Source organism: Canis aureus, chromosome X (assembly GCF_053574225.1).
Source record: "Canis aureus isolate CA01 chromosome X, VMU_Caureus_v.1.0, whole genome shotgun sequence".
NCBI classification, from domain to species: domain Eukaryota; kingdom Metazoa; phylum Chordata; class Mammalia; order Carnivora; family Canidae; genus Canis; species Canis aureus.
In genome coordinates, this window is record NC_135649.1 from 32,456,735 (window position 1) to 32,528,588 (window position 71,854).

At 44.8% G+C, this 71,854-nt stretch overlaps 1 protein-coding gene across 2 annotated transcripts; it reads right to left on the reverse strand.

The window, feature by feature from the left end:
- Positions 1-572: 572 nt before the first annotated feature.
- On the reverse strand, positions 573-38,818 carry SLC25A43 (solute carrier family 25 member 43). Of its 2 annotated transcripts, XM_077889394.1 has the most exons (5): positions 38,529-38,818; positions 30,699-30,940; positions 27,491-27,672; positions 3,255-3,389; positions 573-2,610 (listed from the first exon to the last, which is right to left on the reverse strand). In XM_077889394.1, exons 1-5 carry the CDS (start codon positions 38,801-38,803, stop codon positions 2,410-2,412), a joined length of 1,035 nt encoding a protein of 344 aa, XP_077745520.1. In that variant the 5' UTR covers positions 38,804-38,818; the 3' UTR covers positions 573-2,409. The 2 variants fall into 2 exon arrangements, with proteins under 2 accessions (XP_077745520.1, XP_077745521.1); XM_077889395.1 differs by lacking the exons at positions 573-2,610; positions 3,255-3,389 and adding an exon at positions 13,065-13,221.
- Between the last annotated feature and the right edge of the window lie 33,036 nt (positions 38,819-71,854).

Sequence of the window (71,854 nt, forward strand, 5' to 3'; positions counted from 1 at the left end):
AGATCAAGACCTGAGCTGAGATCAAGAATAAGACACTCAGCGAGCTGAGCCACCCAGGTGCTCCTTTGATGATCCCTTTAATCCTTGATTCAGTAGGTATACAGGGAGCCCCTTGGTGGTCTTATTAGATAGACAGTTGTTACCACATTATCATGTCTTCACTTGTATTTGCTTTGTAATCAGAGTCCTTTCCTGTATGTAGGGATGTTTTGTCCTTAAAACTGTGCTGCTCCTGGGTTAATATTGTATCACATGTCTTTCTAATCCTCCTAAAGTACTTAGTCCAGTTTAGTGTACTCTGCCAATCATAAAGCAGAAAAGCAGAACACTCCTTTCATACCCCTGAGAAAATGAAAATAAGCTGGAAGTTTTTTTTTAGGAACAAAACTAGAATTTTTTTAAAGTTAATTAATTAATTATTATTATTTTTTAGTAATCTCTATACCCACCATGGGGCTTGAACTCATGACTCTGAGATCAAGAGTCGCACGGTATTCCAACTGAGCCAGCCAGGTGCCCCCAAAACTAGAGTTTTAAGAGTTGTCCTGAAATTAGAAAAAACGAGGCATTCCTTTTTCCCCACTTAACTTTATTGAAAAAGCCAAAACTACAGCTCAGAAAACATTCCTGTGTGTGATAGTAGCTGGAGCGTGGCTGTCCCTCTCATATATGGGTTGAAGAATACACAGAAGATATTAATGTGATGTAAGTAACCTGAGTTAGGATTTTAGATCTAGTATAAAAACATATTTTTTTTCCTGCAGATTTCAGAACTTTAAAAAACCTGTTCACTGAAAGGAAAATGAAGAGTTAATAAATATGGCTATCCGCTGTGGGTAAAGAATGTGCCACCCTCCCAACTGTAACAGATTGGGCTACAGATGAGATCTTCCTGTGTGTATTAACTGCTATTCCTCTGCTATCACTTACCTTAGGTAACAAATGACCAAACAACATTTTTCTTTGGAAAATAAATTTAACATGGAAAAATACTTTCAACATACTGAAAGCCCGTGTGTGTGTGTGTGTGTGTGTAAATTAAAAATTTAATATTATTGTTTTTAATGCATAGGTAAGTATTTGAAAGTATGGTTATATAAACTTGACATGGGGGGATCCCTGGGTGGCGCAGCGGTTTGGCCCCTGCCTTTGGCCCAGGGCGCAATTCTGGAGACCCAGGATCAAGTCCCACATCGGGCTCCCGGTGCTTGGAGCCTGCTTCTCCCTCTGCCTATGTCTCTGCCTCTCTCTCTCTCTGTGACTATCATAAAAAATAAAAAAATAAAAAAAATAAACCTGACATGGAGTTCTCAAGGTGGAACAATCTAAAATTTGATTTTTAAAGCATCGAGTAGAGATGATTAGCCTGAAGTGTTTCTGTTCAGTTCCATTTCTCTTTCTGATATGTGTGTCAAATGTTCTATTTGATCCTTTCTAGGCAATTGGGACATCTTGTGAGAATAACTTAAGTTGACTAATTTATTTTCAGGTTAGGCTTGCAAAGCACGTTAAAAAGGCAGAGAATAAAGGCCACTTCAACTGTACATGACTTCAATTGGAAGAAGGTCTTTGGGGGCATTAAGTGGTCAGGGTAAAAACTGCCTTCCTGAAAAAAGATTGAGATGCTTCAAATTTAAATACAGAAGAACCACCGTTCTACGATGACAGTGATGACTTTTAAATGTTAAATGCTTTAATTCAGTTTCTGATAAGGCATAATTTACACTATAGTGTATGCACTCAGAACTCCTCAAAGATTAGGACTTTCAGAACAACTGTATTAGGAGGACTTGGGTCAAATAGAGCAAAACTAGGCCAGTGTGGGTTAGTTAGTTCAAGCTGTGACCATGTGGCTGAGCTCATGATGTGGTATTTGCTCAGCCACTTCTTTTTTTTTTTTTAAGATTTTTTTTATTCATGAGAGACACAGAGAGATAGGCAGAGGGAGAAGCAGGCTCCATGCAGGGAGCCTGATGTGGGACTTGATCCCAGGACTCCAGGATCATGCCCCGGGCCAAAGGCAGGCGCTAAACCGCTGAGCCACCCAGGGATCCCTGCTCAGCCACTTCAACTGCATGTCACTTTGAGGTCATGGCGATGCCCTTTCTTTGGTGTCCTGTGAGTTGCACATTTACAGAGTGTAAATTGCACATTTCGTGAATGCTAGATTTTATTATAAAATCTGGTGGAATGCCGCCACGAAACAGTCCTGTTGGGAAGCTTTCCTGTGGCACGGGTGTGCACCAGGTCATCAGCTTGGAGCTTGGAGCTGGTATGTGGCTGAATCTTCTCATTTCCAAGAGCAGCAGATGGGCATATTCTCTTGTCATTCCATGAACACAGGATTATGAAGCTACATTTTTGTATGATTGTAACATGCCCTAACTGTGCTTCTGGTTCCATTCAGTTTTAAAGGGTTGGTTTTTTAGACTTTAGCTGTCCAGTTTTGAAGAACTTTTTAAATTCCCGTAATTCCTGGGGCTTCAAACTCTGATCCACCCCTGGGGTCAATTTATAGCTCAGAGGAGACACAATGTAACCATTTTGGTAAAGACAGATTCTCTTGCAGAACTCAAAGGTGCCAAACATAACTCCAAAATATGGAACTATCTGTTTAAAAAGAAATGAAAATCATGTTGAAATCTTAAAAAGACAACTGTCAGTGCATCTGCAGTCAATCTGGACCATGGTAAATGAAGGCAAAGGCTGTGGACAATTCTTTTTGGCATCAGGGAAGATGGCAGAATGAAAGCTGGCACAGTGTGGGTGGGGGGAGAGGAAGGGCAGAGGTTAAAGGGCATGCATGGCCAGGATGAATATGCCTGAAGACAATCTGATACTTGTGTAAGGTTAGTCCAAAGTTCTTAACCTTTTTTTTTGTGGGGAGGGAGGGTGGGTCATGAAATTCTTTGGGAATGTGATGAAAGCTATGGATCCTCTCCCCAGAGAGATGCACATAGGCACATAACTACACGTTTCTGCATACAATGTTGGGCTGGGGGATTAGGTTCCCCTTAGGAGTCCATGAGCCCCCATGTCGGGAACCTCTACACTAAATGCTCAGTTCCTCTGGGATGGGGTGTCAAATGCCCCACCACTGCACAGGGTCCCCCTGTCTCAGGGCTGACCCCCAGCCTGCACTCATGGGCCTTGTGCCTCCATCAGTGCTAGACGGGGGGTCTCCAGGCCACCTGTAGGGGAGTGGCAAGGGAACAGGCTAGCATTGGAAGCAAGAGACTGACCACCCTTCTCACCTTCAGCAAGTTGGCTGTCAGTCCATTCCAGAGGGCCAGGACTCCTTGGGCTTTGACTATCTGCCGGAAGCAGTCCACTGCTCCTGAGAAATGGACATCCACTCCTCCGTGGTGGGGAAGGTGTGGGCTCTGAGCCTGGCAGGAAACACAGAAGATGGGACATAGTGATTTTGTCACCAGGAAATAAATGTTCTAGTCCAAGAAGCCAGGGACTCGAGTCTGGGATCTGCTTGCTGTGTACCTGGCCCAGATGCTGGCCAAGAATGGCTGCCACAGGGCGCTTGCTTAATGGGCTCAGAATGAATATTACCACACAGTGAAGTCACGACACTCCGTTCACATATTTGTGGCCTATTTTGCTTGGAAGGAAGCAATAATTCAGGACAGACTAAGCTTCATACTTAAAGTTGGTTCCCAAACTATGCCCCCCTGGACGTGATAAACATTCTCCTACGCCCTTAACCTTTTTAAAGGGCCCTCGCCCCAGGTCTCCTTTTCTTAACTGATGCCTCCTCTGTGACGCTCTCAAGAGTGGGCTGCTCATTTCTCCACACCACAGGAGGTCCCAGGGTGAAGAGCAGAGTGACAGCAGCATTCTTCTAGCTTCTTGCTGTCCCCGGACTCCTTACTCCTTCACGCTCATGCCAGAATTCTCCACTGTGGCTCATGGCCCTCAGCCACACTCCTTGTTGCTGCCATGTGACTCTGGGCACATACCTAACCCTCCAGATCCTCAGTTTCCTTCAACCTGCTTCATGGGGCTGTTGTGAGAATTCAATGAGATATGCATGTAAAGCGATCAGCAGTGTCAGGCACATGGTAGGGATCAGTAAGTATGAGCTAGCATTGCTATTACTATTACATAGATAGTATGCCAAATCGGGGTGCCTGGGTGGCTCCCTTGGTGAAGCGTCTGCCTTCGGCTCAGGTCATGATCTCAGGGTCCTGGGATTGAGCCCCCATGTCTGGCTCCCTGCTGAGTGAGATATCTGCTTCTCCCTCTCCCTTTGCTGCTCCCCCTGCTTCTATGCTCTCTTTCTTTCTCTCTCTCTCAAATAAATAAAATAAAATCTTAAAAAATTCAGTACGATAAATAGCAACACAATACCTTACCTAAAGGACTAGTCCTCCACACCCACCTCTGAAATCTTGCACTTCAGAACCTCTGGGTCCACAGTGTCCTCATCCATCGGCCCCCTCCCTTGCTGGTTCCTGTTTTTCATTAAGGTTAGATCATTAAGCCCCCAGGCACTTGCCTCCTCATGTATCCCCCAGGGCACCAGTTCCCTGCTGGCTTCAGTGGCTTCCTTTTCCAATCTTAGCTGTTTTTTGTGCTCCTACCCTCCAGATCCTTTCCCCTGGTCCTTCAGTTGCTCTCATCCACACATGCCTTCTCTGCCCCAAGCCACTGAAGACGAATCCACAACAGGGCACATGGGCACCACTAAAGTTTCAAAGTTGCCAACCTATGCTGGGCCTTCATACTGTGAACTAAACCTTCAAAGCTTCCTTGCCTGTTCCTCAAGGTGGCTCCACCAAGCCTTCCCACACCCCTTGATGCCCAGCACCCCGCACCCGTTCCTCTGCTCTAGGTAGGTGACCTGGTCTCCTGGTTCATAGAGAAAACAGATTGTACAGGGACGCAACTTTTGCTTCTTTGCATAAATATCTTTTCTTCCCACCTCTGCCCTGGACTTCATACCTTTGTCTTTTTGTTTTGTTTTGTTTTAGATTTTATTTATTTGAGAGAGAGAGAGACAGACAGGCAGGCAGACAGACAGACACAGAGCATGAGCAGGAGGAGGAGGCAGAGAGAGAGGGAGAAGTGGACTCTCCACTGCGAAGGAAGCGTGATGTGGGACTTGATCCCAGAACCCTGAGGTGATGACCTGAACTGAAGGTAGACGCCTGCCTAATTGACTGAGCCACCCAGGTGCCTGATCTCATACCTTTGAACTCCTCTTGGGCATTCTTCCCTAGAGACCTGACTTTTCTCCTTAGCAAATGCATAAACACAAGTCCCTCTCATTTACAAACTCCTGCCTCCAATCTTTATCCTTTAGATACAGTCCAACCTCTCATTCCCACATTAATATATAGTAAAATTATCTTCCTGCAGGGTAGAGTTCTAAGAGTTTTAACACACATACAGTTGTGTGACCACCATCACAATCAGGACACAGAATTGCTCCTTCTGCCCCCACAGTTCTCATGAACTGCCCCTTTGCTGTCAAGGCCTCCCCCATCCCCAGCCCTGGGAAGCCACTGGTCTCTTCTCTGTCCCTATCATTTTGCCTTTTGAGACTATCATCTAAATGGAAGCATATAGCATGTGACCTTTTGAGACTGGCTTCTTTAAGTGGTTTTTTGAAAGTCTTATTTATTTAATTGATCTTTACACTCCATGTGGGGCTTGAACTCACGATCCTGAGATCAAGAGTCATACACTTTTCTGACTGAGCCAGCCAGGCCCCCCCTTGAGACTGGCTACCTTCACTCAGCACGTTTCTGAGATTCATCCATGTTGTGGTCATCAATAGTTTCTTCCTTTTTATTGCCGAGTAGTATTCTGTTGTGTGGCCGTAGCACCGTGTGTTTGGCCACTCATCTGGTAATGGACATCCATTCCTCTTATTGTTTGCGCTTCTTCTTGAAACAACAGTAGACTCTGGCTGACTCCACTTCCGCCCTCCCCACTCACTGCTCTACTCACTGCAGTCTGGCATCTGTGCCCATTACTCTGCTTGCTGTTTCCAGCCAGGCCTGCATTATTTCCCTGACTTTCTTTTTTTCCAGAGCACTCACTGCCTTGTAAGATTTGGTATTATTTACTCATTTCTTTTCTTATTTGTCTGCTCCTCCAACTAGAATTTTAGCTCTCTGGGAGAGGGGATGATTGAGTGTTTGGTTCACTACGTGTATTTCAGTCTCCTTAACACATAGCAAGTGTTCAAGGAGTATTTGAATAAATGAAATATATTCACTTAGGGCCTCTTACCTGCCAAATTCAGTAGATGGTTTTTTGTGGATATTTTCGTATTGGATTTTTGGGGCAGTGTTTGGCACGAATAACCAGTGACTTTTTGTCCTCCTCAGTTTATACAACTTCTCTAGGAAATGCTACCATAGCCATGGCTTTAGGTACCATCTACAGTTAGATGACTTCCAGGTCTTTCTCTTTGGCCCTGACCTCCCACCCTGAGCTCCATAATCAAGCATCCAGTTGCCTGCTGGACATCTCCACCTGTATAGCACACAGGTTCTCAACACTTGACACACCTAGAACTCATTGTTGCCTTTCACCTTGGCCACATCAAATTTATGCTTTCTTCTGTATTTCTATCCAGCTAGCTAGCTAGCTCCATGCCCAGCACGGAGCCCAGTGTGGGGCTCAAACTCATGACCATGAGATTAAGCCCAGAGCCAAGGTCAAGAATCAGACACTTAACTGACTGAGCCACCCAGGCACCCCTCTTCTGTATTTATCTCAGTAAATGGTACCACTGTTCAACCTGCTACCCCAGGCCAGGGACTTGGGATTTGCTCACTTTAACTGCCCTAGCCAATCAATCATCAAGTACAATCAATGTTATCTTTTAGGGGTACCTGGGTAGCTCAGTCAGTTGGGCATCTGCCTTTAGCTCAGGTCATGATCCCAGCATCCTGGGATCGAGCCCCACATCAGGCTCCCTGCTCAGCAAGGAGTCTGCTTTTCCCTCTCCCTGCTCATGTGCTCTGGCGCCTTCTCTCTCTCTCCCTCTCAAATAAATAAATAAAATCTTAAAAATAAATTTCATCTTCTAAATACAGTACTTCTCAGATCCATTCCTTTTTCTACATTCTCAGCTGCCACTCTCTTAGTTCAGGCTACCACTATCTCATGCATCTCATGCATGGATCACTGCAGCAGTCTCTTCCTGGCCTCCTGGACCCACTCCTGACCTTTCCAGTGCATTCAGAATGCATTTCTAACATTTCAGTAGGGACCACTGACTCCTTCACTGACTTTTCTACCACCTATAGGATAAAATCCAAGTTCCTTAGAATGACATACAAAGCCCTTAAATGACTTTTCCTAGCATTAAAAGCATTGTTCACCCCCTGCACTCCTTTGTAATATTTCTGTACTTCTATTAGCTCCCATTATCCCCTATGAAGACTTTTCATTTATTCAAATGTTTATTGAGCACCTACTATGTGCCAGGCACTGAGGATAGAGCAGTGAACCAAACAGGCAAAAGTCCCTGTTCCCCACAGAGCTGAAATTCTAGTTTTTTTGGGGGGAACAGACAAAATAAATAATGATACCAAATATTAAAAGGCAGTGAATGCTCTGAAGAAAATAAAGGCAGGGAAAACATGCAGGGAGTGCCTTGAGAGTGTTGAAGTCTTTATTAGGGTGGTCAGGGAATACTCAGCAAGAAGATGACATTTGAGTAAAGAGCCGAAGGAAGAGAATTGTATAGTTATCTGCAAGGGTCCTGGGGCAGGAACATGCCTGGGATGTTAGACAAAAAGGAAGCCAATGTGGTGGGGATGGAATGAACAAAAGAGAGAGTAATCAGACATGGCATCAGAAAAGTAACTGACGACTAGATCATGACCGGATTACGATTGCATCACGACTGGATCCCATAAGGCTGGTAGGCCATTGTAAGTATTTCGATTTAATGAGTGAGAATGGGAGATGCTGCTGGGTTTTCAATAGAAGAGTGACATAGCCTACTTAATATTTTAATAGGATCACTTTGGCTGCTGTGTTGAGAAGATTCAAGGCTGGGGTAAAGGGTAGAAGGATTGAGAGAGACTGGTTAGGAGATTATAAGCAGGGGTAGATGACTTCAAAGTTTCTGGAGTCAGTGGGGGTTTATGACTCCTGAGCAACTGGTAGATGGAAGCACCATTAACCAAGATGGGAAAAACTGGGAGAAGCAGGTTTTTCTTGGGAGGGTGTGTGGAGACATCAGGAGCTCAATTGTGTGATACCTCTGACATCTAAATGGAGATAGGGAGTTGGCTACACAAGTGTGCAGCTCAGAAGAGAGAGGGTCAGAACTAGATGGTATTGAAATCCAGGAGACTAGATGATATCACTCACGGCTCAAACTTGGGGATACCCTGACATTCAGAAGCCAAAGAAAAGAGGAAGACTGGCAAAGAAGACTGAGAAGGAGCAGTCAGCTTTTAGAAGGGAAACTAGGCAAGGTGATATCTCGGAAGCCAATACAGGCACTGAGTGCATCACAGGGAGTGGTGAGCCCTTGATGGCCACAGAAGATGATGACTGAGTCTGACCATTGGATTTAGTGACAATGGAGGTCACCATTTTTACCTTAAGAAGAGAAGTTTCTATTGAGTAGTGAGGGCAAAAGTCTGATTGGAATGATTCAAGAGATATCACAAGAGAATGGCTGGAGATGGCGAACATGGACAGCTCTTTCCAGGAGGTCCCTTTCACCATATCTGATCCACATGCCTGTTTTTCCCAGGGGGCTATGCACTCTATAAGGACTGGTCTTATTCATTTCTGTATTTCTGGTGCCTTCCCTAGCAGCTGGCACATGGCCGGTGCTCAGCGAACGGTTTGCTGAATAAATGACTGAAATGCTCAGTACAGGAGTGGTCTGGAATTTTAAAAGCATTTTGACATAATGTTCTGCACAAACTATAAAAATGGTGGGTCAAAACCTATACGATAGAGAATCCTTTTAGAAAACAAGGATCACCAAAAAAAAAAAAAAAAAAAAGAAAGAAAGAAAAGAAAAGAAAACAAGGATCAGGGCAGCCTGGGTGGCTCAGCGGTTTGGCGCCTGCCTTCAGCCCAGGGCCTGATCCTGGAGACCCGGGATCAAGTCCCATGTCAGGCTCCCTGCATGGAGCCTGCTTCTCCCTCTGCCTGTGTCTCTGCCTCTCCCTCTCTGTCTCTATGAATAAATAAATAAAATCTTTAAAAAAAAAGATTTTATTTATTTTTCACGAGAGACACACACAGAGAGGCAGAGACACAGGCAGAGGGAGAAGCAGGCTCCATGCAGGGAGCCTGACGCGGGACTCGATCCGGGGTCTCCAGGATCACGCCCTGGGCTGAAGGCAGGTGCTAAACCGCTGAGCCACCTGGGGTGCCCTGGGCTAAGTGATTTGATCAAGGTCATATGGCTAATAAGTTACACATTTTATTCTAGTTCATGTTCTTTCCCCTAGGAGACTGTGATCCCTGATGGCTGGGACTATGTCTTACTGAGCTTCTCTTTTCTCCATCCTCCATAAAACTCTGTAGTCTGCATGAACAAATTACAACCAGAGAAGTAGTGCTAAAACTCAATTTTAATCACTGAAACAAACTACCCGGAAGTTCAGGCCTTATGAACTGTAGATTTTTGTTGTTTCTGACCGTGAAGCCTGGCCCTTCCTTTGCTCTCATTTTGGTTCCTAGATCTCATTACTCCAGGCCCCAATAACCCTGAACCCCCAAACCACAGACTCAGATAAAAAAGGGACCTTAAGATATTCTAGTCCAATGGGGAAACCCGGCTGGCTCAGAGGAGCCTGCGACGCTCGATCTCTTGGTCGTGAGTTCGAGTCCTACATTGGGTATAGAGATTACTTAAAGATAAAATCTTTAAAAAAAGATATTCTAATCCAAGGACTTCATTTATAGATGAAAACCCAAGATCTTGAGAGGAAGACTGACCGAGAGTGACAAAAGCTGAGACTCGAGCCCTTGGGCCATTGCAATCTGCCCTCTGGGACCCTACCTCTCACTGATGCCCTGCTCTTGGTCTCTAGGTTCCAAGACATAAAATGACAACGTGTGCTGCACCTGACACCTACCTAGCTTGTGCCCTTGCAGGACACCCCACCCTGCCACTTGCTGTTGCTTGGCCCTGGCAAGGACAGTCATCCTCTTTCTCATCAGACTTCAGCCTCTCTCATGAACCCCCACCATAAGGGCATTCGGTAAACAATAAAGAAAATGTCACTAATTCCAATGTGTATGTACATGTGTGTGTGTGTGGGGGGGGTAGTTTAAATTAGTGAAGCCTAAATATGAAATTTCGGAAGAATATTCCATTTGATTATATATGACTGAAACTAGATTGACAGAGGGCAGCAGAGTGTTGAAACTTTCTGGGCCCCTATGTTCACGTGGAGCTGAGCAGTTTGTGGAAGCCTACCTGGAGCACGAGGTCTCAGGCATGGGTTTTACCATCACACAGATCTGGATTGGAACCCTGTATCTTCTCCTCACCAGCTCTGTGATCGTAAGCAAGTTCCTTAATGTCTCTTAACTTCAATTTCCTCATTTTAAAAATGGGGGGAATAATACCTCATGCTGTTTATATTATTAATTTCCTTACCAAACCCTGGGTTGTTATTATAATTTTAGTGCCATGCAAATTAATTAGGTTCCACGGTTCTTCATTTTATTTTTTTTTAAATTTTTATTTATTTATGATAGTCACAGAGAGAGAGAGAGAGAGAGAGAGAGAGAGAGAGGCAGAGACACAGGCAGAGGGAGAAGCAGGCTCCATGCACCGGGAGCCCGACGTGGGATTCGATCCCGGATCTCCAGGATCGCGCCCTGGGCCAAAGGCAGGCGCCAAACCGCTGCGCCACCCAGGGATCCCCGGTTCTTCATTTTATATGAAAGATTGTTGTATCTTTCCTCATTAATCCAGCTCGAAGGATCAACATCTTTTTTTTAAAGATTTTATTTTTACTTTGATTTTTATTTTTTAAAGATTCTATTTATTTCGGAGAGAGACAGAGAGAGGAAGACAGAGAGAGCACACTTATGTGTGAGGGGGGAGGGACAGAGGGAGAAGCAGATTCCCTGCTGAGCAGGGAGCCTGATGCAGGACTCGATTCCAGGATCCTGAGATCATGACCTGAGGGCAGACGCTTAACCAACTGAGCCACCCAGGTACCCATAAAGATTTCAGTTTAAAGTAATCTCTACGCCCAATGTGGGGCTTGAACTCACAACCCTGAGATCAAGAGTCGCATGCTCTTCCAACTGAGCCAGCTAGGTGGCCCTAAAGGGATCGATGTTCTTTGCTTTAACCATATAAAGTCCTGTATCAAGGTGAAGGGTGAACCTCTGGGTTAGCCCTTCCCTTTGGGGTACAGTAACAGTCAAGTACAGATCAGAGTATGAGAAACAAAACATGAAATGCACAAGCTGAGTCTCCCAGCCTGGAGTTTTAGGAGTCCAAATGGTCAGGGGTCTTTGGTGAATGTTTTACTTTAAAGTGTTTACTTGGACATTGTTGTAACCTGGCCTCCTTTACTTCTTACCCCACCAATAAAGAACCATGGCCAAATAGATAGTACAAGCTTCCTTTCCCTTTAGAATCTGCCAAAGACTTGAAGTTCCTTCTGCTACTGTGAGACTGACATATTGAAAAGAGATTATGTTCATGCAGGAAATTAACCTTCTTATTCTGTTATGAAATCATATGATTGATTTATCTTCTGCTGGTTTCCAGTAAAACTACAAAAAAAAAGCTCTGAGTCATGAGTCAAGGCAATCATTATGTAATCTGATGCCCCTCCCCAACTAAAACAAAAAAGACACTAAGCAAGCTATATGAGTTACAGAACAGGGCAATTATAATCAACTTGTGATGAATCAAGGACCACCTGTATTCAATCTTAGGAGCTTAACCATCTTCCACATGCCTTTACTTCACTCCACCTTTGCTGCCAAGCCACCATCATTGCTGACATGGACCATTATGCCGCTCCCTTTTGGTCTCCTTGGGACAGAGGGTTTTGAGACTACTTGCCTGGCCCCCTATAGTCCATTCTCTTTAGAGTCACTGGAGAGATTAAAAAAAATCAGATCTTTTTATTCATCTGCTGAAAATATTTCAATGACTTTATAGAACACTTAGAATAAAGTCTACATTTATTACTGTTACCTACAAGCTGTGGTGGTAATGTAGTGGTAAATATTTAACAACTGATTCTCTGGGGAGAAAAAAAAAGCCCTGAGCTGTAGCATTTGCCAGTTTCAATGGTGTAAATACTCCCACATGGCCGATTTCAAGCTACCATCTGTGAGGTCCACCAGCTCCTGGATTTCCTGCAATTCAATAATCAGCTCTCCTGAGCCAATAGGAGCTGGCTCTAGCACACTACAGAAAGTTGTAAGCCCTACACGATCAGCTCCTGCATACTTCTTCAATGTGAGCAAGGGATTGACACGATTTCCTTACCCATCCCTACACCTCCAGTCTCTGCCCTCTCCAGCCCATCCTCCACACTGCAGCCAGGTATTATTCCAAACTCACCAGGTGGTTTCATTGCTTTGCTGCGAAACCCCTCACCAACTCCCAATTTTCTAAGAAAAGTCTTCTAAAGAGAAAATTAACAGAATTCAAAACCCTCTACAATTTGGTGGCCACCTGTCTTTCCAGTTTTATTTTCCACTACCAGTCTGTGATAGTTAATTTCATGTGTCAAGTTGGCTAGATCATGGTATCTAGATACTTGGTCTAGCACCAGTCCAGATGTTGCCATAAAGGTATTTTTAAGATGAGATTAACATTTATTTATGTATTTTTTATTTATGTATTTTTTACTTGAAGTTTTAATTTTAATTCCAGTTAAGATATAGTGTTTATATTAGTTTCAGGTGCACAGTATAGACATTCAACACTTCCATAAACTCTACATCCAACATGGGACTCGAACTCACAACCCTGAGATCAAGAGTTGCATGCTCTACTGACTGAGCCAGCCAGGAGCCCCATCTCTCATTTTTTTTTTGAGTGGTGGAGGAGGGAACAGAGGGAGGAGAAAAAATCATTTTTATTTTTATTTATTTTTTTTGAAAAAAATCATTTTTAAAAATTAAAAAAAATTTAATGAAGTTTTCTTCTTTTTCTTCTTCTTCTTTTCTTCTTCTTCTTCTTCTTCTTCTTCTTCTCCTTCTCCTTCTCCTTCTTCTTCTTCTTTTCTTCTTCGGGGGCAGAAAGAGAGGTAGAGAGAGAAGCCCAAGCAGGCTCCATGTCCAGCATGGAGCCAGACGTGAGGCTCAATCCCACCCACAATTCCAAGATCATGACCTGAACTGAAATCAAGAGTCCGATGCTCAACTGACTGAGCCACCCAGGCACCCCTCCTATCTCTTATTTAAAAAAAAACTTTATTGTAGGGGTGCCTGGCTAGTTCAGTTGATGGAGCATGTGACTCTTGATTTCAGGGATGAGAGTTTAAGCCCCATGTTTGGCCTAGAGTTTACTTATTTTTTTTTAATTTTTATTTATTTATGATAGTCACACACAGAGAGAGAGAGAGAGAGAGAGAGAGAGAGAGAGAGAGAGAGAGGCAGAGACATAGGCAGAGGGAGAAGCAGGCTCCATGCACCGGGAGCCCGACGTGGGATTTGATCCCGGGTCTCCAGGATCACGCCCTGGGCCAAAGGCAGGCGCCAAACCGCTGCGCCACTCAGGGATCCCTGGCCTAGAGTTTACTTAAAAAACAAACAAACAAACAAACAAACAAAAACCCAACCCTTGGGCAGCCCGGGTGCCTGCTTGACTGACTGAGCCAGCCAGGTACTCCGGAACTCATGGTATGATTTTTAAAGATTGATTTATTTGAGAGAGAGAGAGAGAATGGGCAGGAGAGGCAGAGGGAGAGAGAATCTCAAGCAGACTCCATGCCAAGTATGGAGCCCAACACAGGGCTCAATCTCATGATACTAAGATCACAACCTGAGCTGAAACCAAGAGTTGGGCACTTAACCAAGTGTGCCACCCAGATGTCCCACTCATAGTATTTTTGAATAAATGCCTTTTCCAGTCTCAAACTAAAGGACTATAAAGGCAAGCACAGATTTCTGGCTGTCCCTTCCTATGGACAATATTTGTGTGCCCCAACATTCATTATGTTGAAGTCCCCATGTGATGGTATGTGGTGGTGGGGCCTTTGGGAGGTGATCGAGTCCTGAGTGTGGAGCCTTCATGAATTTGTTTATGCATATCTTTGCATAGGCCCTCTTTGCAGAGATTCGGAGGAGATACTGGGGCCCTTACAAAGAAAGACACCAGAGATCTCTCTCACTCCAATCTGTGAAGACACAGCGAGCAGGTAGCTGTCTGCAAACCAGGAAGTGGGTTCTCACCAGACAACCAATGTGCCACTACCAGAACTGTGAGAAGTAAGTTTTGTTGTTCCAGTCACTGGGTCTACGGTATTCTGTTATTGTGGCCCGACTAAGATACCCTTGGAGGAAGAAGGAATGGTAATGACACGTATGGGTGCTTCTCAACCCATTGCTGCATATGAGACTAACCAGGGAGGCTTTTCAAAATCATCAGTGATCGGGATCCACCCCCAGAGATTGTGATTTAGCTGACCTAGGGTGAGGGCTAGACGTGGGCAGTTTATTTCGGATGTGCATACAGGGTCGAGGGTCAGCACCGTAGGCCCTCCCCAGCACAGGGCAGCTTGGGGTGCAGACCTGAGACCACCTGCCTGCTGCTGACACTGACAGCACATGGGCCACTCACCATCTGTGATGACCTGGAGCTAATGCTATGACGCTTCCGGGCCTCAATCCCCTCATCTGTAAAATGGGGATAATCGTAATATCTACCCTGTAGGATTGTTGTCAAGATTAAATGAAATCCACATAAAGCCCTGAGGCCAGCATTCGACGTGTAGCAAGTGCTACGCAAGTAACCATCGTGATGAATGCCATTATTATTTATTATCTGAACTTGGAGAAGAGACAAGTTTACTGAAGACCAGGCCAACTCACCAGACTGAAGCTCAAGACTACCGTTTGCCTTAGCTGTAGCTTACTAGGAAAGAGAAATGAAACCTGTCAGGCTGCTATTCACGAGGGCCTGAACTTGCATCTTCCTGTCACACAGACCCGAGTAACTGTCGTGTACAACTATCCCAGGACAGGCATGCTGCAGAATGTGCCGGGGCACCATTTGGAAAACCACAGAAGACCTGGCCCTTCATTCTGGCTCTGCCCATATCTGGATGATCTTGCTCAGCTCCTGAAGTTCTTTGAACCTTGGTGTCCTCACATATCAAGTAAGAAGATTGGCCCTGAGAGCCTCTCTTGCTCCTCCGATCCCTGCTGCTGGCCTGCTCCACACTCCTTCCCGCCTCTAGGACTTCGAACCTGCCCTTTCCTCTACCTAGCCCTTACCTCTCTTACTGATCAGAATACACATCGCTTCTTCAGGGCCATCTTCTCAGACCCCCTACCCCCTGGCCTAAATCAGAAGCCTAGGAAACACTTCTGATGCCCTGTGTTTCCCCCTCAGGGCCTGTGACACAGTTTGTCATGATTTAGTGTATAATTATCTCATCCATGTCTTTTCCCCTCACCCCACCTCCAGGGCTGGAGACACCACAAGGGCAGTGATCATGTCTGTCGTGTTTGTGGTTTTATCCCCAAAGCCAACCAACAAACATGCTTAGTACATGTCTGTGCTTAACACAGTTTGTGCTTAATGCATATTGAAGGAAAGAAGGAATAGACCTGCAGTAAATGAAAATAAAAAACATTTCAAAGTGAAGCATTTGATTTTTTCTGTGATAAAGTCCACAGAGGCCTTCCAAAAGAGGTAACAGGTTGGGTTGTTCATCCTTTCCATGAGGACTGAAATCAGTAAATGGGATTTCTAAAGATGTAAAAGTCATACATCCTTTGACCAAAGCAATCCTATTTCTAGGAATTTATTCTACAGATATATTTGTCCGTGTGGGAAACGATGTTTTGTGTTACAAAGATTTTTTCACAGCATCATTAGTAGCAGCAGAAAATTGGAAATAATCTAAATGTCTGCCAATAGGGGGCTAGTTAAAGAAATCATTGTACTATGGAATACTATGTCCCCATTTACAAAGATATGGCAGCTCCATCTCACCGATATGGCACCATCTCTGAGACACATTTTTAGGAGAAAAAAAAATGGTGCGGAAGAGTATATGCTGCTGCTGATCTAAAAGCAAAAAACATAAATGCGCATGTTTATGCATATCTTTGCATAGGCCCTCTTTGCAGAGATTCGGAGGAGATACTGGAAACCGGGTTGTCTGCAGAGAGCTGAGAGGCCAAGGGGCAAAGGTTGGGAAGACTTGCTTTTCAATGTATACTCTTTGCACCTTATGGGTTTTCTACCAAACGCATGTTACCTATGCAGAAGGTAGAATAACTGAATTTTAAAAGAACATTCATCAAGAAAATGAGAAGACAAGCCACAGACTAGGAGAAAATATCTGCAAAAAGACACATCTGAGAAAGGACCATTATCCAAAATATTCAAAGAATTCTGAAAACTCAACAATAAGAAATCAAACAACCCAATTAAAAAATGGGCCAAAGGCCTTAACAGACACCTCACCAAAGAAGATATACAGGTGGCAAATAAGCATCTGAAAAGATGCTCCTTAGCACATGTCATTAGGGAAAGGCAAATTAAAGCAACACTGAGATACCACTACACACCTACTAGAATGTCCTAAATCTAGAACGTTGACACCACCAAATGCCTCTGAAGATGTGGAGCGACAGGAACTTCTCATTCACTGCTGGTGGGAATGCAAAATGGTACTGCCACTTCAGAAGAGAGTTTGGTGGTTTCTTATAAAACTAAACATACTCTTTCCACATGGTCTAGCAATTGCACTGATTAGATTAGATCTTGGGATTTACCTAAAGGAGTTGAAAGCTTATGTCCATACAAAAGCCTGCACATGGATGTTTAAAGCAACTTTCTTACAGTTGCTAAAGCTTGAAAGCAACAAGATGTCCTCCTTCAGTGTGGGAATGGAGAAATAAACTATTGTCTGGCATATCCAGACAATGAAATATTATTTAGCATGAAAAAGAAATGAGGCATCAAGCCATGAAAAGACATGGAGGAACCTTAAATGCATCTTACTATGTGAAAGAAGCACGCCTGAAAAGTCTATATACTAAGGGGTACCTGGCTGGCTCACTTGGTAGCACGTTTGACTCGATCTCAGGATTGTGAGTTTGAGCCCCATGTTGCAGGGTAGCATTTACTTAAAAAAAGTCTGTATACTTTATAATTCCAACTATGTGACACTCTGGAGAATGCAAAACTATGGAAACAGTAAAAAGATCAGTGGTTGTAGGGGTTTGGGGGGACGATGAGTAGTAGGCAGAGCACAGAGGATTACACTGTAATGATGGATATACATCATTACACACCTATTCAAACTCATAGAATGTCCAACACCAAGAGTGAACCTTCAGGTAAACTATGGACTTTGGGTGCTGATGAGGTGTCAGTGTAGACTCCTAAGTCGTGACAAAGGTACCACTTTGGTGGGGGATGTCGATAATGGGGGAGCCTGTGCATCTGTGGGGCCAGAGGAGGTATGGGAAATCTCTGTACCTTTCTCTCAATTTTGCTCTGAACCTAGCAGCTTTATGCTTTTTTAAAAAGTCAAGTCTTAATTTTAAAAAGAGTATTTAAAAGGAGAGACCAAAGAAAGAAAAGGGGGAAAAAAGGAGTCTTCTAGCTGGAGCAAACAGGAGCTCAGAACCTTTTGTTTATTACTGGAGACAACTTTTATCTTCCAGAGACGTTTGAGACACAACCTGAAGACCAAGCTGTCCAATTGCCAAACCATCTAAGGACATATACACGCGGAAGGCAATTGTGGTAGGAAGCTTTTGTCTTTTGGCCCATCCCCAATAATCAAACACCAACAAGAGGCCAATCGTATTGGAGTAAAAGGACCTTTCTGTCCTGTGAAGCACATGGCCCAAGTTTCTGGCAGAGACAGCCCTCCAGGAGTTATCCTTACACAGCTGGGAAGCGCCCCAGCTCTGCAGTGGGGATGTCTGCACAAGTGGGTGTGGGTGGCCACCCCAGCGTGGGCCACCTACAAGCTACCCTCCGCCCTTGTGGCTGTCCACACCTCACCTCTCAGCAGACCCTCTGGGGACCAACTCACTGGCCAGAAAGTCCGCAGTGGTCGCCATGATGGCGGGGAAGCCAGCAGAGGGCCAGCCAGTTAGTATTGTGCTTGGGGAGAGAGAAGAGAAACAGCCAGTTGGTGTGTGTGCCAGTTGGGGGGTCAGCGGTGAGGAAGCCAGAATCGCAGCCAGGCCAGACTAGAGGAAGCCATTGAGATGCCAGTGGAGCCGCCCAGGCTAAGACTCTGGGAGCAGCATGCAGAGCAGCAGTGGCCCCAAAGAGCCAACTTGTAGTGTCACCCTGATGGGGCTGAGGGAGAAGACTGTAAGGCCATTTTCGGAAGGCTGGGAATATACCGATTTGTGCAGTGCTTTCACATGGGGGCCTCTAGGTAAGTGCCTGGTAAGCTAACCGAACAGATGAATAATGAACTCTCCTACCATCCGTGCTCACCATTGTCTCCAGAGATCAAGGGTCCTTTGAGGTTTTGTGATGCTAGCTAGCTCCTTTGTGTGTTTCCAGCAATCATGGGAAACACAGAAACACACCTGGGCTGGCTTTTATAGATCTAATCAGGCCTCCATGCCACGCATAGATTCTGAAGAGATGCTTCAGGAACAATAAAAATAGCACCTCGGCCTTATTGAGTGTCATGTGCCCAGCTCCCTATCTGCATGCACACAATTCGGGCACGTCCTCTCCTGTGTGTGAGTCAGGCACGACGCTCACCCCCATGTTTTTCAGATGAAGAAGAGGCTCCGAGAGGCCATGTGGCCCGCCCCGGTTCACGCAGGGGTAATGGGCAGGGCTGGCATCCAAAGCCCACGCTCTTGACCGCTGAGCTAGCATGCCCACTGAGCTAGCATGCCCACTGGAGCTTTCAGATAAGCACAGCTGTCAAAACCAAACAAGCAACAGCTCTGTGGGGGAAAGGAGGGGACAACTGGGACAGTGTGCGTTTCTGAGCTGGCTTGAGGCTAGTGGGGGGCTGAGGTGGGGGGGTGGTCCTGACAGCAGGAGCTTTGGGTCTCTCCTGGCTGACAGCAGGCCTTTCCTGGGACCTAATTCCCTTTCCCTACCTCGTTCTTCACCCTCATTGTGCAGGGGGGAGGGTGGGCAAGGCGGTCAGCTTCTGTCTGGGCTCTGTTACTGTCTAGCTGGAGCTCAGAGAAGCCTGCTTAGCCTGGGATGGCCATTTTGCTTCCCAGACTTGATCTGGAAGGAGTAAGCCAGCTTGGGTTGGGAGGGAAGGGCAGAGCGATTCTACCAAGAGTGGCAGGCTCCTCCCTACTGCCTGCTCCCCTGCCCTCAAGGGACAGTCTTGTTTCCAGGATCAACGACTGCCATCCCTCAAGTATTCAGGGCACTCTCCACCTTTTGGGAAAACGAGGGGGGAGAGTTCTCCTTTCCCTACCCCCAAACACCCAAACAATGATGCTCACACAAAGCCACCCGGCCTAAGGGATGTCCACACATCTCCCTGGATCCGACAAGTGTCCTTTTCTTGCAGACTGCCAAGACAATGCTGCTGATTTAGGCAGAGGTTAGTCCCCAGAGGGGCCAGACCCCAAAGTAAACTGGCAGAGGGCAAGGAGGTGAAAATGCAACAAAGTAAAGGCAATGTTCCCATCCTCTTCCGCTACTGGGGAGAGCAGAACTCGGCAGTGTTTGTACTTCTGAACAGGTGAAGTGGCTCTGCTGGGAAAATAGGGCTCTGTCCCTACTGGGAATAGGTTCTGTGTCAACCAAGAAATGTTGAGCTAGGCAGAAAACCTGAACCTGCTGGCACTTCCTAGGAGGCATGATGATAGTTTACCTCCTGCCCTGGGACCTTGTGCCTGCTCCCCCAGGGACTCAGAGAGCCACTGGGGCTTTCTTCCCACTGCCTCCGAACAGCCATGGTCAGTTTGTGGCCAGCTAGAAGCCCATGGCTGCTGAATGATCTATGGTCAAGTCTGCTGGCTGCAAGCCTTCCATTGTCAGGCTGCCAGGGACTAAAACTGAGCTGGCCCTTGGGTAGCCTGATTTTCTAAAGACTCCCCCCCCCATCCCCTTTTAGCTTGAGTTAACCATTTCCTGACCAAAGCCAGGCTCTTGCCTGTCCATTTCTTGGAGCTTGCACATTGTTGTTGTTGTTGTTGTTTTTTTCCAACCGCTCTTGCACTGAGACTTGTGAGCTCCCAATTGCCAAGGTCAGGTCTCCTCTCTCATCCTCTACTCCTGCACCCAGGGCAAGGGAATGGAAAGAAATTAAGAGATTACCTAGCATCTAGGAACTGTACTCCTTCTGGGAGTATAAAGGATGGGCCAGAGGAAGGAGAGACCACTGTTCAGTCCCGGCTCCACCACTTACTGGCTGTGTGGCTGTTGGGCAAGTAACTCAACACTCTCTGTGCCTCATTTCCTCATCTAGAAAATAGGAATAATAATGGCACTTATTCTATAGGCTTGATAAAGAGGATGAAATTGGATAATAAACTGTCCATATTAAATGACCAATAAGTGGTAGTTATTATCAGGTTATAATTTCTTAATCCCAGGGGAAGCTTTCTTTTTCATTCCCTCCTCCTGACATATTTTGTCCCCTGATGAAAGCCTCCCCATCACAAGAGAACACTAGTTTAGACCCCATTCATTTACCTCGGGTTGTGTTTACGGAAATCAGCAAACTAACACATATAAATTCTATGATGCCATGACGTGTCAAGCCCTTTCGGGCACCATACAGAGCAGTATGGGGTTGCCATGAAGAGGGCCTGTCCATCAAAATGGTGTCAAAATGGTTTTACTTTGTCCTTTGAGCTTATTTACCTATGCTGAAATGTGCACAGCTGGTTGGGCTGAGAGACACAGAACCTGACTGCTATGGAAGGCAGCGGAAGACAGTGAGTTATCAGTGGGAGGACAAGAGGCGCTTTGAAATGGGACTAGTGAAGGTGTGCCTACCAGCAGGCCGGGGAAAGGGCAAGCTGTCCTTACCCTCGGCATGGCTAGGGACAAGCACATGACTTGGAGCTCACCCCATGGCAGCTAAGGTTCAATTCTGCACCCACAGACAGATCTCCTAAGCCGGCCCTGAACTTCATTCATTTTTTAACAAGTATCAGGTGCTTGCTACAGGAGGCTGCGTGCTGTGGGGACATACAAATGGGTAAGTCATACTTCCCAAAGGCAAAGAGCTTACAGGCTCCAGGGAATCAGGGCATGGAAGGTTATAACACTGGGAAGCGGGGGACATGAGCCTGGAAAGAGCCAGAGTGAGCCCTGGGCATTCAGAAGGGGATGGCGCTGGTAGGGCGGACACAATGGAGTGGACGTGGGAGAAGGTGGGCCCGGAGAGAAAGGTGGAGGAAATTAAACTGGCTTGCTCTGAGAGCACTTATAGACTAAGGGCATCATTTAAAAGGGATTAGTCACCCACAAAGCTCTTGGAACAAAATAACTATGCCCTTGGGGGTGGAGGTGGGGGTGAAAGTGAAAACAGAGTATCTGCAATTATCGATAGAGCTCATTGTGAGTTAACTGGGCTTCTCCTGCCCAACAGTCCTCTTTCTCCTCCTCGGCGGTCTGCAACACCCCCATTGTGGTTCTGTAAGGGGCGAAACACCTGCCTTTATCTGTCAGGATAGGATAGTTGTTTGGGGGTGGGAAAAGCCAACTCATTTATCAAATAAAACCAACAGAGACATGCTACAGTGGGTCAGAAGAGCCAGCCCACCACTGAGGCAAATCTCAGTGGAGCCTTTAAGAGGAAGACAGATGCTCCAGGCAGAGGTGACAGGAATGTGGAAAAAAAAAAACACTCATTTATTCTTTAGAGCGCTGGCTGGGGAGGGGGCCAAGGTCATTGTGATGGGATTGGAGGCTTGAAAAGAGCAGAGTTTATGAAAAGGTATGTTTTAGTTGGCCCACGCAAGATTCGACAGTTTGTACTCACCAACATTAAAACATTGGGAGATTTTACACAAAAATCTGGATTTTCGTCTCCCTTGAAAATCTGGGCCCACATTTCAAAATGGCATCCAACCCTTGCAGAAGAGGGGCCTGCCTTGGCCTCCACCGTCCTGCTTTACTCCTTCCTGCTGGAGGTATTTAGATGCTAATCACATTGTGTGAGAGCACAGAGCAAGTTAGCTCCCCAGAATGCTTTGCAAGCCAAAAGCCCGTGAAGGCTCAGAACGCCTTTGAAAGCTGTCTTCAGTGGGTGAGTGCACGTTATCTGGGTTTCCCGGCATTTTCTTCCTGTTACTGCCAAGTTCCTGCCTGCATTTGATTTGGCAACTCCTAATATAGGACCTCTGTGCAATGAGGGTGGCACAGTGGGTAAGGGCGGCACGCCAGGCCAAGGGGCTGAGCCTCAGCCTTTATTCTCTCGGGGCAATAAAGAAGGATGGAACATGGGCAGATCTTAAAAAAAAAAAAAAAATCAGCCTGGCAGGAGCCAGGAGCCAGGGGCCTGGGCTGGAGGGACTGAGATGAGTACTGACCTTGGAGATACACTCCCCGGGCTGAAGTCTCAGCCCAGTTACAGGGTGCATGGACTGGGGTAGGCTCCAGGCCTTTTCAGTGCCTCTGTTTTCTCATCTGTAAAATGGGCTTGCTATGACCAGTACCTACCTTGTAAGGTTAAATGAGATAAGGAGCCTAAAGCCTTTAGCACAATGTCTAGTACATTAGTGCTCCATGATTATCATTTTTAGAATTAATCCTGGAGACCAACTAGAGGATTACTGCCATAGCCTGGGTGGGGGCAGCAACAAAAAGACCACTGTGGGAGGAGTAGGCACGCAGAATCAACTGGGCTCAAGGTTGCCTGGGGGAGGGCAAGAGAAAGAGTCAAAGACAACTTCTGGACTTCCAGCCTGGGTGACTGGGTAATGGGGGTGATGATACTGAAATAAGAAACTCTGGGCAGGAAGTTTCGGGGGAAGGAGAAGTCAGTTTGATATATATTAAGTTAGAAGGGGTGGTGTAGAGGTACTAGCCAAAATGGTGCCGTGCAGCAGGCAGTGAGAAGTGTGGTTTGGGGCTGAAGTTGTGGAGTTGAGCATGAGAAACCAGGAAGGGAGGGCTGCGCTGGGAGAGGATGGATCAAGTGCCTGTGTGCCCAGTTTGGCTAAGGCAGCCCACAGTGTTAAGCATCTTGGGCCGGCCCAGCATCTCTGTTTGAACAGGCTGGGGCCTCTCTTAGCTTGGGGACCATGTGTATTCTGCTTGGTCAGCTGTGCCACTTGGATTCTACCTTTGTCCTTCAGTTTATGTACTTTCAGCTCAAATGCTGACCTGGCCCAATCCTGCTTGCCTTGTGAGCCTTGATGGGGTCAAAGTCCCCCTGGAGTATAGAGCAACAGGCGGACACTTGGTTTTATATTTGATAAAATGGAGACACCTAATATGGGCCGCAGGGGAGGGGTATCCCAGGTGTCTTGTGCCTGGTGTCTCTGATATGATCCTCTCCAAGGGCCCACCGGGTTCCAAGGCTCCCACGTTCTCAGCTGCTCCCTGGAGTTTCAGGGCAGCTTTTCAGCTTTTCAGTGCTACAAGCCATTTCAGGCCCACGCTCTGGGCCAGGTGTGGGAGATAATGAAGATGAAAAGACCAGGCTATACCTGCAAGACCTTGGGCCACAATGCACTCAATCGTGGTTAAGGCAATTTCAGGCAGGACTGTCTGGAGTTCCATGAAAGCACACCAGATTTGGTGTGTGTGTGTGTGAGTGTGTGTGAGGCACCTCATTCCATCTGTGCACAGGGCTAACCCACCCCCCCCCTTCCTACCAGAAACCACTGCATCAAAACATGCACATACATAATTTATTTACCTCTCCATTCTCTAGCATGTCAGCCAGGGGTCAGGGCAAGAAAAAGAGAAAGGAATAAAATGAGTGGAAGCATGGAAAGGAAGGGCTCAGCTGGTTAAAGACTTCTGATTATTGTCATTAATGTTCAAGAGAGTTCCAACCTGATGCGGCATTAAATGGGCAGATTGAGTGTGTGTATACATATGTGTGTGTGTGTGTGTGTGTGTGTGTGTATGTGTATGTGTGTCTGGACAAAAGTGTATTAGAACAAGACATTCAGATAAAGTGGCCAGTCAGTGTGGGAGTTGGGACAACCCTTCGTCCAGCTGGTTACCTAACACACCTGACGTTGATTTGCTTCGATTTGCTTCCGGATGGGCCGTGCAAGGAGGAAAGCCAGGGGAATGCAAATATTACCATTAAGTGTGCTCAGTTCAGAGCAGCCTGGTTGCTCTGCAAAGTTCTCTCATAATAAATTCTGTTGGCTCCCGCGGTGGAGGGCGGGGACTGCTACTGAAGCTCTCTCTTGGAGAAGCTGGATCGTGTGCTTTGCAGGAACACACCACGGCAACAGAATTTAGGGTTAGCCTATTGTTTCTGGGCTCCTTGTCCTCCAAACTGAAAGTGTGTTTCAAGCAGGGATTAGGAGGTTGTTGACAGAGATCACTGGCTGCTGGCTGCAAGGCTAATAACCTCAGGGTGCTCAGAAACGCTCCGTTTACTGCAGCGACATCTAATGGTAAGAGGAAGCAGTGCATGTTTTCGTGGAAAAGCCGCCTGTGGGTTCTGTCTAGGGAGTTACTTTTTTTTTTTTAAAGTAGTGTGGATGAGGTATTATTATGTTTATTAATGCCTGTAAAACAACGCCGTGGCCGCAGCCCTAGGAATTCACTTCTTTTGTCTTTGGATGATATTTATGATATTCATAATTGGATGCTGATCATATTTTATGAAAACCATGCAATTACCTCTTTCGGATTTTTTTTTTTTTTTTAAATAACCATCATGACTTTGCATCTATTTTAAAGCTTCTTGTTGCAGCTCTGGGTATCTATTATCAAGAAGGTTTCCATACCAGGGAAAGATGATCAAGTTTATCCCCAAGCACCCACTACTAGGGTCTCTTTCCCCAGTGTATAGTAGAGTATCGTGGTTTAAAAAAAAAAAAAAAAGAATTATAGTAATCACTGCTGATTGTTGAGGAGATGAACCACTCACAGCTGGTACAAGTGTAAACTTACAACCTTTCTGGGGTGGAAAGTTCATTAAGAGCATCAGAATGATTTTTATCTTTTTCATAATTTAAGTAGGCTCCACACTGGACGAACTCACAAACCTGAGATTAAGACTTGAACTCAGATCAAGAGTCTGATGCTTAAGCAACTAAGTCACCTAGAGGCCCCAGAATTATTATTATTTTTAAAGATTTTATCCATCCATTCATGAGACAGAGAGAGAGAGAGAGAGAGAGAGAGAGAGAGGGAGAGAGAGAGAGAGGGAGAGAGAGGCAGAGACACGGGCAGAGGGAGAAGCAGTCCCCTGACGTGGGACTTGATCCCTGGTCTCCAGGATCACACCCTGGGCTGAAGGCAGCGCTAAACCACTGAGCCACCCGGGCTGCCCTCCCAGAATTATTTTTATCTTGTGCACTGTTAGTCGATTTGTAGGAATATAGCTGAAGGGTGTCATCACAGATGTGAAAAATACAAGGGTTTTTACTGCGATGTTATACTGAGGAATGAGAAATAGCCTAAATATTTAAAAACTGAGAAATTATTATTTATGGCACAATGGAGACTGAAGCTACGCAGCCACAAACCAAGGAATGCTAGGGCAACTAGAAGCTGGAAGAAACAAGGGAGAATCCTCCCCTACAGCCTTCAAATGGGGCATGGCCCTGCCAACACTGTGATACTAAAATTCTAGTCAGCAGAACTTTGCAAGAATAAATCATTGTTTGAAAAAAAAATTATCTGGAGCATCTGGGTGGCTCAGTCCGTTAAGCATCTGCCTTTGGCTCAGGTCATGATCCTGGGGTCATGGTGAGCCTGCTTCTCTTTCTGCTTCCCTCCCTCCCTCCCTCCTCTCTCTTTCTCATGAATAAATAAAATCTTAAAAAATCTATGGGACATCCATATGGTGGAATGTTATGTGAAAATTTAAAAAGGCATTCTCAATATTTGATGGCCTGGGGCAATATCCATTATATAATAAATGAAAAACAAAGGATATTAATTTTTATATATGGTGGGAACACATTTTATAAAAAAACAACCTCCCATATACATGTATTATACATATTTATGTACACCCACAAACATGCAGAAAAACTATTAATCATAGTGCATAGGTGTTAGGTTGAGAAGTAATTATTGTTTTTTTATACTTTTCTGTATGTCCCAAATTTTCTATAATCTATGTGCATTTACTTTTTTATTGTGGTAAAACATTCATACTACACTTGATCTTAGCCAAAAGGCCAAGAAGTGAATGTGGTGAAACATTCATAACATAAAATTGATCATTTTAAAGGCATGTACATTACTTTTAAAATTAGGAATAATGGGAGTACATGTGTGGCTCATTCAGTTAAAGTTCTGCCTTCAGCTCAGGTCATGATCCCAGGGTTCTGCTTGGTGGTGGTGGGGGTGGGTGGGGGGGAGAGGGTAACCTGCTTCTTCCCCACCCCTATGCTCTCTTTCAAATAAATCTTTTTAAAAATTAGGAATAATAGGTTTTGTGAAGAGATGGGCACTAAGCAGGTGCTAAACTTACACCTACATTATAATCACAATATGTGACCATCATTTATTTGTTTGGAGAAAAGGACAAGAAAAGAATACAACCCAGACAGATGAACTTTGATGGATTAGGGCACAGAACTGAGGTGGGGTGGGGTGTGTCATTGTGATGTGTATTATTCTGAAGGCAGTTTTTCTTTATAGGTTGAGATTGGTAGTTTCAGACTTTTTAGTGCGGAGGAGGGTGAGACCCAAGCCTCAACCAAGAAAGATGCAAGGGGAAGAAGCCGGCGGGAGGTGGGGGTGGGCTGGTAACTGAGCCAGCAGAGGGACAAGTTAGAGACCGCAGACAAACTCAGCTGGGACCAATCACTTAGAATTGTATTCAACTGAATTATGATCGGTAGTTCTTGGCTGACTTTGGTTCTTTCCAGTCCCTTTCATTGAGACCACTTTAGGAAGAGAGGATATAAAAGTGGGCCTCATCTGGAGGCTTCATCAAATACCTAAAAAAGCCGGGTATGGGAATAGGGAGGCTGCTTGGGCTGGAGCCAGCAGCCCTGAGGTTAGCAGCAGAAATGCCCCGGAGTTGGGAGGTGTGGGGGTGGGGTTTGCATCATATTTGTGTAGCCTTTATGAGCTCCCTGGAAACCTGGCATCACTCAAGGTCACTGTTCTTTGCAATCACTATGGCCTGCAAACACGCCAAGGCACCCCTCCTACCTGATGCCCCCCCTGCCCCTCCCGCTCCCCCAGATAACTCCTCACCTGCATCTTTCTCTTCACTGTGTCGAAAGGAAAGGAGAGTGTCTGGGTTACAGCAGCGGCCAGGCAGACATTGGCAAAGTTCTGGAGGGGAGAGAACCGATCTCGGGGTCCTCGGGGTCCGTTCCAGAGTTTCTCCAGGTTTATGTAAACTAGAAGGGAGCCAGCGGAGAAGGGGAGAGCACCTGCAAAAAGAAGGAGGAAGGCTTCAGAAAGAGGCTGCTGCCACCTCGGGTGCCCCTGGCTTGAGAACCTAAGCGCCTGGCTCTGGGCTCATTAAAGGCACTTCGGCCAGAGCAGCCCGAAGCAGCTTTTCTTCGCTGGTAATAATGTGCTCCGTTTTAATAGGGGATGTGTTATTGGCCAAAATGCATCAAATCGTTCACCAAAAGTTTGTGTGCTTTACTGTGTGTAAAGTTTATGTTACAAAGAACCACGGATATTGAACTCTAGGTAATGAGACACATGTTGAGTAGCTGAGGGGTGAAATGCATTGATATTTGCAAATTATATGGAAGTTATCCAGAAATCAGTATGATGGACTGATGAATGGCCAGAGAGGGATGGACACATACATGACAAAGCAAGGTGTTAACTGGAGCATCTGGATGGTGGGCATGTGGGTATTTCTGAATCTTGTCCTTTTTCTGGGTGGTAAAAATTCTAAAAAATAAAATTTTGGGGAAAAAAGAATCGTTGCCATAAAGAAAAAGTCTGCGAGTGGTATTTGTCAGATTTTGGAGGCTGGGAGGGACTGGTTTCTGGCTGAGAAGGAAGCGTTCTGTGCGGACTAGAAAGCGAGACTGTACTGGTGAGGGAGGACACTTGACCTTGCTTTTGGGAATGATGTGACCGTATCAGGGCCCAGGGGGCCACCCTACAATGCGTGGCATGCTCACTTTTCCCAGGAAAAGATGGCGAGCCAGCAGTACAGTAGGTGGCCCTTTCAAGAAACTTCTAGAAACTGTGGGAGCTATCTTAAGTTTACAGCGGGTCTAAATTTCTCTTATAATGAGATTTAAAAGAGGGGCTAGTGGGATCCCTGGGTGGCGCAGCGGTTTGGCGCCTGCCTTTGGCCCAGGGCGCGATCCTGGAGACCCGGGATCGAATCCCACGTCGGGCTCTCGGTGCATGGAGCCTGCTTCTCCCTCTGCCTATGTCCCTGCCTCTCTCTCTCTCTGTGATTGTCATAAATAAATAAAAATGTTCAAAAAAAATTTAAAAAAAAGAGGGGCTAGCATCAGTGGGGTTGCTTGTCTTTAGGAAAACATAGTATGTATTTAATAAACACATTACAAGTGAAGTACCCCCCCACCCCATTTACTTTCATTCAGAAATTATTTGTGGAGTTTATGTGATGTGCTGGGCCCTATGCCAGTTGCCAGGAATACAATGAAGAGTAGGCTAATTCCTGGAGATGCTCACCATCTAGTGGAGGAGGCAGACAGATGATATGTGCCGTAATGGGGTGGGAGTGGGCAGTGGCTATACAAAGTGCTTTAGGCACACGAGGATCAGGGGGATTAATTTTGCCTAGGGGAATCAGGAAGGACATCACAGAAGAGAGAACTTTCCCATTGGGGTTTTGAGGATTGAGTAGGAGTTTGCCAGATATCAGGAGAGTGGACAGGCTGTCCAGGCAGAGAGAACAGCAGGTGCAAAGGGATTGTTCTTTCCAGGAAACTGCAAGTTTTTCTGTTTTGGCTGGTGCATGAGTGCAGGTGGAGGTGTGGCAGGAGATGAGGTGGGACAGGCTGGCCAGAGCCACGTCTGAAGGCTCTGATGGTGTGCCATAAGGAATTTGGGCTTTTTCCTGTAGCTCGGGAGTTGGCCAGGGCTTTAATGGAGGACAGTGGAGTGAGGGTGGCAAAGTAACTGATGTGGGTTTGGAAGGGTCGCCAGGCCCCAGCAGCGGTGCACAGGGTGGTCTGGGGTAGGAGAGACCTGGGACTGGGACCAGGTAGGAAGCTCTCCTAAGGTCTGTGGGAAGGATGAGGGCAGAGGGGTTGGGGATGGGGGAGGGCCACAGACTGAGAATGAAAAGGTCAGATTGACGGTACTTGGTGACTGAAGCCACAGCGGAGAGAGGAGAGGAGCTGAAGCGGGTCTAGGTTTCTTCCAGCTTGGGCCACAGGGTGAAGGGCCGGCGGTCTCACTCATTAGGGAACCCAGGAGGAGCAGGTGTGAGACTAACGAGGACATCAGGTTTAGTCTCGAGTTGGATGTGCCAGGGGAGCAGCAGATGAAGGTGTCCAATAGCAGGTACTCATCCTGCCGTTGGGAATTGGTAGCAGTCAGTGGTTAAATCAGAGGGCTCTGGGGTTACATTGCTAGGTTCTTCCACTTTCTATCTATATGATCTTGGGCAAGTCCCTTAGTTTCCCTAAGCAGCTCTTTCCTTGTCTGTAAACTAAGGCTTAAATGACAAACCGTAGGCAAGGTGCTCAGCACAGTAGCTGGCACAGAGCAAGCGCCAATAAATGTTAGTCACCGTGGCTACAGGGTTGAGGCTGGGAGTTATTTGAGTATAATGATGCTTGGTTAAGCCACTAGCTTAGCTGAGGCCACCTGGGGAGGGTAGGGAGAGTGAAAAGAAAGCTAAGGAAGGAGCCTGAGGGAACAGTGACACGTGGAGGGAGTGGTTGGCGGCATCAGATGAGCCAGATAAGACAGCTGCCAGAGAGGTGCGAGACACATCCAGAAGATGGTGGGGGTCCTAGAAGCCAAGTTTCCAGAAGAAGGAGTGGTCAGTCTCATCAAATGCTACAAGAGATCAGATATTGGGTGAGAGTCTGCCGGGTTTGGCAACTAGGGACTGGGGTGACTTGTGCATGTGTAGTCCTGGCAAGGCTTCCAGAGACTGGAAGCCACAGTTGCTACCCTGGTTGTGCTCACACGTGTATGCATGCACACTGAGACTCCTTCCCGCAGTCAGATGGGATGTGGAGGATTGTCTTCCTATCAGTTTGGGCTGGAGACACCTTCACTCTCTCTCCACTCCTCCCCTCCCTGGGATGTGATAAGCCAAAGTCAGGAGTGGGGTACATGGCTTTGGAATAAAATGAAGCTAATTGGCTCTACATGGATTGAATCCATATGACCTTGACCTCAAAAAACTGGTTTGTAACCAGTTAAATGGGTATACAAGGTATAAAATATTCATATTTATCAAAGAACACAACATTTCCTTAGGTGAAAAGTTCCATCTTACCTAGAACAGTAAGGGAAACCCCTCGATAAAGGGCTAGGAACCCTTCCTGTTGATAGACAGTAGAAAAAGCATGGAGGATCCCTCTGTAAGATGGCTCCAGCAGGTTCTGCACAATCAACCGGGTTTTGATGAGGTCTGTGGGGTACATCACAATGGTAGACACCATGCCCGCAAGACTCCCAGCCATGATGGAGCTCCACTGGGAAATATGGCCCAGGTCATCCGTGAACAGCATGACAAACCTGGGAGAAAATAAAAGGGAGGGGGGAAGACCAAGAGAATCAGCTATGGGGTGGGCTAGAGTGCCCTATGACTACTTATTGCAGTGCCTCCCAGTATTTGGAAATGGTTTACAAAGTGAAAATTATTGATGTATCAAGATTAATGAATAGCACGTTCAGTTCTACATTTACAGAATTTTGTTAACTATAAGGAGATGCCCAACCCTCTTCTTTATGCTACGCTGAATTCTTCCTGCTTCGTTTTAAGCATTTCCCCCTTTATCTGTATAACTGCTAACCCTGGCTTGCTGGTGGGGTATAAATGCATAGGAGCACTTAGTAAATACTGAATTGGAACGTGCTCCTTTGGTTCTGTTGAACTTAAATGAAACCCCTTGAGATGATGACTTTGAGCATCCTCAGTAATTGAGGCTTCCCCCCCCCCCCACAGTAAGTTCAACATGGGGCTTGAACTCAACCCCGAGATCAAGAGTCTCATGCTCTACTGACTGTACCAGCCAAGTGCCACTGCACCCCTCCCCCCCATAATTAAGTTTAAAAAATGTACTGGTTTGGGCACCTGGGTGGCTCAGTTGGTTAAACGTCTGACTTTGGCTCAGGTGGTAATCCCGGGGTCCCATTGAGCCCTGTGTCGGGCTCCTTGCTCAGCAGGGAGTCTGCTTCTCCCTCTCCCTCTGTTCCTCCCCTCACCATCCTGGCACCTGTGTTCTGTCTTTCAAATACATAAAATCTTTAAAAAATGTATTGGTTTAAAAGTTAGAAGATGTGCCACCCCACTAGTCTGGGAAATGACAAATAAAAATAAGATACCATTTCTCACCCAGCAGACTGGCAAAGATGAAAAAGTCTGTTAATATCAGATGATGGGGAAGATATGTGGAGACAGGAATGCTCACCCACTGCTGCTGGAAATGTGAATTGGTACAGCCCCTTTGAAGTATCTAGCACAACTGAAAGAATGCCTCCTTTCATCCTAGCAATCCCATTTCCAGGTGCATATCCTAGAGAAGCCCTTGCACACGTACATGTGAAGATATATACAACATTGCATGTTAGTGTGAAAAGTCTAAAAGTCCATTCATAGGGGAATGGATAAACTATAGTAGTCATACAATGGATACTACAGTTAAAATGAGCTTGTGACTATGTGTTCATACGGATAATCATGAAAGTATAAAGTGAAAAAAGCAAATTGCAGGGTGACCTATAGTGTATGACAACCATTTATATAAATTAAGAAACACATCCATAAAAGCATACATTATATTAATTGTGGGCAGCTATAGCTACATATTTTTTTTTAAAAAAAGTGTAAAATAGACCTCCAGGAAGGTTGGGGGGGAAGGGGCTGGGAATAAGGACCTCAGCTTTCTCCAGAATCTTTTATTTCTTGTATTAAAAAAACTACGTGAAGTATCTTTTATACTGTCTTCCATGCTGTTTCTTCTGGATGGTGGGTACAGGAGCACTCTTCTTTGCATTTCTCTACAGTTTTGTAATGTGGTCAGAATTGGCTTTGTGTGGATTTTTCCAAACGCAAGCCAGAAAGCCACTCTGTTACAGTCCCCTTTTTTTGGAAGCAGCGCGTCCCCAGTCATGAGGACCTACCTTGGCAGAAATTGTTATAAGGGTACTTTTACATGGTACACATTCCCTGCCCAGGAAGCAAAGGAATTTTACTCCTTGCCTACGAGGACAAAAACAAGAAGGGCTTGGAAACCAGGAAAAACAATATTTTCTACCAGAGAATGGGGTAGGGGAGAGGGAGAGGAATAGCAAGGGGTGTGACTAAAAGGAAAGTGATCAGGGCTAGGCTAGAAGACAAGCATCTTTTTGTTTATTTTTTCCAAGATTTTATGTATTTGAGAGAGAGCAAGCACAAGTGGGGTAGAAGGGCAGAGGCAGAAAGAGAAGCAGGCTGGGCCCCACTGAGCAGGGAGTTGGGCATGGGGCTCCATCCCAGGATCTTGGGATCATGACCAGAGGCAAAGCACCCAGGTGTCCTGTGTCTTTCTAAAAATGAGACTGTCTCCAGTTCTTTGGCTTTCAAATCTCCCATGAAGAGGTGTGTCCTCCTTTAGCCTGGCAGGAAGCTAGGACCCTCTGCGTGATAAATAAGACAAGTGGGTATTCAGGTGAAATCATTTAAAGGGTCCTAGGACAGTTTCTTTGCTCCCAAGTAAACACTCATTGACTAAAATCCTCTCCTTAGAGGTGCCTGGGTGGCTCAGCTGGTTAAGTGTCTGCCTTTTGCTCTGGTCTTGATCCCAGGGTTCTGGTATGGAGCCCTGTGTTAGGCTCCCTGCTCAGGGGGGAGCCTTCTTCTCCCTCTGCCTCTGCACGGGATGGGGGGGCTGGACCGCCCGCCCACCCACCTTGTGCTTGCTTGCTTACTCTCTCTCAAATAAATAAATAAAATCTTGTTTTTTAAAAAAAAAGCATCTCTGGGCGCCTGGGTGGCTCAGTTGGTTAAGTGTCTTCCTTAGGCTCAGGCTAAGATCCCGGGGTCCTGGGGTTGAGCCCCATGTCAGGCTCCCTGCTCAGTGGGGAGTCTGCTTCTCTCTCTCTGCCCCTCCTCACTGCTTGTTCTCTCTCAAATAAAAATCTTTTTTTTTTTTAAAGGAAAGCATCTCCTTCAAGCTGTAGGAAAGTCTTAAGTTCATTTTGTCAACCTACCATTGACTACTGTTAACTGCACTAATTGAAACAGCCATAAAAAAAATCACAACAGTCATGAGTTAACCAGCTACCTTTGAAAGATGCAGGTAACTAAAGCAGGCATTCACCAATGGGCCACTGGCCTCTGTCACTGTCTGCACACTTCCTTCTTCCTCCCTTTTCTCTCCCCTGGCCGGTAGAGCTGGAGGGGAACATGAGGAGGGGCAGGGGAGACAGGGGCATGCTTGACCAGAGGGGCGGTCTGCAGCAAGCTGGAACAGTCTAGATGATGGTGGGACCTCAAAATGCCAAAAGAAACACCCAATTCATTCTCATCGCCTTGCCCTATTCTCTATCCCACCCGGCCACTTCTGGGGCACGAATGATTACCCATTTATCGGACATCTACAATATGCCAGACACAGTGCTAGCACTCAGCATAGATCCTAACAGAGCTCAACAGTCCTCCCAAAGCAGTGGTGGAGAGGGGCAGTGGGAGAGGACAGAGGGCCCTGGTTCACTGCACGACTTGATAGACTAGGAATCGGAACCTTATATCAGGTTGGTTTATAAGGTAGGGTCTTACTATTAAATATACAAAATTCAAAAGAACCAGAGAAAGGCCTTTCTTCTTGACTCTTATCTGATAGAGACAAGGACTACCAACCCTTCCCCTTAGAATTGCAGAGTCAAGGCAAGCAACCCTGATAGGCCATCAGTGACATCCTCCTGGGCCCCATGTCTTAAGCTCTTGTCTTATTGGCTGGGGCAGCAGTGTTCCCCTTTCTGCTCTTCTCCCCAGCACCCTCTCCCCTACTAGCACAGAAGCTTTTCCCAGAGAGACTGGATAAGCTGATGAACAGCAGTAACCCCTTCCTTTGAGGCACAGGGTATCACGCGTGCCTTGGGTATATGCACTTAGAACTGCCAACACTTCAGCCTAACACAGCTTAGCAGCCAAACACAAGCTCATGAAGTGGTTATATAATAGGAAAGTGGTGCTGGTTATGAGCTATTCCAGAGCTGCAGGGACCCAAGCCAATGTTATACAGCTAGACAAGCAGTTGTGGAGTAAAGTTGGATGAGGATTTACTGGTTGATGTATTTGAAAGCCATCCACTGTGTTGCATACTATTTATTGCAAGGGTCTAGCTCCTAATAGACTCTACTGAGTGGACTTTTGATCATAAATCCAAGTGAGAGGACATGTCAGTATCACAATGGTGGGCAGAGCCCTGGACTAAAAAGCCAGAAGACCTGGTTTCAAGCTCCAGTGCTGCCATTAATTCTATGTGGGGACAAGTCAATCACTCTATTTCCTGAATATTCTAGACGTTTATGCTTTGTTCAAAATCCTGACCATAGGCTATACCATTACCCTCAGCCAGCTGTTTTTGCAAACTCATGGCCAGTAAAGAAGAGACCATGATTGATCAACCACTTTGCTTTCTATGCCTAGCCATTCATTGATATACTCTCTTTTCATTTCTGGAAGGAACATAATCTCGCAGGAAACATTAGCAAACTCAGGCCAAGGAACTCTTTCTTCCTCTCCCAGTCACCAGCCTCTGTCAGGTGCCCTCAGCTGCCACATGGACCAGCACAACAGGTTCCTAACTGGCCCTGCCCCCCCCCCCCCAGTCTTCCTCCTGCTAGTTGCCTTACCCTGCTACCAGGTGACAGTAATTCCTATTGAGTTGCTTTAATCACCCCCCACTCCTACCACCTCCTCAAAAATCTCCCACAGCTAACCTTGGCCATACTGAACCAAGTCCAAACTCCTTCACCTGGCCCTCGGAGATTGCATTCCAATCTGCTTTTCTGGCTGTACCTTCCCATTGCTGCTGTGGGCACACCTCGTGTTTCGGTCAGGCTGCATGCCTTAGCTCATGACAATACCTGCAATCTATGCCCGGAAAACTCCTACTCATCCCCCCCCCCCCCCCCCGCCCCGCGCGACCAAACTCAGGTGGTTTTTTTTTTCTTCTGTGAAGTCCTCACCTCTTCTCCTCCTCATCAGAAGTGTGAATTTCTTGTTGTTTTTAAAAATATTTTATTTTTTTCCAAGTATAAAATGCCCCACAAGGAGAATTTTATTGATGCCACTAGTTTATTTCCCTCTTAAAAGACCAACTGCAACCAAATGAAGTGAACATAACCTCAAGGTTTTATTGTCTTGATAACAAAATGTGAAGCTTAGAACTGGATCACTTGGCCCTTTCTTTTCTTATCTCCTCCCAGCTCTAAATGCTTGTATCTCTTAATAGCCAGCATTCTCTTAAGATCTGCAGTTGGGCTCAACACATTCAAGACTCAGCACAATCTTCTTTGTAATTTTAGCTTTTTTTTCCAGAAAATTGGCTTAGTCGACCCACCATGGCCACCCTGCTTCCTGTCATAATGCTGCTTTCCCTGGACATAAAGAGAATCTCTGCCTTGTACTGTGCCCTTTGTGGGGTCGGTGCTTGCCATACTTCTTGCAGCGAGTCCGGTGGGTTTTAGGAATGTTCACCATGTTTGCGACAGTGCTGTTGGCACAGAAAGCTAAAGACTATTTTTAAGTGAGCTCTACACCCAATGTGGGGCTCGAACTCACAAGTCCAAGATGGAGAGTCGCATGCTCTACCTACTGAGCCAGCCAGGGGCCTCAGAAGTGTGAATTTCTGTAGCACTTTGGCCACATGCTGTTGTCTTCTATTCCTCTATAAGCCCTGGGGCACAAGGACCATGCCCCTTCCATCCCTGCATTGTCCCCAGTGTCATGCCTGCAGGGGGTACTTAATGAAGTCTGGCTATGTTAATGTCGAATGAATGTGAGAGAAAGGCAGCAAGATGTAGTAGAGTAATGGATTTGGAGGCAGAAGGTCAGGTGATGGGGCCTTAAGCCCCATCCCTGAGGAGTGGTGTGGCTGGTCTGGGCCCAATTCTGCATCTGTAAAATGGGCATGATACTTCCCACCCAATGAACCTTACAGGGCAGGAGTTGTAGAAATCCAATGATGTACACACCTGTGTCTGTGCATGTGCACGCGCGCATACACACACAAGGGTAAGTATGTAGAGGTGATGGCTATATTGATTAGCTTGATTGTGGTGATCATTTCACCATGAATATGCATATCAAAGTATCAAGTCGTACACCTTAAATATATACACTTTTTATATGTCGAAGATATCTCAATGAGGCTGTTAAAAAAATCCAATGATGTATATATACTAAGTGGTATTGGGGCCAAAGGCAGGCCTCCCCAAGGTAGGCAACAATGGTATGTAGATTATTTTGAGCTGAAAACAATCAAGGCCCAAGACTCAGGCAGAAATTCTGACCTCCCCATCAATTGCCTAAAAAGCATGAAGATACAGGATCTGCTCCAGGAAGAGAGTGATCATAAACAACACGCGAACTAGGGGTGGTAGACCCAGAGGGATTTAGCAAAGTCTGTTAAAATTCCGCTCTAGGTCCTCTCGGTTTTGAGTGGCCCAGCAAACACTTGTTTACCAAACATTGACTCCTTTTCATCCCACTGTGGGTTGCATTCCTTCCCTTTGAAGTCCCAGACCCCACCTCCTCCTCCTCAATTCAGAATGACACAGAGACCTCATTTTGCCATCTTTGGAATCTTGTGCGTGCGCGTGTGCATATCCCCCACATGTAGGAAATTGTTTGATTTTCTCCTGTTAATCTGTCTCGTGGCAATTTAATTCTTAGGCTAGAAGAACCTTGGACAGAGGGAAAGCTCTTCCTCCCAGACAGTGATTACCAGAACAGCCGTGTACTTAAACTGGCCAGTAAAGTTCTGCCTCCTAATCCTACTTGGTATACATTCCAAAGGAAGATTTTCGTAATACTTTGTGGAGAATAGGGGGAAGAGGGGAGAACTGTTTACAGACATCAGGCCAGATGTGGCTGAGGAGGAAAGAGAGCCTTGAGGCAAATGCCCCAGGATCTCACCACCTTTCTTCTCCACGGGAAGAGAAGAGAACTTCTCCCAAGCCTGGGTAATTTGTGCTGGCCTTGAGGGCTCAGTGAGGAGGAGGATTCCTGGTTTGTCAGATGGGGGAACCTTCCAGCACCAAAGGTGAAAATCCTAACTGTTAATCTCCAAGGCTTGAATTAGGTGGTGAAGACTGTGAATTAGACTCTGTCTAATTCAAAGCCAAGGCCAGTCTTCAGAGTTGGCACTGTGCCCACGGACCATCCCCCCAAGCACAGAAACTTCACTCTTCCTGAAGTTCCATCAGTACCGGTTCATTCTTTTATGCTTGTTTTCAGTTAAAATGCAAATATCTCTGAGCTCTGAGGAATCTTTGAAGACTCAGCTGGCATTTGCATGTTTAGTTTCCAAAGGAGCAGCTGGGTTGAGAGAAGGTGAAAACAGCACAAAGAATGAGGCCAGTGGGTAGAGGGTAGGGTGAGGCTAAGTTGAGGGACCTGCTTGCAGCCTCCAGTTGGGCCCTAAAGGCAAAGCTTCATTGGTGGGAGGCGGGGGTGGTTGGGCAGAAACCTGTGGCCTTCTGCGGCAATGGTTGGGCCCCCTCCCCCCACCAAGCACTTTCTGGGGGTTTGCTCACAAAGGTATAACCGCACACAGAGACCTTCCAAGGGGTCTGTCTCTCCTAAGTCAGCCAAGGCAAAGTTTCCAAGTTAGTGGACGGTGGGAATGGTCAGGAGCCATCTCTCACTCCTTCCCCTCGGATCTCCTTTTGCGCCATTCTACCTCCTCGCCCGTGCAACTCTGGTGAGCGTCTCTGGGCCGGGGCTGCGTCCCACAAAACCGCACCGGGCGGGGCGGGGAGCTCCGAAGTGCACCCCGGGGCCTGCGCAGGTGCCGCCTCCCGGCCCCACTGCTCGGAGGGGGCTCGCGCGCGCCTTGGGGCCCCAAGCTCGAGCGGCCCCCACCTCCCGCCCCGGCCGCCGCTCGGCTCTTACTTGCGGTAGGCGGCGAGCTGCACGGCGCTGCAGGGGAAGAGGCGCAGGCAGGCCACCGCGTTCCCCTTCCACAGGGCGCGGGGCCCCTCGGCGCGCCACGCCCGGAGCCCCGCGGCCCACGGTCCCCGGGCCGGGCCCCGCGCGCCGCCGACCTGGGCCAGCACGGTGGCGAGCTCGAGCGGCGCGGTGACCGTGAGGCTGAGCGCCCCCGCCGCGCCCGCGCACAGCAGCCGCTGGCCGCCCGTCAGCCGGCCGTCCCGCCGCCACGTCGCCATCGCCCCGCGGCCGCCCGGCCCGGCCCCGGGGGTCCGCGTGGCTGGGGCTGCGGCTCCCGCGAGCTCCCAGCGAGCTCCTGGCCGACTCCGGCTCCCGCCGAGGCCGCAGATCCGGGCCCCGCCCGGCGTGGGGCGGGCCGTGGCCCGGACGGGAAGCCGGGTCCACGCCTGCCCGCGCGGCCTCGGGCTGGGGCTGGGGCTGGGGGTAGGGGTGGGGGTGGCGAGGCCGAGGCCCCGCACCCACCGCACCCACCGCACCCACCGTGCTCCTCAGCCGGCGGGATTCTGTTGCGATCGAGAGGCGCCTCACTCTCTGGCCCCACGGGCTCCCTAAGTCTTTAGCGCCCCCCCCCGCTCTTGTTTACCCCCCCTTCTCCCTTCTCCCTTTCCACATTCCACCTCGCCCTCTTCCTTCCCCGGCCGGGCGGGGCCCCTCCTCCCTCCGACCTCTTATATTCTGCCCCAAGAAGAGGCCGTGCCAGTTGCGCAGTGCAGAGGGGAAAAGAAACCTGTCATACAGGCCTGCTCCCTATCACACTTGTCAAAACGTCGAGCTTCCTGTGCATTATCTCATTTAATCCTCAAAGGAGCCCTTAATAGGTATGTCCTCATTTACTGCCCTCGTTTGGAGAGGCTGGAGGTGTGGCCTGGACTCTGGAACCTGCCTTAGCATCTTGGCTCTGCAGCTCACCAGCTGTGTGACCCTAGGGAGGTCACTCCAACCTCTCTCTCCGCCTCAGTCCCTCATCTATAGTTTCTTCCTCCAGGGGGTGGTTGTAGGGATTAAATGAGCAATGACACAGGGAAGCACCCTTGGGCAGCAAGAATTTGCAGTTCCCTTCCGTGTCCTTCCACACTGATTAAGTATCAAATTGACATGAGACAGATTAACAGGAGAAAATCACAGGCGTGGAAATTCCAAAGACGGTCGGGCAAGACAAGGTATATATGTAATCCTGGACTAAGGAGAAAGGGGGTAGGGGTCTGGGACTTCACAGGGGAATGCACTTCACAGGACAATAAGAAGAGAAGATTTTGGGGGCACCTGGGTGGCTCAGTGGGTTGAATGGCTGCCTTTGGCTCAGGTCATGCTCCCCTGGTCCTGGGATGGAACCCTGCATGGGGTCCGTGCTCCACAGGGGCCTGCTTCTCCCTCTCCCTCTGGCTGCTCCTCCCTCTGCGTGTGCTCCCTCACTTTCTGTCTCTTTCTCTGTCAAATTAATGAATAAAATCTTAAAAAGAAGAGCAGATACTTGGCAATGAGATGTTTGCCCTGCCAGACAGATGTGTCACTCAGATAAGATTTATCTCTGGTAATAACCTTTATCCTGGAAAAGACCCCGAATTTAGACTCTTTTGTATAGTTATGGGAGGGGCAAAAGTTTCTCCTGAGCTCCTGTGGTTGTGATTGCCTCAGCTCAATACAGTCCACATTGCCAGAGTGGCCCATCTTGGAACCGCCTGCCCTTGGTGCCTACAGCATGACATGTACGTGTTAGCTATGATTAGCTACTATTTTGCAGAAGAGGAAACCAAAACAGCGAGCTTGACCTACTCTAGCTCCAAGCTCTCTAGCTCGTAGCTGCTAGGGGCATCCAGGATTCAAATCTAGGTCAATTTTGTGCCAACTAACAACTACGCATCCATTGTGACTGCAGAGTATAACTCAAGTAGGGACATCTTCAGTGGCTCTGTTAGCCTGAGAGGACAATGGAGGCACAGAAGGGCTGAAAGGAATTTGGCCAGAATCCAAGAAGATTTATGCCAAGTTCAAGAAGACTTCCAAGTGTCTCCCTGTCTCTTTTTGTAAAGCCATGTTCATAATAACAATGCAAAGGAAAGGGTCGGTTGGCAATCTGTGAGGATAAAACATTCAGGTACACAGTTGCTTTCACACTTGTATAGTTATTTCCCACAATTTACTAACAGGTGGGACGATAAAGGAGCCTTTTCTAAAAGGCATCATAGGGCCTTGATTGAGAGGGCTTGCTCTGCTCACAAAGCCTTGCTCTGCTCTCAGAGACTGGAGAACGCTCTCTCTCTCTCTCTTTAAGATTTTATTTATTTGTTCATAAGAGACACACAGAGAGAGGTAGAGCCATAAGCAGAGGGAGAAGCAGGCAGGATCCCTGGGGGGAGCCCGATGCAGGACTCAATCCCAGGACCTTGGGATCACGACCTGAGCTAAAGGCAGACACTCAACCACTGAGCCACCCAGGGGTGCCCCTAGTATAGTATGCTAAATGCTCTGATGGAATTGAGCACAGGATGTTGTGGGGAGCACAGAAGAGGGACCCCAACCTGAGTTGGGAGGATGGAGGAAAGTATTCAAGAAGCCTTTTCTAAAAGGGGCTTTAATGTGCCTCTGATTATCTTTTTTGTCTTTTTATCAAACTTATTTATACATGTATGTAGTTCTAAAAACTCAAATAGTTCTATAAGCTTTTTGTAAAAAAAGATTTTATTTACTTATTCATGAGAGATGCAGAGAGACAGAGGCAGAGACATAGGTAGAGGGAGAAGCAGGCTCCCTACAGGGATCCCAGGACCCTGGGATCACGACCTGAGCTGAAGGCAGACGCTCAACCACTGAGCCACTCAGGCGCCCCAGAACACTTTTCTTATTTTGTGACTTCTCCTGTCTTACCATCAGCTAACCTCACGGCCGAGGGAGGCCAGAGAAAGGAGGATTATGACCGAGGACTTGAAGAGAGAGGCCTTGAACCTAACGTGGGGGGACAACAGTAAGGAAACTTTCAAGTGGCGCTTTGTCCCTCAAGTTCTTTCAGGGTGCTCTGCCCTGAGAATGGCACAGTTGATGCGATAACTCCATTGTATGAAGATTGGCTCAACCCAGTGGTTTTTGTTTTGTCTTGAGGCAGCTTGTGTGAGGGTGTCAGCTGTACCCGTCCTGGCGACAGGGGACGGACATGCTTTTCTTTACACTGCCATTTTTTGTGTCCTTGGCAGGAATGAGATGCTCAGATGAGCCAGAGGCAAGAAAAACTGCTTTTCTGTTTCATAGCTGTGGGCCAGGAGAAATCCTGAGCTGATGGTTTATTTGTTTTTTTTTTAAAATATTTTTTAAAAAGATTTTATTTATTTATTTGAGTGAGAGAAAGCCAGACAGGGCATGAGTGGAGGGGGAGGGGCAGAGGGAGAGGGAGAAGTAGGCTTCCAGCTGAGCTGGGAGCCCAACACAGGGCTCGATCCCAGGACCCTGGGATCATGACATGAGCCCAAAGTGGACGCTAAACCAAATGAGCCACCGAGGTGCCCCACTGATGGTTTATTTTAACCTAGAAGGTAAAAATGTACATATTTTTTTCACTACAGGTACGTTGAATGGTAAAACGAGTAATAGCAAGGTGTATATTTGTCACCTTCTATCTTTTCGTGATAGAACGCTAACAGAATGAGGTGCATTAATATTTTACTCAACCAGAGCCGCATTCATTTACTAACCATTGGGAGCATTATGTATATTGATCTTAAACATAAATCAATTCCTGACTGTGTCCCGTATTTGGACTGTGCCTTGTAGACTCAGGCTAACCTTACTGCTGCTTTTGCACATTTGGTGAAAAGTCTGTGAAGACACACAACTGGTTAAGGACCCACAACTTTGGAAAAGGCAGCTGAGAATAAATGTATAATTGCTTTTAAAAAGTGAGGCAGGGGGCACCTGGCAGGCTTAGTCGGTACAGCATGCGACTCCTGATCTTGGGGTTGTAAGTTCCAGCCCCATGTTGGGTGTAGAGATTACTTTAAAATAAACATTTAAAAAGGGGGCAGTTAGTAAAACAGTCATTTAACATAAGGAGAAAGGTGGCTGGCTGATGAAAGGCAATAGGCAGCCTCCTGTCACCCTGGTCAGGCCCTGGGAGATGCTAAGAGTTTTAAATTCAACAACTGTCATTTTTTGCTTTCTCTTCTATATGATATCTTTTCTCCATTGTACTGTGAAAAAAAATTCAACCGAATAATTTTGAAAATCTAATCGGCTTTCTTTCATTCCTTTTTTTTTTTTTTTTGAGAGAGAGAACCTGCACAAGGGTATGAGCAGCAGAGAGAGAGAATCTTAAGCACTCCATGCCCAATGTGTGGCTTGATCTCAAGACCCTGAGATCATGACGTGAACCGAAATCAGGAGTTGGATGCTTAGCCTACTGAGCTACCCAGATGCCCCTGGAGATCTCTTTGGCTTTCTTAAGTGATTCTTGAATGGAGCAGCATTCACTGTGGCAAGTAGAGATGCTCAGAGGAACTATACAAAATAAAAGGTTGTTCTGGGCAGGAGGGTGGTAGGGCAAGAAGTTATTAGCAAAAGAAAGGATCATTGTAGGCCAAGACATTTTCTTTTTTAGGGGAAGGGAATGGTGGGGTGTTTATCATGCAGATTACTAGTGCTGATCAGCACGTTTCAGACTGACTATTAATTACAGGTGGAAACTGTAGTTAAATGTTGGCATGCTGTCATAGGGGGCCAGTGACACCAATTTGCACTTGTTTTTCTTTTTTTATCACTATATTACCTCAGTTTGACTTGCTGATGTTTCTCAGATTATAGTTTATCTTGCTATAATCATACCAATGTTGGCTGATTCCTACTCTCTTAATTTATCTTTTATTCTTTAGCCTTATGGAATTTCGCAAATTACAAAAGTAGTATATACCTACCATACACAGTACAGAAGCGTATTAAAGAGGGTTAAGTCCCCTTGCATATGCTCTGAGGAAACCAGTGGTAAGAGCTTGGTGCACACGTGTGCATCCTTCCTTGCATTTTTTTAATGCTCAAATATTCGTTTACATGGGTTTTTCCCCTCCCTCCCTTTGTTCCTTCCTTATGTTAAAAATGGAGTTACTTGGGATCCCTGGGTGGCGCAGCGGTTTGGTGCCTGCCTTTGGCCCAGGGCGCGATCCTGGAGACCCCGGATCGAATCCCACATCGGGTTCCCGGTGCATGGAGCCTGCTTCTCCCTCTGCCTGTGTCTTTGCCTCTCTCTCTCTCTCTCTCTCTCTATCATAAATAAATAAAAATTTTAAAAAAAGGTAAAAAAAAATGGAGCTACTTAATGCTAAACCTCACCAGAACTTAGTATCTAATCTAACTGCAGCTTCCCAGCTTCTCCCAGAAATGTGATCTTTAACCAGACAGCCTGGAATTTTTCTGGTCAGCATTAGTGGGTAATCGGCTGATGGAGCCTTCCATGCCCCTTAGGAGGGCCACCTTGCTTAAAACAATGCATTCTTTGCTAATAATACCACCCTGCCCGACCCCCATCTTGAAGAAAACTTTTCTTTTTGGCTGCTCAGGGGAGCTCCTTACTGTTTGCTAGATGGGATACTGCCCAATTCACAAATCGCTGGATAAAGCCAATTTGGCCTTTAAGTTAACTCAGTTGAGGACACCTGGGTTAAACCTCTGCTTTTTGCTCAGGTCATGGTCTCAAGGTCCTGGGATCAAGTTCCATATCAGGCTCCCTGCTGGGTGAGGAGTCTGCTTCTCCATCTACCCCTCCCCACTGCTTGTGTGCTCTCTCTCTCAAATAAATAAATATAATCTTAAAAAATAAATTTATTCAGTTGAATTTTTAAAAATTATTTAATTAATTTATTCATGAGAGACACAGAGAGAGAGGCAGAGACATAGGCAGAGGGAGAAACAGGCTCCCCACGGGGAGCCCAATATGGGACTTGATCCCAGGACCGTGGGATCACGCCCTGAGTCGAAGGCAGATGCTCAACCGCTGAGCCACCCAGGCATCCCATCAGTTGAATTTTTACTATTGAATCTTTCCTTCCCTCCTTCCTACCTTCCTTCCCTCTTTCCTTCCTTCCCTCCTTTTAAGCAAAAGTGATAAAATTCCTCTGGAGAGATATCCAAAAAAGCTGTGAATCAGGTTATCTGTAGGAAAAGAAACTGGGAGACTTGGGAACAGAGGTGCCAGGGAGATTGACTTCTGACTGTGCCCTTTTGTGTTGTAGGGGCCAAGGCCCACTGCCCCCAAGGTGTGCCACTTTGGCATTGCAGATTCTGCTGAGCTGAAAACAGTCAAGGCCCAGACAATTCAGGAATAAACTTTCACTTTCCCCAAAAAACTGCCTGAAGGAATTTGGCCTGGGGGTCTGCTCCTGGAAGGGAGCTATCACCAGATATACTTACGTTGCACTAATATGCATGAGGTGTGGTAGACAGGGAGGAATTTAGCAAGGCCTGTTTGATCAAAGTCCTCTCTGTGTTCCATTGTTTCTAGATGGACCAGTAAACGTTTGTGCACCAAACCTTTGCTCTTTTTCATTCTTCCCTTCCCTTTGAAGTCTCAGACCCCTTTCCCCTTCTCCTTAGTTCAGGATGACTTCATGTTGCCTGACTGTCCTTGGAATCTCATGTATGTGTGGATTCCCTTTGCATATGAAATTAAATTTGATCTCCTGTCACTGTGCCTCATTGTCCGTTCAATTCTTAGTCCAGCTAGAAGTATCCTGGAAGGCAGAGATCATTTTTCCTCCCCCACAGTACTGTTTGCTCTGCCCCTCTCTTGTCTTTTTACCAATAAAAAAAATCTTTTTATTAGTTAAAAAACCCTCTTGTCCACCATCACTTTCCCCTGAAGCATTTCCATTTGGTGCAGTGTTTTCTCTGACATTTGCCTTGCCCTTGGGGAGGGGTTGGTTTTGAAATGTTGAACAGCTCTCTTTTTCTTTTAAAGATTTTTATTTATTCATGAAAGACACAGAGAGGCAGAGACATAGGCAGAGGGAGAAGCAGGTTCCATGCAGGGAGCCCGACGTGGGACTCGATCCAGGGTCTCCAGGATCACACCCTGGGCTGAAGGCGGCGCTAAACTGCTGGGCCACCCTGGCTGCCCCCTACCTTCTCTTTGCATGGTACTTGTATTCCTTGGAAAATTCTGTGTACAGAAACACTGCGCAAAACACGCTTTTTCTTTGAGGGTTAAGCAGAATTAAGTTCTCAGCTCTGATCATTATTAACAGCATTTCCACCTCCACTGGTGTCTGGTAGGATCTATGGGCATTCTGGAGCATTGCAGATGTGCAGCATCCCTGGCCTTTGCCCACTAAATGCCAGTAGAGTACCCCAATTGTTGTGACACCCCCACCTCCAACTTGCAAGAGGCCCCCTGTAAGGCAGAGCCATTCCTTTTGAGAACCATTGCTCTAGCAGCTGCTCCCTCTGCTTGGAGAGTTCTTTCTCCAGATGTTTGCAGAGCTGGTTCCTTCTTGACATTTAGAGATCAGCTGAAATATTACCTCCTCTCATGGTGTAGGCTTCTCTACCCAATCTACAGAGGGCCCCGTTCACTCTGCCACATTGCTCTATTTCAATTCTCTGTATAGCATTTTTCCCCATCTGCTGCTTTTCTTTCCTCCCCTGTGCCTGGAATGCTGGTTGACACATAGTGCTCTGCAATTGTTAGTTACAGGAAGGGAAAAAGGGAGGGACAAATGGGATCTCTGTCAGTTGTACAATTTAGCAAAGATTAACAAAACACAATGTCTTCATGAAGTTTTTTATGTCATGTATGATAAATAGCAGAAGATTAGCTAAATTCACAAGATCGATGGATTCCTCCATTTGCAGTGAATAAACATTTAGCCTTGTCAGAATTGGCGATTTGCCATTTTATGTGTATAGCCACATCTGGAGTTCAAAAATGAACTGGAATTTGACAGAGCCACTTGCTTTATCCCCAGTCATCATTTCCACCATGTCTTTGCAGCAGTGTGGGCAAGTCAACAATGACTTCAGCATCTCTAGCCTTTGCAATGAAATGTAAACACCATAGGGACACTTGGCTGGCTCAGTTGGAAGTGCATGTGACTCCTGATCTCAGGGTTGTGGGTTTGAGCCCCATGTTGGGTGTAGAGATTACTTAAACTTAAAAAAATAAACACCATAAAATGTGGCTTCTATGGCTTTTGCATTTTTTTATTCCTTGGCACACAGTATTTAGGTGATGCACAAATAGCCTTCCATTTTGCTTCAAAACTTTTTTTTTAGGGGATTCCTGGGTGGCTCAGCGGTTTGGCGCCTGCCTTCAGCCCAGGTCATGATCCTGGAGTCCCGGGATCGAGTCCCACATCAAGCTCCCTGCATGGAGCCTGCTTCTCCCTCTGCCTGCGTCTCTGCCATTCTCTCTCTCTGTCTCTCATGAATAAAATCTTTAAAAAAATAAAAAGTTTTTTAAAAAAAATATTAGAGCAAGACCAGGGTGGGGGGAGGGGCAGACAGAAAGGGAAATGCAGACTCTTTGCTAAGTAGGGAGCCCCATGGGGCTTGATCCCAAGACTCCGGGATCATGACCTGAGCCCAAGGCAGATAGATGCTTAATGGACTGAACCACTCAAGTGCCCCTGCTTCAAAAGTTTTGATGGGCACCTGGTGTCTCAGTGGTTGAGTGTCTGCCTTTGGCTCGAGTTGTAATCCTGGGGTGATCAAGTACCGTGTTGTGGTCCCTGTGGGGAGCCTGATTCTCCCTCTGCTATGTCTCTGCCTCTTTCTAGGTCTCTCATGAATAAATAAATAAATAAATTTTTTAAAAAAGGTTTTGATGATGTTTGAAGCAGGAAGGTTTCATATTAAAATATGTGAGCCTTTTTTATTCAGTCCATCAATCACTCATTTGTTCCACAAATATTTATCCAGTACTTACTCTATATCAGGAATTATGTTGTCACATAATGGAATATAATTAACTCCCGTTACCAGACCTTAGTAATCCAAATTTCAGTAGTCCCATGATACTTATAGTTTCCTGGCTGCTAGTATTTTTACAAGTCTAGGAGATGGTCCAAGTGATAGAGTGGTACATCTCTAGTACCTATCTGAAGACCTAGTGTCAGTGCAAAAAGCATGGTGTCTCAACTCTTAGTACCCACGTAATAAAGAAGTAAGGATCAGAGGCGCCTGGGTGGCTCAGTCTATTGAGCATCTGACTCTTGATTTTTGGCTCAGGTCATGATCTCAGGGTCCTGGGATTGAACCCCATGACTGGTTCTGCTTTCAGTGGAGAATCTGCTTGAGGATTCTCTCCCCCTCTCTGTCTGTACCCCCACCCCACTCAAATGCTCTCTCTCTTTCAAATAAGTAAATAAATAAATCAATCTTAAAAAAAATTAGTGATCAGTGCCCAAAGTGAAAGCAGAAAGCAGTTTTATTAAGGCCAGTACACTTTCAAGGTAAGGGAGCTAGAGTAGGCAGGCACCAGAGGTGGCAGCTGCCCTGCCGTACGGCGGAGGTCCTCTTCTTTTCTGTGAGTGGGGTCTTGCCTCAAGGGCAAGGTGGTCTCTAATGGAGGCTGCTTCCAATCACTTGCAGGGCTCCTCCCACAGGTTGGGAGGGAGAGTTTCTCACCCTACAAGGTTTTTAAAAAAAATATTTTATTTATTTATTCATGAGACACACACACACACAGAGGAAGAGACATAGGCAGAGGGAGAAGCAGACTCCATGCAGGGAGCCCCATGTGGGACTCGATCCTGGGACCCCAGGATCACGCCCTGGACCAAAGGCAGTCGCTCAACCGCTGAGCCACCCAGGTGTCCCTGACCCTGCAAGGTTTGTAGGGAATTGGAATCAGCATGGCAGCCTTTCCCCACGGAGGGGGCTATACCCACAAAGCAAATGCATTATAATGAGTCTAGGGGTTACCCTGGGGCAGAGGTGGAAGAGGATTTGTACCCTTGGGCTGCTATTTTAAAAAGATTTTTTAATTTATTTGAGAGAGCAAGAGGGAGCACAAGTAGGGGGAGCCGCAGAGGCAGAGGGAGAAACAGACCCCCTGCTGAGCAGGGAGCCCGATGCTAGGCTTGATCCCAGGACCCTGAGATCATGATCTGAGACAAAGGCAGACGCCTAACCAAGGGAGCCACGCAGGCACCCCTCGGGTTTTTTTTGTTACCATAGCAGAGACTGATCTACCCTGACTAACATATCTACACACGGTTGTCCCCAGAGAAGCCCTCTCCACCTGAGCTACTCATGAAGATATAGGGGAGGCACTTAATGCTTGTCAGTTACCTTCAGAATTTTTTTCCTTCAGCTTTATGAAGAGACAGGAGATGATTATAAATAACTGCTTTTGCACTGACTTTCATAAGTTAAAGTTGTCACTTGACTATTTGAGCTTTAAGAAAAATCTGTGTCTTTCTGGGAGGAAGAACCAGTCTTCAGTCTGAATGATCGTAAATGTGACGAGGACTGACTTTGAACAACCCAAATTTACGACAGGCTTCATTGGTGTTGTGCCACGTGAGGGAAACTAAATGCCAGGATGGCAAAAGCCATATAGCAGTAGCACATACGCCTGGGTGGAGACAGGAGTTTGGAGTGTTAAATGGTTTTCATGGTCTGAATTACCTAGCTTTGAAATCAACTGAGGAACTTGCTGCAAACATTTTGATCATAATGAAGAGACTCTTGAAATGCTTGATTAAGTGTCTTCTGCAGAATTTCTCCAAAGTGGATGGCAGTGGTGAGTGGCTAATTGTGCCAATTTGGGTCCTCCAGGAAGCAGATGCTAATGGGGAGTTAGGAATGCAAGATGTTGACTGGGGACAATGCTTGTGAAAGAAGCAAGGGCAGGGAGCAAGAATGGGCAGGGAAAGCCCTTAGACCATAAGGGGATCTGACGCGCACGTGCAAGGGATGGGGGAGTCAGGGAAATGGGCAGAATTACCCTAGGCTGCAAGGCAGATGTGGCAAAGTCTTGGTCAACCCAATGGGGAGTTCTGGAGGAAAGACCGCCTGTTAGAAGGCTCCCATGTTGGGCAGAAGTGGCTAGGCCCTGGTACTGCCACTGTGCTTGGTCATTGGCTAGAATTTTCCAAAAGGACATGTGGTCTTGTCAAGAATGCTGCAGCTGATCTTGCCAGGTTCTGTAGCTGGAGGCCGTCAGCTCATGGCGCTCCTCAGAGGTATATGGCACACTCTCACCCGAAGAGAGAGCCAGTGTGCAGCCCCACCCACCACAGCCCACCCTTGGTGCGGCATGGATGCGCTTCTCCGAACATGTTCAATGCTCCTGTGGACTTCTCTTCCTGCGGAGAAACCTAGAAGAGGTGAGTGCCAAGCGCTACACCGTGCTCTAGTTACTCTTAGGGCTTCCACTGGTTCTCAGCCTCTCCTTTCTCCCGTGTGCATTCTATACTTGTACTGATTTTCTGTCTACTTGACCTGTAATTACCGACAAAAAGGTGTTGAAGTCTCCAATTATAGTGGTCGGTATATTTATTTTTCCTTGTAGTTCTGTCAGTTTTTGCCTCATTTATTTTGATATACTATGGCTAGGTACAAATACGTTCAGGGCTGTTAAGAATTTCCAATTGTTGGGGTGCCTGGGTGGCTCAGTTGATTTGGCATCTGACTCTTGATTACTGCTCAGATCATGATCTTGGGTCCTGTGATCGAGCCCCACATTGGGATCCATACTCAGTGGGGAGTCTGCTTGAGTTTCTGTCTCCCTCTTCCTCAGACCCTCCCCACTGCACTCTCTCTCTAAAATAAATAAATCCTTAGGAAAAAAAAAAGAATTCTCGGGACACCTGGGTGGCTCAGTGGTTGAGCATCTGCCTTTGGCTCGGGGCGTGATCCTGAGACCTAGGATCGAGTCCCATATTGGGCTCCTTGTGGGGTGCCTGCTTCTCTCTCTGCTTGCGTCTCTGCCTCTCTCTGTGTCTCTCATGAATGAATAAATAGAATCTTTTAAAAAAAGAGAGTTCTCAATTGTAGAGAATTGACATTTTATCATTAGGTAATGCTCTTCCTTTTTTTTTTTTTTTAAAGAGGGCATTCTTTCTTTCTTTAAGATTTTATTTTAAAGTAATCTCTACACCCACTATGGGGCTTGAACCTACAACCTCAAGATCTAGAGTCACATGGTCCTCTGACTGAGCCAGCCTGGTGCCCTTCTTCTTTTTTTTTTCTGGGTGTGTTTGTAAGGGTGTTTCTGTATGAAGTTAACATTTGGTTTTTTAAAAGTTTCTATTTTAATTCCAGTATAGTTAACATGCAGTGTTATATTAGCTTCAGGTGTATGAATAGTGATTCAACAATTCCATACAATACCCGCTGCTCATCATGACAAGTGCACTTCTTAATTCCCATTACCTATTTCACTCCTCCCCTCACCTCCCCTCTGGTGGCCATCAGTGTGTTCTCTATGGTGAAGAGTCTGTTTCTTGGTTTTGTATCTCTCTCTTTTGTCCACCTTTGCTCAATTCCTTTTTTTAACTTGCTTGATTCTTTTGTTTTTAAAATTCTACATATATGGGCAGCCCGGGTGGCTCAGCGGTTTAGTGCCGCCTTCAGCCAGGGCGTGATCCTGGAGTCCCAGGATCGAGTCCCACATCGGGCTCCCTGCATGGAGCCTGCTTCTCCCTCTGCCTGTCTGCCTGTGTCTCTGCCCCTCTCTCTCTCTGTCTCTCTCTCTCTGTCTCTGTCTCTCATGAATAAATAAATAAAATCTTTAAGAAAAAAAATTCCACATGTAAGTGAAATCCTATGGTATTTGTCTTTCTCTGACTTATTTGGCTTAGCATTATACTCTCTAGTTCCATCCATGTCATTGCAAATGGTAAGATTTCATTTTTTGTGCCTGAGTAATATTCCATTGTATATATAAACCATGTCTTCTTTATCCATTCATCAATTGATGGGCACTTGGGGTGCTTCCCTATCTTGGCTATTGTAAATAATAGTTTACAATTGGCTATTGTGCTGTTATAAACACAGTGGTGCATGTATCCTTTTGAATTAGTGTTTTTGTATTTGGCATAAGTACTCAGTACTATGATTGCTGGATCATAGGGTAATCCTATTTTTTAACTTTTTGAAGAACCTCTATATTCTTTTCCAGAGTGATTGCACTAATTTGCATTCCCACCAACAATGCAAGAGGGTTCCTTTTTCTCTATGTGCTTGCCAACACCTGTTATTTCTTGTGTTGTTGATTTTAGCCATCCTGACAGGTGTGAGGTGATAGATCAAACTGTGGTTTTTTTTTAAATTTTTATTTATTTATGATAGTCACACACACAGAGAGAGAGAGAGAGGCAGAGACACAGGCAGAGGGAGAAGCAGGCTCCATGCACTGAGAGCCTGACATGGGATTCGATCCCGGGTCTCCAGGATCGCGCCCTGGGTCAAAGGCAGGCGCCAAACCGCTGCGCCACCCAGGGATCCCTCTAACTGTGGTTTTGATTTGCTTTTCCCTGATGATGAGTGATGATGAGCAGCTTTTCGTGTGTCTGTTGGCCAGTTGGATGTCTTCTTTGGGGAAATGTCTGTTCATGTCCTCTGCCCATTTTTTATTTTCATTCTCAACTGTTGAAAATTGACCCTTTATCATTAGGTCATCTGTCCTCTTTATTTTTGATTGTCTTCCTTGTTTTGAAGCCTACTTTGTCTAATATTAATACAGCTACACCAGTTATCTTTTGCTTAGTGTTTTCCTATTACATTTGTATCTATCCTTTTAGTTTTTAGACTATCTGTGTCTTTACATTTATTTATTATTTATTTTTGAAGATTTTATTTGTTTATTCATGAGAAACACAAGAGGCAGAGACGTCGGCAGAGAGAGAAGCAGGCTCCTCATAAGGAGCCCGGTGTGGGACTTGATCCCCTGACCCGAGATCAGGCCCTGAGCCAAAGGTAGACGCTCAACCGCTGAGCCATCCAGGCATCCCTTTGTCTTTACATTTAAAGTGAGTTTCTTATAGACAACATATAATTGGATCTTGTTTTTTTTAATCTACTTTATTTATTTATTTATTTATTTATTTATTTATTTATTTTTAAAGATTTTATTTATTTATGAGAGACAGGGTGGGGGCAGAGACACAGGCAGAGGGAGAAGCAGGCTCCATGTGAGGAGCCCGATGTGGGACTCGATCCTGGGTCTCCAGGATCAGGGCCTGGGCTGAAGGCGGCGCTAAACCACTGAGCCACCCGGGCTGTCCCTAAAATCTACTTAACAATCTCTTTTATTTTGTTTTTATTTTTAAGATTTTAAAAATTTATTTATTTGAGAGAGAGAGAGAGAGAGGGAGAGGGAGAGGCAGAGACACAGGCAGAGGGAGAAGCAGGCTCCATGCAGGGAGCCTGACATGGGACTCGATCCTGGATCTCCAGGATCGCACCCTGGGCTGAAGACAACGCCAAACTGCTAGGCCACCCAGGCTGCCCAACAATCTCTTTTCATTGGTGCATTTAGACTATTCTCATTTAAAGTGATTATTGATATAGTTAGATTAATATCTGCATCTTTATGTTTTCTATTTATTTGTTCTTTGTTTCCTTCCCACCCTCTTTTTCTGTCTTCTATGGTTGCAATTGAGCTTTTTTCTAAAAACCAGATTTTATTTTTAAGTGATCTTTATGCCAGATGTGAGGCTCTAACTTACAACACTGAGATCAAGAGTCACATACCAACTGAGCCAGCCAGGCGCCCATATAGCACACATTTTTAACTAATCTAAGTCTAACTTCAAATAATATTGTACTGTTTAACATGTAGGACAGATACCTTGTGACAGTATTTTTGTTTCCTACCTCTATTCTTCTGGCCTCCCAAGTGCATTGGTGACAGCTATAGCTTCTAGTTCAATGGGACTCTTGCTGTGCCCCTGGCAGGAGTATGTCACCTTTGGGGGCAAGGACCTCTTATATTGCAGACCTCAAAATAATAGGGACTAAAAGGACATTATCTTCTTCATAGTTATTGGGAATGAATGTATATGGGGCCACTTCTGCCTCCATCCCTTGGTTCCTGCACCCATGTGTTTTTCGTCTTGGGGAGATAGTGTCCTATAGAGTCATTGATTTAGCATTCACACTGGATCATGGAGGATGGTACCCCATCTTTGCAGGGCTGGTGCTTTAGCTACATCTTCAGTAGGCCACTCCATTGCTTTATCAAATCAGCCCCTTCTGAGTAGTGTGGAATGTGACATGCTCAGCCTGTGGTCACAGGCACACTCCCATACTTCCTTTGCTTTGAAGTAAGTCCCTGGTCAGATGCTGTGCTGTGTTTAATTCCATGGTGTAGATCGGGCATTCCTTAAGTGCTGGATAGTGGTGCTGGCCGAGGTCCTGGGGCCAGGACAGGCAAACACCGTGCCCAGGATAAGTGTCCATTTCTGTGAGAATGAATTGCTGGTCCTTCAAGGTTGGAAGATGTCCCATTATGGCTATGAGGCCAGCTCTGTGATTGCCTCTCCTACTGTCTGCCCTGACCTATGGAGAAGAGGCACTTGAACGTCTTAGTGCTGTTGGTATCCTTCTCACTAGCACATTCCTAATGGCCTTGGTGAATGGTGTGTTCCCTAAGCTGTTCTGTGAAACCTAGTCCTCCTGTGACTGTTCTGGCCTCATGTAACTTATCCATTCCAGCATGCCCACCTCTGAGCTTTCTGATCACTGCCTGTCTGGGCAGTTCAGGCATTTCTACCCAACTTAGTATCAGCCAACGTGTTTTCTGTGTTTCTAGGATCCATCCTAGCCATGTGTTTCTGTCATCTTTCAGGGTCCTTGTCAGGGTGTTAAATCCTGTATCCCAGGGGGAATATTCCTCTATTAATAAGCTATCTCCCTGTTTCTTATCTACCCATTGCTAGAGAGACACTTTGGATCTCTCTGGTCATTAACATCCTATCATCCTCTAAATGTCTCCCCCTTCCCCAGTGTACAGTCACCCAAGTAACAGTTCTTTTTTTTTTTTTAATTTTTTTTTATTTATTTATGATAGTCACAGAGAGAGAGAGAGGCAGAGACACAGGCAGAGGGAGAAGCAGGCTCCATGCACCGGGAGCCTGATGTGGGACTCGATCCTGGGTCTCCAGGATCGTGCCCTGGGCCAAAGGCAGGCGCCAAACCGCTGCGCCACCCAGGGATCCCCCAAGTAACAGTTCTAAGTTACTTCAGGGAAGAACGAACTTTTAAAAAATTTTTAATTGCCAGTACAGTTAACATACAGTGTTGTATTAGTTTAGTTTCAGGTGTACAATATAGTGATTCAGCAATTCTGTACATGACTCAATGTTCATAAATCTAAGTGTACTTTTAATCCTCTTCACCTGTTTCCCCCATGCCTCACCCACCTCCCCTCTGGTAACCATCAGTTTGTCCTCTATAGCTAAGAGTCTGTCTCTTGGCTTGTCTCTTCTCTCTGTTTTGTTTCTTAAATTCCACATATAAGTGAAATCATATGGCATTTGTTTTTCTCTGACTTGTTTCACTTAGCATTATACTCTCTCTAGATCCAGCCATGTTGTTGCAAATAGTGATTTCATTCCTTTTTATGGCTGAGTAATATTCACACACACACACACACACACACACACAATACATGTATCTCTCACATCTTTATCTAATTATTTAAAAGATTTTATTTATTTATTCATGAGAGAGAGGCAGAGACATAGACAGAGGGAGAAGCAGGCTCCTCACAGGGAGCCCAATGCAGGGCTCGATTCCCAGACCTGGGATCATGCCCTGAGCTGAAGGCAGATGCTCAACTGCTGAGCCACCCTGGCGTCCCTATCCATTCATCTATTTTTAAAAAAGATTTTATTTATTTATTCATGAGAGACACACAGAGAGAGGCAGAGACACAGGCAGAGGGAAAGCAGGTTCCATGCAGGGAGCCTGACGTGGGACTCCATCCCGGGACTCCAGGGTCATGCCCTGGGCCGAATGCAGGTGCCAAACCGCTGAGCCACCCAGGGATCCCCTCCATTCATCTATTTTTTTTTAGCAATTTTTAAAAGATTTTATTTATTTATTCATGATAGACATAGATAGAGAGAGACAGACACAGGCAGAGGGAGAAGCAGGCTCCATGCAGGGAGCCTGACGCGGGACTCGATCCTGGGACTCCAGGATCGCGCCCTGGACCAAAGGCAGGTGCCAAATTGCTGAACCACCTAGGGATCCCTCCATTCATCTATTGATGGACACTTGGGCTGCTTCCATAGCTTGGCTATTGTAAATAATGCTGCAATAAACATAGGTGTGCATGTATCCATTCAAATTAGTTTATGTGTTCTTTGGTAAATACTCCATCCTGCAGTTCCTGGATCATATGGTAACTATTTTTAAGTTTTTCAAGAACCTCCATACTATTTTGCACAGTGACTGTGCCAGTTTGCATTCCCACCAACAGTGCAAGAGGGTTCCTTTATATCTTCATCAACACCTGTTGTTTCTTATGTTTTTGGTTTTAGCCATTCTGACAAGTATGAGGTGATACCTCATTGTGGTTTTGATTTCCATTGTTCTGATAAGTGATATTGAGCATCTTTTCATGTGTCTGTTGGCCATCTGTATGTCTTCTTTGGAGAAATGTCTGTTCATGTCTTTGGGTCCATTTTTTAAAAATATTTATTTATTTTAGAGATAGAGCAGGTGGGGAGAGGGGTTGGGGGGCAGAGAGGTAGAAAATCTCAAGAAGACTCCTTTGCTGAGCACATAGCCTGATGTGGGGCTCAATCTCATGACCCTGAGATCATGACATGAGCCAACATTAAGAATCGGATGCCCAAAGAACTGAGCCATCCAGGTGCCCCTTTGGTCTATTTTTTAATTGGACTATTTGTTTTTTAGTGTTGAGTTGTATAAATTCTTTTTATATTTTGGATACTAATCCTATATCAGATATGTCATTTACAAATATCTCTTTCCATTCGATAAGTTGTCTTTTAGTTTTGTTGATTGTTTCTTTGCTGTAGAGAACCTTTGTATTTTGACGTAGTTGCAATAGTTTTGCTTTTGTTTCCTTTGCCTCAGGAGATAGATCTAAGAAAGATTATACTACGACCAATATCAGAGATATTATTGCCTATGCTCTCTGATAGGATTTTCATGGTTTTAGGTCTCACATTTAGGTCCTTAATCCATTTCAATTTTATTTTTATAGTGTGAGAAAGTGATCTAGTTTCATTCTTTTGCATGTAGCTGTCCAGGACTGGTACTATTATTATGGTATGTAATTGCCATGGTGATGCCGTGTCCTTCCTCCTGGGAACCCAGCCACCTCTTTAGTCAATGGGTTTTGGGTCTGAAAAGTGACTCAGGTCAGGAACTGGACAGGGGATTATGATTTTTTATTGGGGCATTACCCTCAGTCTCTTTTCTATTGCTGTTTTACAAAAATATATACTTAAACAATATCCTTATTGACTGTCCATATATTTGTCCCTGGAATACCATACTCTATTAATTCTCTTATTGTCTTCTATTATCTAATGAAAGCACTTTAAAAGTTGTATATTAGAGGGGTGCCTGGCTGGCTCCATTGGTAGAGCGTGCAACTCTTGATCTTGGGGTTGTCAGTTTGAGCCCCACGTTGGGCATAGAGATCACTTAAAATTAAATCTTAAAAATAAGTTGTGTGTTAGAGAAATAAAGAATTGCCCTTATGGAATCTAGTTCCTGTAATGTGGTGGACAAGGTCAATGCTTCACAACTGCATCAGTAACACTAATATTCATTTATATTGCTAACACAGCAGCAGTAACAAAGTAACGCAGACTGGGTACAGATATTTATTTTCTCTCAGTCCTGGGGACAAGGAGTCTGAGATCAAGGTGTTAGCAGGGTTTCTTTTCTTTTTTCAGTTTGTATTTATTTATTTATTTATTTATTTAAGTGATCTCTACACTCAACATGGGACTCAAACTCAGGACCCCTATGAGATCAAGAGTCACATGCTCTACTAACTGAGTCAGCCAGGTGCTCCTGGGGTTCTTTTATTTTTTTTAAAAATTAATAAATTTATTTTAGAGGGAGAGGGGGAAGGGGCAGAATGTGTTGGGGGAGGGTGGGCAGAGGGAGAAGAGATCCCCAGCAGACTCCACACTAAGTGTGGAGCCTGATGTGGGGCTTGATCCCACAATCCTGAGATCACAACCTGATCCAAAACCAAGAGTCAATGCCCAACTGACTGCAACACCCAGGCGCCCCAGGTTTCTTTTCTTTTGAGGGCTGTGAGAGATAATCTTTTCCACGCCTCTCTCCTAGCTTCTGGTTCTTTGCTGGCAATCTTCAGTGTTCCTTGGCTTGTAGACACATTGTTGTCTTCATTCTCACACGGAGCTCTGCCTATGTCTCTGTGTGTCCAAACTTCCCCTCTTTAAAGGATACTAGTTATGTTGGATTAGGGCCCACACTAATGACCTCATTTTAACCTGATGACCTCTGTAAGGATCCTCTTTCTAAATAAGGTCATATTCTGAGGTACTAGGGGCTAGGAGCTTAACATATCTTTTTTGGGGGGCTATAGCTCAACCCATGGCACTAACCCTGTTGAGGAGGGAGATAAAAATATTAGAATATATATTCATTTTTTAAACCAAAAAGTAAGATATTAATATTTATTCTACATATTAGCATCATGAGCACATTCACTTAGTCTTATGTTTGACAGCTGGCAGAAGCAGGATGCAAGGTATCCTGAGAGAAGCTCAGGGGTTCCCTGCACAGCAGGGTTGGCAGTGCTGCTGCACTAGATCCTCAACTTCCGGTGTATTGCAAAGTTTGGCCATTTACAATGCCAAGTTAAATGAATTCATAGATAATATGATCTTGTTTCAATTAATCAAACCCTTACAAAATGTACATATGGATTAAAAAGATTCCTGCAGGGATGACTGGGTGGGTCAGTGGTTGAGCGCTTGCCTTCTGCCCAGGGTGTGATCCTGGAGGCTTCGGATCGAGTCCCACATCGGGCTCCCTGCATGGAGCCTGCTTCTTTCTCTGCCTGTCTCTCTCTCTCTCTCTCTCTCTCTCTGTGTGTGTGTGTCTCTCATGAATAAATAAACAAAATCTTTAAAAAAACTCCTGCAAAAACAAATACCCCTCTACTCCATGCCCCGTCTCCCTACAAACCCAGCCACAGACTGAAAATAACTCTAATATTACAGGCACAAATAAATAGCAAACAAAGGGGAAAAAAGTGGGGTAAATAGCACAAATTAAGATGGTAAGAAGAAATCTAATAAACTAGCAATGAACATGTAAACAGATGAAACTTATAAGTTCAACAACATATATTGACAAATTGTATTTTTTTGAAAGATTTTATTTATTCATTCATTCACACACAGAGGCAGAGACATAGGCAGAGGGAGAAGCTGACTCCCTGTGGATAGCCTGATGTGGGACTTGATCCTGGGACCCCAGGATCACGACTTGAGCCAAAGGCAGATGGTCAACCACTGAGCCACCCAGGTACCCTGAGAAATTGTATTTTTGAAAAATCCAGGTTTACGCTGTTTATAAGAGAGACACCTGAACTATGAGGACATAGAAAGTTTAAAAGTAAAAGGACAGGAAAAAATATGCCCAGGAAATATAACTCAAAGAAAACTAATGCCACAGTATTAATATCAGGCAAGATAGAAATTAAGGTAGAGAACATGATTAGACCTAAATAAGGGCATACATCATGATGAAAGAATACTTCATCAAGAAGGTATAGAGATTATGGTGTGCCTGGGTGGCTCAGTTGGTTAAGTGTCTGACTCTTGATCTCAGCTCAGTTTTTAATCTCAGGGTTGTGAGTTCAGGCCTCATGTTGGGCTCCACGCTGGGTGTGAGGCCTACTTGAATAAATTTTTAAAAAATTTAAAAAAGGCATAGAAATTCTAAACCTGTATATATCTAATGATAGTATCATAAAAAAAGCAAAAAAGGCAAAATTACAAGGAGAAAAGGACAAATAAGACAGACTTTAACATACTTCTCTTCATATTTGAGTAGTTATACAGAAAGACGAGAAATTAATGAAGTATAAAAGATTTGAAAGCACAATTAATAGGCTTTCTCTATTGAACATACATAGAATCTTACATCCAACAATTCGGTGTTACATATTTTTTTTCAAGCACATATATAAATGTTTAAAAAATGGATCATTAACTTGCCAAATACATAACAAATATCAAAGAATATTTGTCACGGAGATCATATCATGGAGGTCTCTGACCCTAATGAAGTTAAGTTAGAAATGATAAACAAGAGGATAACTTTTTAAAAAGATTTTATTTATTTATTTATGAGAGAGAGAGAGAGAGAGAGAGAGAGGCACAGAGACATAGGCAGAGGGAGAAGCAGGCTCCCTGCGAGGAAACTGATGCGGGACTCTATCCCAGGACCCTGGGATCATGCCCTGAGCTGAAGGCAGGCGCTCAACCACTTGAGCCACCCAGGCATCCCTAGGATAATTTTAAAGCCACATATGGTGTGCCTGGCTGGCTTAGCCAATAGAGCATGCAACTCTTGATCTTGAGGTTGTGAATTTGAGCCTCATTTTGGGTGTAGAGATCACTTACATAAATAAACTTAAAACCTTAAAAAAATAAGGCCACATATACTTGGATATTTATAATCACATACCATATAGGTCAAAGAAGAAATTGTACTGGAAACTAGAAAATATTTAGAACTAAATGCCAGTGCTTGTAATGATACAGCTAAGGTGGTACTTAGGGGGAAATATATAGCTTTAGATTCTTATATTAGAAAAGAAAAAGTGAAATGCTAAAAAGTAAGTCAAGTTAGAAATAAAATGACACAAAAGTAGAAGGAAAGAAATTAATGCATTAGAACACCAAGCCAAATCAAGAGGAACAACAAAATAAAATTTTTAAAAATATGAATATAAAGATGACAAATATACATGCCAGATATGCCTGTTATATTAACAGATAATTGCTGTTATTAATATGTGTATTTCTTCTAATGTACTTTTATTCTTTCTGATAAATATTGATTAAATAGAGGATAAAATGTGGTTTAGCCTTAAGTCCATCCAGTAAACGCATTCACAAATCAGACAAAAAAAATACAAGAAAAACCTGATTGCTTGAAAAAATGAATAGAACAGACTAGATGAATAATGCCGACAACTTTCTGACAGAAAAAGAGAGAAGGTCCAAATGAACAAGAATGAGAATAGGTATAAAGTAACTGATACAGTAAATAGGATATTGAAACAGTAATAAAAGAACTCTATGAACATCTTTATGCCAATAAATTTAAAAACTTAAATGAAATGGTTAATTTCATATGAAACTACAATTTACCAAAACTGACTCAAGAAGATACCCAGAGATCAAGAGTTGCTTGCTCTGCCAACTGAGCCAGCCTGGCACCCCCTGCCCTCAACTCATTTTATAAGGCTAACATAATCTTGATACCAAATGAAGTGAAGCTAGTATAAGAAATAACAATTACAGGCTAACTTCACTTATGAACATACATCCAAAAATGCAAAACAAAATACAAGCAATCAGAAACAATAATGTATAAAAATACTTATGGCCAAGTTGTTTTCATCTCTGTAATATGAATTTTTAAAAAGATTTATTATTTTTAAAGATTTTATTTATTTATTCATGACAGAGATAAAGAGAGGCAGAGGCATAGGCAGAGGGAGAAGCAGGCTCCACGCGAGGAGCCTGATGTGGGACTTGATTCCGTGACCCTGGGATCATACTCTGAGCTAAAGGCAGATGCTCAACTGTTGAGCCACCCAGGCATCCCTAAAGATTTATTTATTAGAGAGAGAGAGAGAGAGAGAATCTGAAGTAGACTCTGTGCTGAGCACAGAGCAACCCAGGATCTGAAACCAAGAGTTGGACGCCTGACTGTGCCAGCCAGGTGCCCCCGTAGTATGAATATTTTAGCATTAGGAAAATCTATTAAGGGGCACCTGAGTGGCTCAGTTAAGGGTTAAGCATCTACCTTTCTCAGGGTCCTGGGATCAAGTCCTGTCTCAGGCTCCCTGCTCAGCAGGGAGTCTGCTTCTCCCTTTCTCTCTGTGCCCTTTTCCTCTCCCTTTGTTCTTAAATAAATAAATAAATAAATAAATAAAATCTTTAAAAGAAAAACTTATTGAATCACTACAATAATAAAGGAGCAAAACTATCAGTTCTATTCAACAAATCCCTGTAGGTCCCAATCAGTATAGTAAGAAAAGGAAAGTAAATAAAAAGTGAGGATTGAAAAAGGAGAAACAAAGGTTACTATTAGCAGATGGCATGCCTGTCTACATAAAAATACAAGAGAATATACAAATTATTGAAAAATTAGGAATAGTTCGTAAGGTTGAGAATCAAAGCAATATGTAAAAGTCAATAGAATTTAGTGCAATAGAACTTGCAGTAGCAGCAGATACTGAAAGTCACCCAGGAATAAATCTAACTGAGCACCTGGATGTCTCAGTGGTTGATTGTCTGTCTTTGACTCAGATTGTGATCCTGGGGTTCTGGGATCAAGTCCCACGTCGGCTCCCTGCATGGAGCCTGCTTCTCCCTCTGCCTGTGTCTCTGCCTCTCTCTCTCTGTGTCTCTCATGAATAAATAAATAAAAAATCTTTGAAGAAAAAGAATAAATCTAACAAAAGATATGTAAGACTTGTATACAGAAAAGCATAAATCTTTGTTGAATGACATTAAAGAAAACCTAAGTTAATGGAGGGATAAAACATGTTTCTGTATAGGAAAACTTAATAAGTAATCATATCAAGTCTCTCTAAATTCACCTAGAGATTTCATGCAATTTCAATTAAAATTCTAAATAGTACTGAGAATAGCCAAGATAATATCAAAGCAGCACAATATACCCTAGCAGATGTCAACACTTTTTATAAGTGGTAGTAATTAAGACAGTGCAGAGAAAAAGAAATAGACCCATGGAACGACATAGAGAGCCCAGAAACAGACCCGCGCATAAATGGAAACTTGATACATGACCCCTGCAGAGAGGAGGAATTATTTATTAACTTTTATTTATTTTGTCTTTTTTAAAATTTAAATTCAATTAACATATACTGTATTATTAGTTTCAGAGGTAGAATTTACTGATTCATCAGTTGCACATCACACTCAGTGCTCCTTACATCACATGCCCTCCTTAGTGCCCATCACCCAGTTACCCAAACCCCCACCCCGTTCTCCAGCAGCCCTTAGGTTATTTCCTATGGTTAAGAGTCTCTCATGGTTTGTCTCCCTCTCTGATTTCGTCTTGTTTTATTTTTCCCTCCCTTCCCCTCTGGTCAGGAGGAATTATTTAGTAAATGTTGCCGGAACTATTGGTTATCCATATGGAAAAAAATAACATTACATCCTGATTGCACACCATATACAAAAACAAATTCAAAGTGGTTTTATGACCTAAATGTAACAAGTACTTGAAAACTTTTGGAAGACAATATAGGCAAATATCTATATGTTCTTGTGATAGGAGAGGATTTTTTAAACAAAACATAAGTAAATAAATCATCAATGAAAGCTTGATATATTTTACTATGTTGAAAGCTTAAAATTTGTGTACAAGTAAATAAATCATGAGCAAGATGAAAAAATAAGCATGGACGAGGAAAAGGTATTTGTGTCATCCTTGCTCCCACCTCAGATCCTTGGAAACTGATCTTCCTTTGCCTGTAACAGTCTTCGTCAAAATACACATTTGGCTCTCTCCTTTGATTCACTAATGTCTCTGTCCAAATGTCACCTCTTCAGAGAGGCTTTCCTGACCTCCTTATTGAAAAGAACACTGCTGTCACGTCATCCTCTGTTTTCTCTTCATACCACTTACTACTACCTGACATTCTGTATCTATTTGCTCATTTATTTATTGCCCACTTCTCCCCTAGAATTCAAGCTCCTTGAGGACAAGGACTTTGTTTTGTTGATTGCCATATTTCTTAGCTCTCAACCCATGTCTATCCCCTGATATGTACTAATAAAACTAAATGAATAAATTAATATAAATGATAAAGGATTAGTATTTAGAGTATAAAGAACTACAGATACATTAGAAGCTTTTGAACAAATGGCTCAATAGGAAAATTGTTTTTTTTAAGATTTTTTTAAATTTATTTGAGAGAGAGTGAGAGAGCGAGCACGAGTGGGGGGAGGGGCAAAGGTGATGGAGAAGCAGGGTCTTGGTTGAGCAGAGAGCCCGATGCAGGGCTGGATCCTGGGACTCCGGGATCATGACCTGACCCAAAGCTGAGCCACCAGGCACCCCTCAATAGGAAAATTTTTAATTATAATTCTTGAAAGAGGAAAGCTGAAGGGACAATAAAAATATGGAGGGATATTTACTATGATTTGCAATCGAGATGTTGCAAAATTAAGCTATAATGAAGCACCATGTACCCCTCCAGAAATTGACAAAAAGTCTGATAATGCCAATTATTGGGAAGGATTGAGGAAAAGAGCACTCTGTTCACTGTTGGCATAACCATTTTGGAGAAGAATTTGGTAATATCTAATAAAGATAAGCATGCACATTACACTAGAGGTAATTTCCATATCTGAGTCAAGAGATTACACAAGAATATTCATAGCAGCATTGTTTTATTTTTTATCTTTCAATTTTTTTATAAAAAGATTTTTAAGTGATCTCTGCACCCAATGTGGGGCTCAAACTTACAACCCTGAGATCAAGAGTTGCATGCTCTACCGACGGAGCCAGCCAGGTGCCCCAGCAGCACTATTTTAACAGCAAACAACTGGGTATGACCCAAATGTATATCACTGGTACAATAGACAAAGAATGGTATATTTGTATAACAGAATACTATACAGCAGTAAAAATGAACAAATTGTAACTACACGCATCATTGTGGATGAACCTCTAAGCACCCAGAACAAAAGGTGCAAATTGCAGAATACATGCTGTATAATTCCATTTATGTAAAGTTTAAGACATGATAAACTGGGACATGTGTTGTCTATGGAACATGGGGTCACAGGGTAGTGGTTAACCTCTGCAGTGGGAGGCGGTGGTAGGAGATTAGAGGAGGGTACAACAGGGAGCTTCAACTGTATCTGTTTTGGCTACTTAAAAAGTTTTATTTTATTTATTTTATTTTCAAGTCAACTCTATGCCCAACGCGGGGTCCAAACTCATGACCCAGAGATCGAGAGTCACATGCTCTACTGACTTAGCCAGCCAGGTGCCCCTGTTTTGCTCCTTAGAATGAAGCAAATATATGAAAACTTGACAAAGTTGGGTAATGATGATGTCATGCCATGACGTAATTATTTTATTATTCCCTTAGTGTGTACTTGAACTGATTCCTTGGAAGAAATTGCTATTAGTTCAGGATCATCTATTTTTTTTAAATATTTATTTATTCATGAGAGACAGAGAGAGAGAGAGAGAGAGAGGCAGAGACATAGGCAGAGGGAGAAGCAGGCTCCCTGCAGGGAGCCTGATGCGGGACTTGGTCCTGGACTGTGGGATCACACCCTGAACTACAAGGCAGATGCTCAACCGCTGAGCCACCCAGGCGAACCAGTTCAGGATCATCTATTTTGGTGTATGCTTGAGTTAAGAGCTTAAACAGTTTGTTAATGCTACTATTTTCCCACCCTCGTGGCCTCTTGCTGTTTACACTGCCCCAGCTTTATTGGTATTTGCTGAACAGGGATCATACAGTATTTGAATTTGAAACTCAGTTTCATCTGGAGCAGGAATCAGCCAACTTTTTCTGTCAAGGGCTAGACAGTAAAGATTTTCAGCTTTGTGGGCCACATGAGCTCTGCTGCGACTACTCAAGTTTGCCATGGTAGCTCAAAAGCAATGGGGCAGGCAGAGTTCTAGGATGGTCCTCAAGATTCCTGGCCCCTGCTGAACACACACTTTATTCCAGTTGCTCAATTAGACACTAATCTAGGTGCTGCTCTGACTGTCCTTGGTAGACTTACCTAATCAGCTGAACTGCTTCCCTTTAAAAGGAATGGGACTCTTTACAGTAAGAGAGATTCAAAGTGCTTGGGCGCCTGGGTGGCCCAGTGGGTTAAGCCTCTGCCTTTGGCTCAGGTCATGATCTCAGGGTCTTGGGATCGAGCCCCGTGTTGGGCTCCCTGCTCAGCGGGGCGTCTGTTCTCCCTCTCCCTCTGTGCTCTCTCTCTCTCTCAAGTAAATAAATAAAATCTTAAAAAAAAACAACAAACCCAACGTGTTAAAGAAGTTCAACGTGAAATTCTCTGTAGCTGGCTTTGAAGATGGAAGGGCCATGTGGCAAGGAATGGCAGGGTGTGCGGTGGGGGGGCTTCAGTTGCTGAAAGCAGCACAGAGCTGATGGCCAGTAGGAGACAGGAGGCCTCAGTCTTATAACCAAGGAAAGGAAAGGAAAGGAATTCTGCCAGCAACAATGAGAGCTTGATAAAAAGACTCTGAGCCTCAGATGAAAGCTCTGCCCCAGCTGACACCTTCCTTTCACCCTGGTGAGATCCTGAACAGAGAACTAGCTAAGTCCTGCCCAGACTTGTGACCTACAGAAACGATGAGGTAATGAATTTGTGTGGTTTTAAGCCACTAAGTCTGTTGTGATTTGTTATACAAAGTAGGACGGTAATACAAGTAGCTACTGACAATGTGTAAATGAATGAACAAGGGAGGCTATGTTTCAGTACAACTTTATGCACACTGAAATTCGACTTTTGTATAATTCTTGTATGTCACAAAGTATTATGCTTTTTTGTTTTTTTTCCCCCCCAACCATTTAAATATATAAAGACTATCCTCAGGGATAAATGCACAGCATAGGGAATATAGTCAATGGTATTGTAATAGTGTTGTACAGTGACAGATGGGAGCTACACTTGGGAGGAGAGCATAACATATAGACTTGTCAAGGGGCACGTGGGTGGCTCAGTTGGTTAAGTGTCCAACTCTTGGTTTTGGCTCGGGTCGTGATCTCGGGGTTATGGAATCAAGTCTCATGTCAGGCTCCATGTTCTCAGTCTTGAGATTCTCTCTTCCTCCGTCCCTCCTGCCATGCGTTCGTTCTCTCTCTCTCTCTCTCTCTCTCCCCCTCTCTCTCTCTCAAATAAACAAATGAGGGATGCCTGGGTAGCTCAGTGGTTGAGCATCTGCCTTCGGCTCAGGGCGTGATCCCGGGTCTGGGGATCAAGTCCCACATCAGGCTCCCTGAGAGGAGCCCACTTCTCCCTCTCTCTATGTTTCTGCCTCTCTCTCTGTCTCTCATGATTAAACAAATAAAATCTTCAAAAAAATAAATCTTTAAAAAAAGCAAGACCAAAAACATCACCATGAATCACCATGTTGTATACCTGAAACTAATGTAATATTGTATGTCAACTATGCTTTAATAAAAAAAGATGTTAAAAAAATTAGAAGGACACCTGTTTGGTTTAATTGGTAGAGCCTGGACCTTTGATCTCGGAGTTGTGAGTTTGAGCCCCACGTTGGGCATAGAGTTTACTTCATAAAAAAATATATATAGGGATCCCTGGCTGGCACAGTGGTTTAGCGCCTGCCTTTGGCCCAGAGCGCGATCCTGGAGACCCGGGATCGAATCCCACATCGGGCTCCCGGTGCATGGAGCCTGCTTCTCCCTCTGCCTATGTCTCTGCCCCTCTCTCTCTCTCTCTCTCTCTCTCTCTCTCTCTCTCTCTCTCTCTCTGTGTGTGACTATCATAAATAAATGAAAATTAAAAAAATGAAATCCACTAAACTTGTGGCAATATTTAAAAAATATATATATATATTTAAAACAAATCAGAGTATCTTAAAAAGCCCATTCTTAACTTATGGGCTGAAGCCAGTGGTGAGATGAATTTGGCCTGTGGGTTATAGTTGGCAACCCCTGGTCTAGGCATTGGTGTATTTTTTAACCAAACCCTCTAAACTTTTGGGATTTTTTCAGGTCTTATAAGAATATGGAAATGAGTCCCTAAAACATTCTTCAAGATTTGAGATGAGTTACAGTTCATTTTCTTCACATAGCATCATAAGCATCATAGCATTTCTCAAATGAATGGTACGTTTTAAAACAATTTTCTCTAATGGCCTAAGTCTTCTATCAAATCTAAACTATAAAACCATTTAATTTATACATCAATTTCTAACACTCAAATAGGTTTAAAGGAACACTGCCAACTATCTAATGAAAATATTGTAGTTATTTATTTATTTTATGTCCCCAAGGAAGTACTCTTTATTCTTTTAATTGTATGATTCTAATTAGTTGCTAAACATGCATGGCCTTTCTCAAGACATGATAATTAGTATGGATGTTGCTATAACAATCTTCTAGCAATTTACATTTTCTGAATATCTGGTATATCATGCATTAATTTTTATCATTTAATGAAATTACTAAATCAGGAAGTTAGAATGCTGCGCTTAATCTGCTTTTAATTAGAAATGGAGATAGGGAAGCAGTCAGGACCCTGGGAAATCACAGTTTGATAGTAAAAGATAGACATGATTTGGGGAAAACTTTCTGAATTAGTTTTGTAGGGCTGCCATGAGAAAGTACCACAGACTGGGTGGCTGAAAGCAACAGAAATTTATTCTCTTACAGTTTTGGAGGCTAGGAGTCTAAAATTAAGGTATCAGCATGGCCTTACTCCTTTGGAAACCTTTCAGGAAGAAGCATTTCTTCTCTCCCTCTCAAAGCTTCTGTTGTTTGCTGACAGTGGCTGATGTTCCTTGGCTTGTAGATGCATTGCTCCAGTCTCCGCTTCTTTTTTTAAAAACATTTATTTATTTGAGAGAGAGAGAGAGAGAGACAGGGCACAAGCCAGCACATGAGGAGGAGGGGGGACAGAGTAAGAGGGAGAGAGAGTCTCAAGCAGACTCTGCGCTGAGTCTGGAGCCCAATGCGGGGATCGATCCTGAGATCACTACCTCAGCCAAAACCGAGAGTCAGTTGCTTAACTGACTGAGACACCCAGGCATCCTACCAGTTTCTGGTTCTGTCATTACATGGGTGTCTTCTCCTTGTGTATTTCTTTCTTTTTCTCCTTTTTTTTAAAGGATGATTTTAGAGATGCGTGGGTGGTTCAGTGGTTGAGTGTCTGCCTTTGGCTCAGGGCATGATCCCGGAGTCCTGGGATCAAGTCCCACATTGGGCTCCCCGCAGGGAGTCTGCTTCTTCCTGTCTCTGCCTCTCTCTGTGTGTCTCTCATGAATAAATAAAATGTTTAAAACAGAAACAAAAGATTTTATTTATTTATTTGACACACACACACACACACAGAGACAGAGAGAACACAAGCAGGGGGAGTGGCAGGAGAGAGAGAAGCAGACTCCCTGCTGAGCAGGAAGCCTGAAGCAGGGCTCGATCCCAGGACTTTGGGATCATGACCTGAGCTGAAGGCAGACACTTAACTAACTGAGCCACCCAAGTGCCCTTCTTTTTTCCCTTTTTTATTAAACAAAAGCATATATGTATATTTTTTAAGATTTTATTTTATTTTTTAAAAAGATTTTATTTATTCATGAGAGACACACACACACAAAGGGGGGGAGGGCAGAGACACAGGCAGAAGGAGAAGCAGGCTCCATGCAGGGAGTCCAGGATTCTGGTTCTCCAGGATTAGGCCCTGGACCAAAGGCGGCGCTAAGCCACCCAGGCTGCCCCCTAAAGATTTTATTTTTAAGTAAACTCTATACCTCATGTAGGGGCTCTAACTCATAACCCTGAGATCAAGAGTTGCACGCTCTACCAACTGAGCCAGTCAGGCACCCCAACAAAAGCATATACTAAACCATTTTATTGGAAATGTTAAAAGTTAAGGTGCTCTAAACTTTATGGTTCCCTTGAGGTTATAGTTTTTGGCTGCTGTTGATACTATTTTAGAAAAAAAGCATATGGAATGAGCCTGCCTTCCGGACACCCTGGTGTGGGTTCTATATTCATGAAAGGATTAAGTACACTATATTTAACAATTGGTAGCTTTATTTTCAGCTCATTAATTGAAATTTGAGGAACTGTGATTTTATATACATACTACTGTAGTAATACAAATTTCATTAATGTCTATTGGAAAGTTTATGAGTAAAATTTTGCAGGCTGCTATAAAGTACTTAAGAATGTCTCATAATGTTTTAAGTTACTATCAAATGCCCCAGAAGTCAGAAAAATAAGACTAGAGAATCTGTTAAAGGGTATTTTCTTATTTTGAGAAAATTTTAGGGTAGAAATCCTACTTCATCATACAGATATACATAGTTTGAAAGGTATATCAAGTACTTTGATGATTTTTAAAAGTATTTTGGGTTGCGTTATCTTCATGTGAATGTTATTTGATGCTTAATACAGTTGTTTCTAAAAGCATGATTCTGAGTGTAAAAATGGAATGAAACACTTATTTTATGTGCCTGTTGACCTACTTTTCACAGCTAAATGTTTCCCTATGTGTTTCCGAATGTTTTCTATTCTTCTTAGAAGGACACCACTCATATTGGATTAGGGCTGACCCTAATGACCTCCTCTTAATGAGATTACATCTGTAATTATTTCCAAATAAGGTCACATTCATAGGTGCCAGGGACTAGGACTCCAATATACCTTTTTGGGGGATACCATTCAACCCATAGCACTTTCCTAGAGAAAAAGACAAGAATGTAAGCTAGAACAGGATGGTTAGATAAGAGTGACCTTAAGATTTTTCTACTATAGCCATCTGTTTTTACATTTGGAGAAACTGAGGCATAGAACAATCAGGAGACTGGCCCAAGGTCATGCAACTAGACAAGGACAGAGTTGAGACTGGAAATCAGTAATGACAGGGAAATGTACAAAGCATGCAAATGCATTCTGGGTAAATGCCTGTAATACTCAAGGTTGGCCCTAGGGAAAAAGTAAGAACCAGGTAAAGTTTATCTGAGCTTTTGTCACCTCACTTTCATTTCTCGTTTCTTCCCTGTTGGAATGTCCTTAGGTGTACTCTCTCCTCTAGAAACAGGTGATATTTCCTGAGTGCTTCCTCTGTGCCAGGCATTGTGCTTTGTCTTCTGTGGCGCTATCTCATTCAATTCTTACTAATGTAGCCATAAGTCCTATTATGATTCCATTTTACAAATGTGGAAACTGAGCCTCAGGTTAATTAACTTGCCCAGAGTCTCGCAGCTTTTAAGTGGCAAGCCTGAGAGGCAAACACAGGCAGAACCCACATTCTTTAAAAAAAAAAAAAAAAAAGATATTTATTTATTTATTTAGGGGAGGGGAGAGAGAGAGAAAGAGTGGGAGCCAGAATCTGAAGTAGACTCCATGTTGAGTGCAGAGTCTGACTCAGAGCTTGATCTCGTGACCACAGGATCATGACCTGAGCCAAAACCAAGAGTCAGATACTTCAGCAACTGAGTCAACCAGGGGCCTCCAGAACCCATATTCTTAACCACTTTGCCACTCTGCATCTTTGTTCTTGCTGTTGATCCCTCCTTGCCGCCATATGCTCACATACCCTCTACGCTTTCCCCGGGGACTCTCCTGGAGGCCCTCTTTAAGCCTGCCTTTCCAGAGAGGATCCTACATTTCAGGATCATCCCTTAGACTCTGCCTGTTGCCATGATGAGGTGGCAAAGAAAGAAACCAGCTGGCTCTATGAGCAGGGCCTCCCAGGGGCTTGGAGTCTGTTTCTGAAAGGGTCTAGTGTCTGTCAAATTTGAAGATTCAGGAACTTTGTCTTGTTGGCTTCCTCAGGAGCATTCTGGTCTAGGGACAGAATTGCCCTATCTAAATTTATGAGTGATGGATTGCTAATCCAGAATGCTGAAACATATGCCTGCCAAGTGTTTGCAAGTATTGCCAAGAGAGCAATATTGCCAAGGACCTTGCCAGGGGTCTTTTAGTGGGATCCTCATGCCCATATTCTGGGTCCTGGTCTCCCCCTGACCAAAGGGACTAGGGCAGATGAGTGGGAGTGCTGGCCACGGGCTTGACTTCTGGGCAGCAGGGTCCCAGGGGCTGGGTTGTCTCAGGACTTTCCAGCAGCCTAGGGCAGAGAGCCAGGCACTGTGTGGAGAAGAGCCAACATTGTAACAGGAAAGCCAACATCATGCATTGAGTCCAGAGGGTGTGGGAGGACAGAAAGGAGAATGTGAGGAGGGAGCTCAGTAGCTCAGAGAGATGAAGGCAGGCAAACTGAGTGGAGACACAGCACCAAATTCTTGGCTCAGTCTGGATCTTGCTCCTGGCTCTTTGGATTTGGTCTGGCACCAGGGCATCCTGGTGATCAGAGCTACGCTTT

Coding starts and splice junctions, on each gene's coding strand:
- SLC25A43 (XM_077889394.1), bottom strand. CDS start 38,803: ATGGCGACGTGGCGGCGGGACGGCCGGCTGACGGGCGGCCAGCGGCTG. Junction 27,673..30,698: donor GGTTTCCCTTACTGTTCTAG/GTAAGATGGAAC, acceptor TTCTTTTTGCAG/GTGCTCTCCCCTTCTCCGCT. Junction 2,611..3,254: donor TGACAGCCAACTTGCTGAAG/GTGAGAAGGGTG, acceptor CTTTTTAAACAG/ATAGTTCCATATTTTGGAGT.